At 48.8% G+C, this 71457-nt stretch overlaps 2 protein-coding genes across 3 annotated transcripts; both read right to left on the reverse strand.

Annotated features, from left to right (window-relative positions):
* Positions 1–10573: 10573 nt before the first annotated feature.
* chac1 (ChaC, cation transport regulator homolog 1 (E. coli)) lies at positions 10574–20843 on the reverse strand. Its single transcript, XM_078233171.1, has 4 exons — positions 20805–20843; positions 19821–20319; positions 17844–17879; positions 10574–11474 (listed from the first exon to the last, which is right to left on the reverse strand). The coding sequence occupies exons 2-4, from the start codon at positions 20037–20039 to the stop codon at positions 11073–11075; spliced, it is 657 nt and encodes a 218-aa protein (XP_078089297.1). The 5' UTR covers positions 20040–20319; positions 20805–20843; the 3' UTR covers positions 10574–11072.
* Positions 20844–25294: 4451 nt separating this feature from the next.
* Positions 25295–47633, reverse strand: dll4 (delta-like 4 (Drosophila)). Of its 2 annotated transcripts, XM_078233568.1 has the most exons (11): positions 47268–47633; positions 46673–46924; positions 45444–45501; positions 41441–41704; positions 40674–40734; positions 40034–40164; positions 38938–39107; positions 37571–37790; positions 32969–33698; positions 26867–26975; positions 25295–26200 (listed from the first exon to the last, which is right to left on the reverse strand). In XM_078233568.1, exons 1-11 carry the CDS (start codon positions 47319–47321, stop codon positions 26195–26197), a joined length of 2055 nt encoding a protein of 684 aa, XP_078089694.1. In that variant the 5' UTR covers positions 47322–47633; the 3' UTR covers positions 25295–26194. The 2 variants fall into 2 exon arrangements, with proteins under 2 accessions (XP_078089694.1, XP_078089693.1); XM_078233567.1 differs by lacking the exon at positions 26867–26975 and having other exon boundaries at positions 25301–26200.
* Between the last annotated feature and the right edge of the window lie 23824 nt (positions 47634–71457).

The following is a 71457-nucleotide window of genomic DNA, read 5'->3' on the forward strand; positions in this document are numbered from 1 at the left end:
ACCCAAGCAGACACAGAGAGAATATGCAGACTCCACACAGACAGTGACCCAAAGCCGGGAATCGAACCCACGTCCCTAGTACTGCGAGGCAGCAGTGCTAACCACTGTGCCACCGTGCTGCGCTGACAACTCTTTGCACTGGAAAATCAGCACGTTTTGGGCAGACCAGAAAATGTCTTTCACCAAGTTGATGGTCCTCCAGCAGTAATTGATGTTTATCTTGGAGTGCATCCCTGGGAACAGTCTGTGGAGCACAGTCCTGCATCATGGAGCTGCTCGAGATGAACCTCAACAAAAACCACTGCACCTCTCTCCAGACCTTCTTTGCAAAGGTATATTCTGCAAGGAGGTGTGTGGCCGTCTCTCTCCCTACCAGCCCTGCAACTGCTTTGAGGGCAGTGTGTAATGGCGCAGAGACTTCGGGCATGCATAATAATGTGATGGGGAGCGTACTTCTCACCACCAGCCAAGCAAGGTCTTGGTGCTTCTTTGAAAGTTCTGGTGATAAAGCATCCTGACAAATGACCTTGACAGTTTGCTCAGAGAACCATCTGACAGGATCCACCATCTCCTTTCCCTCAGGGCCTCGAGACAATTATCTGCAGACTACAGCCTGATAGACTTGTGGTTAAAAGTCTTTTCTGCAAACGTTTTCACAAGGGACAGGTAATATGCACAGTCCAACTACTTGGAGCGCTCTGCAGCAACATGGCCAAACCCATCCTTCCCAACACTGAGGATAGATAGAACCTCAGCATATAATGACACTTGGTGTTTGCATACTGGGGATCTGCGCAGAGCTTGATGGAGCCTCATACAAAGTTGGCCATTAGGATGAGGGGAGCTTTGGTTATGCTTCTCCCTCCTTTATCCGGTCCTTTGTAATGGTGTCCCATTCACAATCCTTATACTCCCTTCAGACCTGTCCTTTGCACTTTCCTGATTTTCTTATGTTTTTGCCTTATGTTTTTCCCCACAGAACTAGTGACTTGAGCAACGACATTGGTCCTAGCCCTGTGGAACAAAGTCGAGCCCCTCTTGCCCCATATCGCCCAGTACTGACTCAATGCAAACTGTGCGTGGAAATCGGGCTGCTCATGTTCCATGGTGTCTCTGCATTATCTGCACAAACAATGCACTGAAAATTGTGTGTTGAATCAAGGGACAATCTCTTCATTAATGCTCATTATATTGTAGTGCAGTTATATTATGAATTATGGCTGTTCCCCACTCATTGCTGTTTCCCAGTCCTCTTGTTCTGTTTCCATTCCCTCTCAGCTTTGAAATGAATGTTTTCTCATAATGGAGTGATTTTTTTTTTTGTTTTCTCCTTTAATAAATGTTTGTTAAATTCCTGAATCCTTTGAGTCTAATCGCCTGACTGATCTGGCTCCTATTGTTTGTGCGACGTTTGGCTCCATTGATGGATTTTGTTTCCCAGAGGAGCAGCACTGAGAGAATTAACAGGGAGACAGGGAAAGTTCACATTGTGGGTCTTGTATTGAACATACAGGAAGATCTGCATTACTCCGATAAACCTGAGGCTGTGATTGCAGCAATACTTGTCATAGTCTGACATATTCTGTTGGACGTGATATTTATTTTCCTGTTATTTGTGGTTCTCTAACGTCCCCTTCCCCCTACAAGACTGTACTTAGTGCCCCCCACCCCCACCCAGGCAGCGTCATCACCACCTCACACCCCACACCCCCACAACATTGTTACACATGTAGAATCAACATCAGCAGAGAAGGCTCATCTAACAAATGGAGAGAATATTGGGCTACAGCTTAGAGCCCTCCGGGAGTAAGGTGAGGTATAAATTGTTCATTTATATAGACACCATCCCATTCCATAAAACTGTAGAATGTTTACAGTGCAGAAGGAGGTTATTCGGCCCATCGAGTCTGCACCGACTCTCCAAAATAGCATCTTTTCCAGGGCCCTGTAGCCCCACATGTTTACCATGGCTAATCCACCTAATTTACACATCTTTGGGTACTAAGGGGAATTTAGCATAGCCAATTCACCTCACCAACACATCTTTAGACACATTCAACACTCCGAAGGCAGGAACAGCATAGGTTAGATAAGAATAAATCTCCCTCTACACCATTAATCCCATTAAGCATTCCCTGGGGAAGTACAGCATGGGTTATTTATTATGCTTATTTATTTATTAGTCACAAGTAGGTTGCAATTAAATTACAGTGAAAATCCCCTAGTCGCCATACTCTGGCACCTGTTCGGGTACACTGTGGGAGAATTTAGCATGGCCAATGCACTAATCAGCATGTCTTTAGATATAGATACAGAGTAAAGCTCCCTCTACACTATCCCATTAAACCTTCCCCAGGGAAGTACATCATGGGTTAGATACAGAGTAAAGCTCCCACAAGACTATTCTGTGGTGCCTGCTGCACAGTCTGTTTTAACCCTTATACGGTGGACAAATAACCACGAGTAGACGTCTTGTTAGTACAACCAATATTTATTTAAGACACACAATCAATAATCACCCACCCAACCAACAATAAGTTATCTTTACAGAGAATACGAGAGTTCAAGTCCAATACAAGACCTTAACTTAACTTTGAGTGACTGGCAAGTACCCAAGCAGATATTGGCCTTTATCTGTGCGCTGGTCTCTCTAGTCCTCTGCGTAGTCTGGTCCTTTGGTCTGGTCTGGCACTCTGGCTCTGGTCTTCCTTCCTTCTCGGGTGTGGTGGCTCTCCTCATGCTGGTCGTCGCTGGTGATGGTCACCGATGTTGTAGCTCGTTCGTGGGGTCAGGGAGAGAGAGAGAGAGCTTCTGTTGTGCAACAGCTTTTATCCCTCCCTTGTTTTGTGTCCTTTTGGGTGGTCTCCTGATTCTTGTCAATCAATCAATCAGAGCTTGATCACCCTGATCGATAAGAGTCCAATCAGGTGCTGCCACACCGATCTCTGGGTGTGTACCCAACGGCCATGCCTGTAGGTGCTGGAGGCATGTAGGTCACATACTTCCCTCCCAAATAAGGGTTTAAGGTAAACAAGTCTGTCTGACCAGGGAGTGTCCATTGTCTTTGGGATGGCCTATTTCCTGTGTATTCAGTCGTCTGAGCTGCATCTCTGTCTTTGAGGCTGCAGCCTGCTGTTTTAGTTCTTGCCCAATTGTCCCAGAGTGCTTTACAAATCGCCATTTTAGATTGGTCATAGTCCCTCCTGTTGATCCTGAACGCGAAGCGTGATGGATCACAAACTCAGGACCAGTATCTGTCAGGAATTCCCCAGTCACTCAACAGTCAAGCAAGGCCCAGGCATTGGCATGTACAGTAATAATAATCCCTACAACATACTTATATTCCAGAAGCTACAGACAACAACACTCTATAAATATAAACAACCACATATTCTAAACACCATTATTGCAATAAGCTAATTACAAATCAACATTCAGACAACAAACCATTACAATAAGTATTCGCGAGTCCAGGGTACATTCCGATATGAAGATTTTCAACTGTCCATTATTGTCCATTAGTGCAAAGTGCAATCTGGCGGGTTCTCTGTAAACATTCTGCTAATGAATTAGAGGGGACCGTGATTCGAGGGCGGACCCCACGTCTTGTCATTGTGTCAAATCACAAATAGCCGGGATATGAAAAGTTCATCTTGCTTGGGGTGTCCTGCGCGCTTACCCTGATGATGAGTCCGATGAGGTAGATCCCAGGTTGCATCTTTGTCATCGTCCGTCATTGTCCTGAGGAGATCAATGTCATTTCTGCTGTTATCGTGTCTAACATTTGATGTATATACATGTATTTAAACTGTCCATACCCTCCCCCCTGTTTTTTTTTCTGAAGCTGCATTATATTCAGATAATCCACTGGCAAAAGATTTGACTCCCAAGTGGCAACGTTCTGTTCAAAGCACCATGCCAGCTGATGAAAGTACAACAAATGACATTTGATTTTTAAAAATCAGTACACAGTTCTCAAGAAATGAGTTTTAAAACAAAAGACCATCAGTTTGCTTTCAAAGAGTCTTGCAGTAAGTTACATGAAAAGGCTGCTGTGTAGGGAGATCTTTCATTACTTTTCAGTGGCAAGAAAAATGACTCAAAAGTAACTGAGTACATTGCTGGCAATATTCAACTTGCGGTCTCACCCTTCGACAGACGTTCCATGCCAATTTTCCAAGTGATGATATTTAAATTCATTGAAAGTCACACGGCTTTTATTTAAAGAAATGTTCAATCCTCATAAAGAGTTACCTGAGTCAACAACTGGATAACAAGATTAATCATGATGAAATGGTTTTCTAGCATTTTAACATAAAGGCAAATCAAATTTCATCAGATAGTGTTTTCTGCAGTTCCAGGAGCCATTTTAGGAACAAGGTGGGAGATTGATCCTGAATCTGGCAGAAATGCTTCTCTTTCTTTGATCAGTCATAGTCCCTGTATGAGCGGCTTCCGTAACCACCACCACCACCGTAGTGGTATCCACTTTGGTCCTTGTACCCAGCCGAATAGCTATCCCGGTCTCCTGTATCGTACCGGCCTCTGCCGCTATAGCCGCCGCGCCTGTCACTATCCCAATAGCCACCTCCTGCTCCTCTCCTGCGGCCACTGTTACTGTAGCCGCCTCTATAGCCGCCTCGACCATACCCGCGGCGGCCTCCAGTCCTATTCTTGGCATGACCCACCCGGATCTGGCGCCCATCGAGGGATTTTCCATTCATCGCCTGCAGCGCGTCCCTGGCGTCCTCTGGGTTTTTGAAAGTGATGAAGCCTATTTCCTGTGTATTCAGTTGTCTGGGTTGCAGCCTGTTTATCTCTGTCTTTTAGGCTGCAGCCTGCTGTTTTAGTTCGTGCCCAATTGTCCCAGAGTGCTTCACAAATCGCCATTTTAGATGGCCCGTTTGGTCACAATTCCATCAAACATTCCCAGGCCAGGTACAGCGTGGGTTAGCTACAACACTAACTTCAACGTGACTCACCCATAATTGAAGGAAATATGCTGTCATTCATTATAAATCATGACACGGTCTCCAGGCGTGAGAAGGGAAGAGAAGTTGCTATAATATCGATTTATCCTGGAATTTTTGAAGTTTTATCTGGATGTTAATTTGTCTCCTGGGATTTATCAGTGAATCAACTCCCGGACAAGTTCTCCTTCAGGCCACTATCAACATTCCGTAAACACAATAATTAATGGTTCGGATATAACATTGTTATATTTCTGATTTTATTGCAGTGACCAATTAGCACCACACTGCCTGAAACAGGGAGGGCCTGGCCTTTTTTAGTCATGCCTCATATATGAGGAACTGATGACTGGCAATGGAATTCAGAAATATCAGCATTAAGCCCCAGCCTGATCCTCCAGGAGAGACTCCCTCCCTACCAGAAGTATCAGCTTAATAGTGACATGTGTTGTAATTGTGACAGAGGGTAATAGTGGTGGGAGGATATAATGGTGTTAGAGGGCAGGATGGTGCATGGAACCGTTGTTACAGCAACCCCCGTCCCATCACATGGGAAACCACAGACACCGACCCTTGTCCCATCACTGGGGGGAGGATTCATGAACACAGACCCCTGTCCTTTCACTGGGGGAAGTCACAGACACAGACCCCTGTCCCATCACTGGGGGGAAGTCACAGACACAGACCCCTGACCCATCACTGGAGGGAATCATAGAAATCATAGAAACCCTACAGTGCAGAAGGAGGCCATTTGGCCCATCGAGTCTGCACCGACCACAATCCCACCCAGGCCCTACCCCCATATCCCTACATATTTACCCGCTAATCCCTCTAACCTACGCATTTCAGGACTCTCAGGGGCAATTTTTAGCATAGCCAATCAATCTAACCCGCACATCTTTGGACTGTGGGAGGAAACCGGAGCACCCGGAGGAAACCCACGCAGACACGAGGAGAATGTGCAAACTCCACACAGACAGTGACCCAAGCCAGGAATCGAACCTAGGTCCCTGGAGCTGTGAAGCAGCAGTGCTAACCACTGTGCTACCGTGCTATCATAGAATAGGCCATTCAGCCCATCGAGTCTGCACCAACCACAATCCCACCCAGGCCCTATTCCCGTAACCCCACATATTTACCCTGCTAACCCCCTGACACTAGAGTCAATTTAGCATGGCCAATCCAACTAACCCGCACATCTTTGGACTGTGGGAGGAAACCAGAGCATCTGGAGGAAAACCATGCAGATATGGGGAGAATGTGCAAACTGCACACAGACATAGATCACGGACACAGACCCCCTGTCCCAACACTGGGGGGAGTTACAGACACAAACCCCTGTCCCAGCACCATGGGGAATCTCGGACAAAGATTCTTGTCCCATCACTGGAAGAATCGCAGTCACAAGCTCTTGTCCCACCCTAGAGTCACAGAATAATTACAGCACACAAAGGGACCATTTGGCCTGTCATATTCATGCCTGCTCTCTTCCAGAGCATCTCACCTGGTGCTTCTCCTTTGCCTTTTCCTTGTAACTCTGTAAATGATTTCTCTTCAAATAATTATCCAATTCCCTTTTGAAAGTCACGATTAAACCTGTATGCACCACACGCTCAGACAGTTCTTTCCAGATCCTAACCATTCGACGCTTAACATTTTTCCTCCTGTTGCTGTCGGTTCTTTTTGGCATTCTCTGCAAATCTATGTCTTCTGTTCTTGACCCCTCCGCCAATGGAAACAGTTTCTTGTTATCTATGCTGTATGCACCCCACATCAGTTTAAATACCAACGTCAAACTTCTTCTCAACCCTTTCTTCTCTGAGGACACCAGTCCCAACCTTTTCAATCTATCCTCATGACTGGAAACCATTCCCATTAATCTTTTCTGGATCTAATGCCTTCATGTCCTTCCTAAAGTGTGGTGCCCACAATTAAACACAATGGGCAGGATTTTCCGGCCGCACTCTCCCCAAGGCCAGAAATTCCACCCCAGGTCAACAGACATTTGCATGGTCCACCAAATTTTCTGTCCCGTCCGCTGCGATTCCTGTGGTGGGCGGGGTGAGAAATTTCCACCCAATACTCCAGATGAAGCTGGACAAGTGTTTTCTAAAAGTTTATTATAAGTTGCTTGGGTGCGGAATCACAGACATAGACTCCCTGTCCTTTTACTGTTTGGGTGGGGGTTTGGGGGATCATAGGCCAGGCCCCAGTACCATTAGTGCGAGCGAATGACCTCCTTGGTGCTGTAAGTGTTGAGATTGTTTGCCATCAGTAAGACACTTGCTCTGCACTGTGTTCGATTTAAACAGTATGGGTCAGTCAGCGCCATATTGCGGAGCTACTGCAGCCCCCACCTCCGTGCCAGGGCTGTGAATCAGGTGAGCAGGGAAACGGGTTGAAATTGATAATGGACACAAGCTGTAGGAAGGGATAAAGTAACTGAAGGTCCCTCCTAAAAGTATCCATGTGGAATTTTGGTTCCAGCCTCAGTTCGCACGGTGAGAGTTTGTGTCCCATTATGATCCCATTTTAACCATTTGTTCTTTTGTTGTGTCAACGGCTCAGCTAATGAGTTTCCATTTTCATTGAAAGAACGACTGATTTAAGGAATGTGAACCCATAAACATCCTGCAAGTTAAGCAATCTAACAGACTTTAACATGCTCGGTTGTTTTTGCAATGCTGGCCTTGGTCACAAGCCTGGATTCCTCCCATCTATTTTTGCTGACAGCTTTTTCCAGTGTTATAGCTTGGTGGACTCGAACACGTCCTGTACTCTTTCCACCCACTGCAGACTCTGTGCCGCAGTACTGGCCGTTCCCTGGAAACCCAGCGCACACACATCATCATCAGAACATTCTGTATCTCAGGCCAGTCTGAGTCAAGCTTCAGAGGAACAACTGCAATTCGATTTTCAAGTTTGCTGACGACACCACCGTAGTGGGTCGGATCTCAAACAATGACGCGACAGAGTACAGGAACGAGATAGAGAATCTGGTGAACTGGTGCGGCAACAATAATCTCTCCCTCAATGATAACAAAACGAAGGAGATTGTCATTGACTTCAGGAAGCGTAAAGGAGAACGTGCCCCTGTCTACAGCAATGGGGACGAAGTAGAAAGGGTCGAGAGGTTCAAGTTTTTAGGTGTCCAGATCACCAACAACCTGTCCTGGTCCCCCCATGCTGACACTATAGTTAAGAAAGCCCACCAACACCTCTACTTTCTCAGACGACTAAGGAAATTTAGCATGTCAGCTACGACTCTCACCAACCTTTACAGATGCACTATAGAAAGCATTCTTTCTGGTTGTATCACAGCTTGGTATGGCTCCTGCTCTGCCCAAGATCGAAAGGCACTACAAAAGGTCGTGAATGTAGCCCAATCCATCACACAAACCAGCCTCCCATCCATTGACTCTGTCTACACTTCCCACTGCCTCGGCAAAGCAGACAGCACAATTAAGGACCCCACGCACCCCAGACATTCTCTCTTCCACCTTCTTCCTTCGGGAAAAAGATACAAAAGTCTGAAGTCAGGTACCAACCGACTCAAGAACAGCTTCTTCCCTGCTGCTGTCAGACTTTTGAATGGACTTACCTTGCATTAAGTTGATCTTTCTCCACACCCGAGCTATGACTGTAACACCAGATTCTGCATTCTCTCATTTCCTTCTCTATGAACAGTATGTTTTGTCTGTATAGCGCGTAAGAAACAATACTTTCCATTGTATGTTAATACATGTGACAATAATAAATCAAATCAAATCAAAAATCAACTAGCCTCACTGCCCATGGCCTGGGGAGGGGGGGGTTAAGGAAACGTATCAGGTGAGGTTCCTGCTCCTGATCCAGTAGTCTGCTCCCAGGGGGCTAGAGATTTGCTGAGGTCAAAGGGGTGAAGGGTCACTGTTTGGGGATATGGAATCACTGTCAGTGTTCATTGTTGTGTGGGACTCTCCGGTCACAAAATCACTGACTGGACCAGTGGGTCATTGGCTAGGGATGTAGGTGACCGTCTGGGCCAGGAACTGTCTGGAGTAATGGGTCACTATTTATTTGTGGGATTGATGGCTGCAGCTGTGAGCTCAATGTGTGGGAGCGTGGGGTCAGTGTCCAACATTGGGGTCAAAGTCTGGGAGCGTGGGGTCACTGGGGATGTGGGGGTCACTGTCTGGGAGTATGGGGTCACTGTCTGGGATTGTGGGGTCACTGTCTGGGAGCGTGGGGTCACTGTCCGACATTGGGGTCACTGTCCGGGATCATGGGGTCACAATCTGGGAGTGAGGGGTCAGTGTCTGGGAGCGTGGGGTCACTGTCTGGGAGTAAGGGGTCAGTGTCTGGGCATGTGGGGTCACAGTCTGGGAGTGTGGGGTCACAGTCTGGGAGTTAGGGGTCAGTGTCTGGGAGCGTGGGGTCACTGGAGGTGTGGTGTCATGGGGGGGTGTGGGGTCACAGTCTGGGAGCATGGAGTCACTGGCAGCGCGGGGTCACCGTGCGGCGGTGTGGGGTCACCGTGCGGCGGTGTGGGGTCACCGTGCGGCGGTGTGGGGTCACCGTGCGGCGGTGTGGGGTCACCGAGCGGCGGTGTGGAGTCACCGTGCGGCGGCGTGGGGTCACCGTGCGGCAGCGTGGGGTCAGCGTGCGGCAGCGTGGGGTCACTGTGCGGCGGTGTGGGGTCACTGTGCGGCGGTGTGGGGTCACCATGCGGCGGTGTGGGATCACTGTGCGGCGGTGTGGGGTCACCGTGCGGCAGTGTGGGGTCACCGTGCGGCGGTGTGGGGTCACCGTGCGGCGGTGTGGGGTCACCATGCGGCGGTGTGGGGTCACCGTGCGGCGGTGTGGGGTCACCGTGCGGCGGTGTGGGGTCACCGTGCGGCGGTGTGGGGTCACCGTGCGGCAGTGTGGGGTCACCGTGCGGCGGTGTGGGGTCACCGTGCGGCAGTGTGGGGTCACCGTGCGGCGGTGTGGGGTCACCGTGCGGCAGTGTGGGGTCACCGTGCGGCGGTGTGGGGTCAGCGTGCGGCAGCATGGGGTCACCGTGCGGCGGTGTGGGGTCAGCGTGCGGCAGCATGGGGTCACCGTGCGGCAGTGTGGGGTCACCGTGCGGCAGTGTGGGGTCACCGTGCGGCCGTGTGGGGTCACCGTGCGGCCGTGTGGGGTCAGTGTGGGGCCACCGTGCGGCAGTGTAGGGGCAGTGTGGGGTCACCGTGCGGCAGTGTGGGGGCAGTGTGGGGTCACCGTGCGGCAGTGTGGGGGCAGTGGGGGGTCACCGTGCGGCAGTGTGGGGTAACTGTGGCTGTGGGTTGTTGAGGATTCTGAAGGGCTCTGACAGGGTGAACACTCCGATGTTGTTTCTGCTGGATTGGGAATAGCGAGGGCGGGGCCCAGACTCGGACAAGGGATCAATCATTTCGGATTCAGATAAGCAGAAATCTATTCACTCAAGGGATTGTGAATCTTTGGAATTCTCCAGCCCAGAAAGGTGTGGATGCTCCCGTCATTTACTCTCTTTAAGACTGAGATAAGACAGGGCTTTGGTCTCTCGGGAAGCAGAGTTAATGGGGAGTGGGCAGGTTACATTTGATTCCTGTTTGTGGGTTTGGTTGTGTTTGGGGTGTTGTCTGTAACCAGAGGGGTTGAGGCTATGCTGAGGAAAAGGAGTAATGGGCACATGTTACCTGACAATAGCCGAGTGACACAGTAGCAGCATTTATTTATTATACAATATATCAGACATAGAATTAGACACAGAAATTTGGTCCATAGTATTTCAGCAGAGCTGCGACCCCCGGTATAGATCACAGGTTCAAACATGCTTTCCCAACATGTGCAGCAGGAAGTGACAGAAAAGCTTCCTGGAAATGAGTAACTGGAAGGCGTATGTGATTCTGCTCTGGAACATATCGAGTCACCAGTTCAAACATGTTCTCAGAAAGGGTTGGGCTTCAATCGGTCAGGCAGCAACATTTTGGAAAAAGTCTTTTAAGTTCTCAGCTACTGAGACAGACTGGCCCCTCCACGTGACTGTTTGTGTCAACACTGGTGAACTGGATGTGAAGCTAGCACACTTGCTGACTTAGGTAGCTGGATGAGTGCTGCCTACTCTTGCCGATCAGCTGGTCCGATTGCCAGGGGCAGCAAGAGTGCCAAGGCAGCAGCTTCGATGGAGAATAGATGCTCATCCTTCACCCCTGGGCATGTGGAGTGCATGAACTGTGCCAGTCTGAGCAGGTACTCCAGGTTGTGTCCTGAACAGCCACTGCACCCAACAATCTGTCTGGCAATGTCGTCAGCCTGGGCTGGACCCAGATACAGTGGGTTCTGAGGCGTGGCAATATAAACCAGGGCCATGATGCTGGCACAGGGTTCTGTGCCCTCGGGAAAGAATTCCACAGTCTTGCACAGGTATCCCCCAAGCACACTTTCACGAAGGTTCAGGTACTTCAGCGAAGTCCTGATTTGATCGTCCCGCACCTCGTAGGCCACTCCCCATGTGTCAGCCTGAGCAGATGGAGAGAGAGAGAGAGAGAGTGAAGATGCGATTAGACTCAGACATCGGTAAAGGTACAGCTCACATATCAAAGCAGTAACATCTGTGTCTGTGTGTGTGTGTGTGTGTGCGTGTTGGGGGGGGGGGGGGGGGTAGTTTCAATTCCAACCTCAGGTGGAGACAACCAATCTCAGCCAGAAGTTCCTAATCCTGATCACTCTTCTGCCCATACGCCAACTGTAGGTGAGGACGGGGGCCATGCCAGACTCCATCCACAATTAACACACATCAGCAGTGCCATTACTCGGGGTGCAGTTTAAGTGAAACTTTGTGTAACTGTGACATAACTTGCACACTTTTATATTCCAGCCATCTTGAAACCTAATGTTCCATTAGTCTTTTTAACTTTTTTTTCTTTTGGCAAAAATAGAGTGGTTTGGGTTTAATCTCAGTTGTTTGGGTTTAATCTCAGTTGTTTGGATTTAATCTCAGTTGTTTGGATTTAATCTCAGTTGTTTAGATTTAATCTCAGTTGTTTGGATTTAATCTCAGTTTGTTTGGGTTTAATCTCAGTTGTTTGGGTTTAATCTCAGTTTGTTTGGGTTTAATCTCAGTTGTTTGGGTTTAATCTCAGTTTGTTTGGGTTTAATCTCAGTTGTTTGGGTTTAATCTCAGTTTGTTTGGGTTTAATCTCAGTTTGTTTGGGTTTAATCTCAGTTTGTTTGAGTTTAATCTCAGTTGTTTGGGTTTAATCTCAGTTGTTTGGGTTTAATCTCAGTTTGTTTGGGTTTAATCTCAGTTTGTTTGGGTTTAATCTCAGTTTGTTTGGGTTTAATCTCAGTTTGTTTGAGTTTAATCTCAGTTGTTTGGGTTTAATCTCAGTTGTTTGGGTTTAATCTCAGTTTAGAGTCTCCCACCATCCCCCCTCCTCTAACCTTAAAAAAAAGGACTCGGAGTGAGAGCAGGTAAACCTTTTCTTTCTCTCTTTCGTTTCTTAGTAAGGGAAGTTAACAGGGATGTCAGTGCAGGCAGTGCAATGTTCCTCCTGTGGGATGTTTGAGGTGAGGGACACCAGTGTCCCAGCTGAGTACACCTGCAGGAAGTGCACCCAATTCCAGCTCCTTGAAGACCGTGTTAGGGATCTGGAGCTGGAGCTGGATGAACTTCGGATCATTCGGGAGGCAGAGGTGGTCATAGATAGAAGCTTCAGGGATGTAGTTACTCCGAAGAATGAAGATAGATGGGTGACGGTGAGAGGGGCTGGGAGGAAGCAGTCAGTGTAGGGATCCCCGGTGGTCGTTCCCCTTGGCAACAAGTATACCGCTTTGGATACTGTTGGGGGTGACGACCTACCAGTGGTGGGCCACGGTGACCGGATCTCCAGCACTGAGTCCGTCCCTGTGGCTCAGAAGGGAAGGGGGGAGAACAGGAGAGCAATAGTCATTGGGGACTCAACAGTTAGAGGGACAGATAGGAGGTTCTGTGGCAGCGAAAGAGACTCACGGGTGGTATGTTGTCTCCCGGGTGCCAGGGTCCGTGACGTCTCGGACCGTGTTTTCAGGATCCTTAAGGGGGAGGGGGAACAGTCACAAGTCGTGGTACACATCGGTACCAACGACATAGGTAAGGGAAGGGACGGGGATTTAAAACAGGAATGTAAGGAGCTAGGGTGGAAGCTGAGAGCCAAGACAAACCATGTTGTCATCTCTGGTTTGTTGCCGATGCCACGTGCTAGCGAGTTGAGGAACAGGAAGAGAGTGCAGATAAACACGTGGCTGCAGGGATGGTGTAGGAGGGAGGGTTTCAGTTACATGGATAATTGGAGCACATTCTGGGGGATGTGGGACCTGTACAAACAGGACGGTTTGCACCTGAACCAGAGGGGCACCAATATCCTGGAAGGGAAATTTGCTACGGCTCTTCGGGGGGGTTTAAACTAATTTGTCAGGGGGATGGGAAAACGAGCTGTAGTCCAGAAGCCAGTGTTGAGTGTAGTGAGGTACTGAGGAGGGTATCAAGGTCGCAGGAGTGTACCGGCAGACAGGAAGATGGGTTGAAGTGTGTCTACTTCAATGCAAGGAGCATCCGGAATAAGGTAGGGGAATTGGAGTGTGGATCAGTACTTGGGACTACGATGTTGTGGCCATTACGGAGACATGGTTAGAACAGGGACAGGAATGGTTGTTGGAAGTTCCAGGGTATAGATGTTTCAGTAAGAGTAGGGAAGGTGGTAAAAGAGGTGGAGGAGTAGCATTGTTAATCAAGGATAGTTTAACGGCTGCTGAAAGGCAGTTCGAGGGGGATCTGCCTACTGAGGTAATATGGGCTGAAGTTAGAAATAGGAAAGGAGCGGTCACGTTGTTGGGGATTTTCTATAGGCCCCCAAATAGTAATAGAGATGTGGAGGAAGAAATACCGCGGGCGGCACGGTAGCACAGTGGTTAGCACTGCTGCTTCACAGCTCCAGGGACCTGGGTTCGAATCGCTGTCTGTGTGGAGTTTGCACATTCTCCCTGTGTCTGCGTGGGTTTCCTCCGGGTGCTCCGGTTTCCTCCCACAGTCCAAAGATGTGCGGGCTAGGTTGATTGGCCATTCTGAATTGTCCCTTAGTGTCCCGGGATGCATAGTTAGAGGAGTTAGTGGGTAAATATGTAGGGATATGTGGATAGGGCCTGGGTGGGATTGTGGCTGGTGCAGACTCAATGGGCCAAATGGTCTCTTTCTGCACTGTAGGATTCTATGATTCTATGATAAATTGCAAAGCAGATTATGGATAGGTGTGGAGGTCACAGGGTAGTTGCCATGGGTGACTTTAACTTTCCAAACATTGATTGGAACCTGAATAGTTCGGATGGGGCAGTTTTTGTACAGTGTGTGCAGGAGAGTTTCCTGACACAATATGTGGAAAGGCCGACAAGAGGTGAGGCCACATTGGACTTGGTACTGGGTAATGAACCGGGCCAAGTGTTAGATTTGGTTGTGGGAGAGCACTTTGGAGATAGTGACCACAATTCGGTCTCTTTTGTTATTGCAATGGAGAGAGATAGTGCCGTACGGCAGGGCAAGGTTTATAATTGGGGGAGGGGTAATTATGATGCGATTAGGCAAGAATTAGGGAGCATAAGATGGGAACAGAAACTGTCAGGGAAAGGCACAAATGAAAAGTGGAGCTTGTTCAAGGAACAAATACTGCGTGTCCTTGATAGGCATGTCCCTGTCAGGCAGGGAGGAAATGGCCGAGTGAGGGAACTATGGTTCACAAAAGAGGTTGAATGTCTTGTCAAGAGGAAAAAGGAAGCGTATGTAAGGATGAGAAAACAAGGTTCAGTTGGGTCGCTTGAAGGTTACAAGGTAGCAAGGAATGAGCTAAAAAAAAGGGCTTAGGAGAGCTAGGAGGGGGCATGAGAAGTCCTTGGCGGGTTGGATCAAGGAAAACCCCAAGGCTTTTCACTCTTATGTGAGAAATAAAAGAATGACCAGGGTGAGGTTAGGGCCGGTCAAGGATAGTAGTGGGAACTTGTGCATGGAGTCAGAAGAGATAGGAGAGGTGATGAATGAATACTTTTCTTCAGTGTTCACCAAGGAGAGGGGCCATGTTTTTGAGGATGAGTGTGAGATACAGGCTGATAGGCTGGAGGAGGTAGATGTTCTGAGGGAAGATGTATTAGCAATTTTGAAAAACCTGAGGGTCGATAAGTCCTCTGGGCCAGATGGGATATATCCTAGGATTCTTTGGGAGGCAAGGGATGAGATTGCAGAGCCTTTGGCTTTGATCTTTGGGTCCTCACTGTCCACGGGGATAGTGCCAGAGGACTGGAGAGTGGCAAGTGTTGTTCCTCTGTTCAAGAAAGGAAATAGAAATGACCCTGGTAATTATAGGCCAGTTAGTCTTACTTCGGTGGTCGGGAAGTTAATGGAAAAGGTCCTGAGGGATAGGATGCATGACCATTTGGAAAGACGACCTCGAAAGCTTGTGTGGCTTTTGCTACCAAATAAACCTGTTGGACTTTAACCTGGTGTTGTTAAACTTCTTACTACATTTGGAAAGATGCAGCTTAATCCGTGATAGTCAGCACGGATTCGTGAAGGGTAAGTCTTGCCTCACAAATTTGATTGAATTCTTTGAGGAGGTAACTAAGTGTGTAGATGAAGGTAGAGCAGTTGATGTCGTATACATGGATTTTAGTAAGGCGTTTGATAAGGTTCCCCATGGTCGGCTCATGAAGAAAGTAAGGAGGTGTGGGATAGAGGGAAATTTGGCCGATTGGATAAGTAACTGGCTATCTCATAGAAGACAGAGGGTGATGGTGGATGGAAAATTTTCAGACTGGAGACCAGTTACCAGCGGTGTACCACAGGGATTAGTGCTGGGTTCTCTGCTATTTGTGATTTTTATCAATGACTTGGAGGAGGGGGCTGAAGGGTGGGTCAGTAAATTTGCTGATGACACCAAGATTGGTGGAGTAGTGGATGAGGTGGAGGGCTGTTTGTAGGCTGCAAAGAGACATTGATAGGATGCAGAGCTTGGCTGAAAAATGGCAGATGGATTTTAACACTGATAAGTGCGAGGTGATTTATTTTGGTAGAATAAATTTGAATGCGGATTACACGGTCAACGGCAGGGTTCTGAGGAATGTGGAGGAACAGAGAGATCTTGGGGTTCATATCCACAGATCTCTGAAGGTTGCCACTCAAGTGGATAGAGCCGTGAAGAAGGCCTATAGTGTGTTAGCATTTATTAACAGGGGGTTTGAGTTTAAGAGCCGTGGGGTTATGCTGCAACTGTGCAGGACCTTGGTGAGACCACATTTGCAATATTGTGTGCAGTTCTGGTCTCCTCACTATAAGAAGGATGCGGTAGCGCTGGAGAGAGTGCAGAGGAGATTTACCAGGATGCTGTCTGGTTTGGAGGGTAGGTCTTATGAGGAAAGGTTGAGGGAGCTAGGGCTTTTCTCTTTAGAGCGGAGGAGGATGAGAGGCGACTTAATAGAGGTTTATAAGATGATAAGGGGGATAGATAGAGTGGACGTTCAGAGACTATTTCCTCGGGTGGATGTAGCTGTTACTAGGGGGCATAACTGAGGTTCATGGTGGGAGATATAGAAGATTCATAGAAACCCTACAGTGCAGAAGGAGGCCATTCGGCCCATCGAGTCTGCACCGACCACAATCCCACCCAGGCCCTACCCCCACATATTTACCCGCTAATCCCTCTAACCTACGCATCTCAGGACTCTAAGGGGCAATTTTTAACCTGGCCAATCAACCTAACCCGCACATCTTTGGACTGTGGGAGGAAACCGGAGCACCCGGAGGAAACCCACGCAAACACGAGGAGAATGTGCAAACTCCACACAGACAGTGACCCGAGCCGGGAATCGAACCCGGGACCCTGGAGCTGTGAAGCAGCAGTGCTAACCACTGTGCTACCGTGCTATAGGAAGGATGTTCGAGGTAGGATGTTTACCGAGAGAGTGGTTGGGGTGTGGAATGGACTGCCTGCTGTGATAGTGGAGTCGGACACTTTAGGAACTTTCAAGCGGTTATTGGATAGGCACATGGAGCTCACCAGAATGATAGGGAGTGGGATAGCTTGATCTTGGTTTCGGACAAAGCTCGGCACAACATCGAGGGCCGAAGGGCCTGTACTGTGCTGTACTGTTCTATGTTCTAAAAATATACTTTATTTGTAAAACATTGGGAAGAACATTACAAACATTTCCAAATGGCTCTCACACAAGTGCAACAATATTCAGGTTTTCATGTTGCCCTCCTGAGGTGCCGTCCAAGAAATGTTACAGATATTTCAGAATGGTCACTCCCAATGGCGCAAAGGTATTTAAGTTGTCTGCCTAGATCAAGGTGCTTTAATCCAGTTGTGATACAGGTATTATTGACTGTACACATAAACTTCTTATTTTCTCCTAGATACCAGATTTCACCAATTTCTGTACTTTGAAAGTCCAAAGTTCACCCACAGTTCCCAGCCTCTGAGCTACCTTTCTTAGACTAAATTGCTGAATTGAAAAGATATTGATAATTATATTAAAGTCAGTGCAAACTGTTGCTTAGGAAATTCATAGAATTCCTACAGTTGAGAAAGAGGCCATCCCCCAACCTAACCTGCACACCTTTGGACTGTGGGAGGAAACCAGAGAAAACCCACACAGACACGGGGAGAACATGCAAACTCCACACACAGACAGTCACCCGAGGCCGGAATTGAACCCGGGTCCCTGGTGTTTTGAGGCAGCAGTGCCATCCACTGTGGCACCGTACCACCCTTTTTGTTATGAATTCTGTGGGTGCAGTATCGGTGACTCAAACCCAGGGAATGCAATTCAAAGTTTCACAACAATGCCTCACTGTAAAATACTTACATCAACATCTTCCAGTAAAGTGACAACACGAGCTGGCTGTAAAACAGGAACAAAACAGATTTATTAACACGTTGACAGTCTGGGTGGTGAGAAAACAAGATGTGGAGATGCCGGCGTTGGACTGGGGTAAACACAGTAAGAAGTTTAACAACACCAGGTTAAAGTCCAACAGGTTTATTTGGTAGCAAAAGCCACACAAGCTTTCGGAGCTGCAAGCCCCTTCTTCAGGTGAGTGGGAATTCTGTTCACAAACAGAGCATATAAAGACACAAACTCAATTTACATGAATAATGGTTGGAATGCGAATACTTACAACTAATCAAGTCTTTAAGAAACAAAACAATGTGAGGTGAGTGGAGAGAGCTTCAAGACAGGCTAAAAAGATGTGTATTGTCTCCAGACAAGACAGCCAGTGAAACTCTGTGGGGGTTACAAATAGTGTGCCATGAACCCAATATCCCGGTTGAGGCCGTCCTCGTGTGTGCGGAACTTGGCTATCAGTTTCTGCTCAGCGACTCTGCGCCGTCGTGTGTCGCGAAGGCCGCCTTGGAGAACGCTTACCCGAATATCAGAGGCCGAATGCCCGTGACCGCTGAAGTGCTCCCCAACAGGAAGAGAACAGTCTTGCCTGGTGATTGTCGAGCGGTGTTCATTCATCTATTTGTAACCCCCACAGAGTTTCACTGGCTGTCTTGTCTGGAGACAATACACATCTTTTTAGCCTGTCTTGATGCTCTCTCCACTCACGTTGTTTTGTTTCTTAAAGACTTGATTAGTTGTAAGTATTCGCATTCCAACCATTATTCATGTAAATTGAGTCTGTGTCTTTATATGCTCTGTTTGTGAACAGAATTCCCACTCACCTGAAGAAGGGGCTTGCAGCTCCGAAAGCCTGTGTGGCTTTTGCTACCAAATAAACCTGTTGGACTTTAACCTGGTGTTAAACTTCTTACTGAGAAAACAAGAGACAGCCGTCTATTCCAAATCAGTGAGTGGATCCCATTCCTTCCACAACCCAAATGTTAACTTCCCAGACAGTGGTGGGACAGGCTCTGTGTCTACAATCCCTTCGCACAGTAATACTCTCTGTGTCAGCTCTGGCTCAGTTGTAGCACTCCTACTACGTCAAAGACCTAAAGTGCCAAGTTCAACTCTCGCTGCAGGGCCCAAGCACAAAAATCCAAAATTGACGCTCCAATGTATTATTAATGGGGTATTGCACAGTCAGAGGTGCTGTCTCTAGAATGAGATTTTAAACCGAGACCCTGTCTGTTGGATGTAAATGATCCCAGGGTATCATTTGAAGAGCAGGGAATAAATATTGGCCCGATGTCCCAGCCAATATTTATCCCTCAATCAACATCACACAAAACTGATTAGCTGGTCCTTATCTCATTGCAGTTTGCAGCTAATTTGCTGCTGTATTTCACGCATCACAACAGTGACTACACTGCAAAAGTCTTCTTTGATCGGATGGGTATCTGTGATTCCCACTGACGGGTTCCCTGCTCCCCGCCCCCTGGCGGGTTCCCCATTCTCCGGCCCCCCGGCGTGTTCCCCGCCTCCCGCCCCCCCAGTGGTTCCCCGCCTCCCCAGCCCCGGCGTGTTCCCCAGTCTCCACCCCCGGCTTGTTGCCCACACCCTTCCGGTTCACCACCCCCCCTGCCCCCCGCCCCTGGCACGTTCCCCACTCCCCCTGCCCCCTGCGGGTCCCAACCCCGGCGGGTTCCCCGCTCCCCCCCGCCCCCGGTGGGTTCCCCGCTCCTCCCACCCCCCCGCCGCCCCTGGCAGGTTCCCTGCTCCCCCCTCTGATTCTCAGTCTGTGACCTCCTAGCGATTCTCCAACAGAAGGAGGCCAAATCTTTGTGTTTGGATGTAATGGGACCTCAATCTCTCAGAGGATTCAAGTTCAACAATCATTTTTCTAACAAGTTCACCCAAACCCCACCCCACCCCACCCCACCCCACCCAACCCACCATCTCCTGGTTGCCTCGGTGATAAGAATCTCCATGCCAGAATCTCCTGCTGTAACCTCGGATGAAGCCAATCTTCCTGGAGGTGAATTCAAAATCTGGTTTCCAAATCAGTGAACCGTAACCAAAGATCCAGACAGGCCGCTCCAGGGGAAAGCTGTGTCTCTGCAGGAGGGAAGCAGCTTCATCCCCCTGCAAATGCTCAGCTACCTGGGGAGGCATCACTGGGAGAGGGCTCTCTGCAAATACACTACCCTGGAACTAGAACCTCACTCCTTACCCTCCTCTCTGTCCTCTCACTCACTCTCTCTCCTCTCTCTGTGCCACTATGCCCTCTTTGTCTATCCTTTCTCTCTGTTTGTCCTCTCAGTCTCTGTCCCCTCTCTCTCCTTTCACTCAGTCCTCTCTCTATCCTCTCTCACTGTCACACCTTTAACTCACTCTGTCCTCTCTCTGTTCCTCTGCCCCCTTTTTCTCTCTCCCCCCTTTCAATCTCTATCCTCTCTCTGTCTCTCTCCCTCTCTGTATTCTGTCCAGCTCTCTGATTCACTCTGTCTCCCCTCTCTATCCCCTATCCTCTCTCCCTCTCTCTCTGTATCTGTCCAGCTCTCTGATCCACTCTGTCTCCCCTCTCTATCCCCTATCCTCTCTCCCTGTATCTGTCTAGCTCTCTGATTCACTCTGTCTCCCCTCTCTATCCCCTATCCTCTCTCCCTGTATCTGTCTAGCTCTCTGATTCACTCTGTCTCCCCTCTCTATCCCCTATCCTCTCTTCCTGTATCTGTCTAGCTCTCTGATTCACTCTGTCTCCCCTCTCTATCCCCTATCCTCTCTCTCTGTATCTGTCTAGCTCTCTGATTCACTCTGTCTCCCCTCTCTATCCCCTATCCTCTCTCTCTCTGTAACTGTCTAGCTCTCTGATTCACTCTGTCTCCCCTCTCTATCCCCTATCCTCTCTCTCTGTATCTGTCTAGCTCTCTGATTCACTCTGTCTCTCTATCTGTCTAGCTCTCTGATTCACTCTGTCTCTCTATCTGTCTAGCTCTCTGATTCACTCTGTCTCTCACTTTATTTACTCCAGCCAGTTTCAGTCATTGGCTTGTTAATTAAAGCTCTGACCAATCAATGCTTTCCAGGCGAGGATTGGGTTTAGAAGCGACCAATCAGAGAGTCGCAGCCGGACTGAAATCTTCCTGCGAATTGCATCAGATTTCGGTTCAATGACGCAACAGCCCAGAATAGAGAGAGAGAGACAGGGGGATAGAGAGAGAGACAGGGGGATAGAGAGAGAGAGAGACAGGGGGATAGAGAGAGAGAGACAGGGGGATAGAGAGAGAGAGACAGGGGGATAGAGAGAGAGAGAGACAGGGGGATAGAGAGAGAGAGACAGGGGGATAGAGAGAGAGAGACAGGGGGATAGAGAGAGAGAGAGACAGGGGGATAGAGAGAGAGAGAGACAGGGGGATAGAGAGAGAGAGAGACAGGGGGATAGAGAGAGAGAGACAGGGGGATAGAGAGAGAGACAGGGGGATAGAGAGAGAGAGACAGGGGGATAGAGAGAGAGACAGGGGGATAGAGAGAGAGAGAGACAGGGGGATAGAGAGAGAGAGACAGGGGGATAGAGAGAGAGACAGGGGGATAGAGAGAGAGAGACAGGGGGATAGAGAGAGAGACAGGGGGATAGAGAGAGAGAGAGACAGGGGGATAGAGAGAGAGAGACAGGGGGATAGAGAGAGAGAGAGACAGGGGGATAGAGAGAGAGAGACAGGGGGATAGAGAGAGAGAGAGACAGGGGGATAGAGAGAGAGAGACAGGGGGATAGAGAGAGAGACAGGGGGATAGAGAGAGAGAGAGACAGGGGGATAGAGAGAGAGAGAGACAGGGGGATAGAGAGAGAGAGACAGGGGGATAGAGAGAGAGACAGGGGGATAGAGAGAGAGAGACAGGGGGATAGAGAGAGAGACAGGGGGATAGAGAGAGAGAGAGACAGGGGGATAGAGAGAGAGAGACAGGGGGATAGAGAGAGAGACAGGGGGATAGAGAGAGAGAGAGACAGGGGGATAGAGAGAGAGAGAGACAGGGGGATAGAGAGAGAGAGACAGGGGGATAGAGAGAGAGAGAGACAGGGGGATAGAGAGAGAGAGACAGGGGGATAGAGAGAGAGACAGGGGGATAGAGAGAGAGAGAGACAGGGGGATAGAGAGAGAGAGAGACAGGGGGATAGAGAGAGAGAGACAGGGGGATAGAGAGAGAGACAGGGGATAGAGAGAGAGAGACAGGGGGATAGAGAGAGAGACAGGGGGATAGAGAGAGAGAGAGACAGGGGGATAGAGAGAGAGAGACAGGGGGATAGAGAGAGAGACAGGGGGATAGAGAGAGAGAGAGACAGGGGGATAGAGAGAGAGAGAGACAGGGGGATAGAGAGAGAGAGACAGGGGGATAGAGAGAGAGACAGGGGGATAGAGAGAGAGAGACAGGGGGATAGAGAGAGAGACAGGGGGATAGAGAGAGAGAGAGACAGGGGGATAGAGAGAGAGAGAGACAGGGGGAGAGAGAGAGAGACAGGGGGATAGAGAGAGAGACGGGGATAGAGAGAGAGAGACAGGGGGATAGAGAGAGAGAGACAGGGGGAGAGAGAGAGAGAGAGACAGGGGGGAGAGAGAGAGAGACAGGGGGAGAGAGAGACGGGGGATAGAGAGACAGGGGGATAGAGAGAGAGAGACAGGGGGATAGAGAGACAGGGGGATAGAGAGAGAGAGAGACAGGGGGATAGAGAGAGAGAGACAGGGGGATAGAGAGACAGGGGGATAGAGAGAGAGAGACAGGGAGATAGAGAGAGAGACAGGGGGATAGAGAGACAGGGGGATAGAGAGACAGGGGGATAGAGAGAGAGAGACGGGGATAGAGAGAGAGAGACAGGGGGATAGAGAGAGAGAGACAGGGGGATAGAGAGAGAGAGACAGGGGGATAGAGAGAGAGAGACAGGGGGATAGAGAGAGAGACGGGGATAGAGAGAGAGACAGGGGGATAGAGAGAGAGAGACGGGGGATAGAGAGAGAGACGGGGGATAGGGAGAGAGACGGGGGATAGGGAGAGAGACGGGGGATAGAGAGAGAGACGGGGGGATAGAGAGAGAGAGACGGGGATAGAGAGAGAGAGAGACGGGGATAGAGAGAGAGACAGGAGGAGATAGAGAGAGACGGGCATAGAGAGAGAGACAGGGGGATAGAGAGAGAGACAGGGGGATAGAGAGAGAGACAGGGGGATAGAGAGAGACAGGGGGATAGAGAGAGAGACAGGGGGATAGAGAGAGACAGGGGGATAGAGAGAGACAGGGGGATAGAGAGAGACAGGGGGATAGAGAGAGAGACAGGGGGATAGAGAGAGAGACAGGGGGATAGAGAGACAGGGGGATAGAGAGAGAGACAGGGGGATAGAGAGAGAGAGACGGGGATAGAGAGAGACAGGGGGATAGAGAGAGACAGGGGAATAGAGAGAGACAGGGGGATGGAGAGAGAGAGAGACGGGGATAGAGAGAGAGACGGGGATAGAGAGAGAGACAGGGGGATAGAGAGAGAGACAGGGGGATAGAGAGAGAGACAGGGAGAGAGAGAGAGACGGGGATAGAGAGAGAGAGAGACGGGGATAGAGAGAGACAGGGGGATAGAGAGAGAGAGAGATGGGGATAGAGAGAGAGACAGGGGGATAGAGAGAGAGACAGGGGGATATAGAGAGAGAGACAGGGGGATAGAGAGAGAGAGACAGGGGGATAGAGAGAGAGACAGGGGGATAGAGAGAGAGAGAGACAGGGGGATAGAGAGAGAGACAGGGGGATAGAGAGAGAGACAGGGGGATAGAGAGAGAGACAGGGGGATAGAGAGAGAGACGGGGATAGAGAGAGACAGGGGGATAGAGAGAGACAGGGGGATAGAGAGAGAGAGAGACGGGGATAGAGAGAGAGACAGGGGGATAGAGAGAGAGACAGGGGGATAGAGAGAGAGACAGGGGGATAGAGAGAGAGACAGGGGGATAGAGAGAGAGACAGGGGGATAGAGAGAGAGACAGGGGGATAGAGAGAGAGACAGGGGGATAGAGAGAGAGACAGGGGGATAGAGAGAGAGACAGGGGGGTAGAGAGAGAGACAGGGGGATAGAGAGAGAGACAGGGGGATAGAGAGAGAGACAGGGGGATAGAGAGAGACAGGGGGATAGAGAGAGACGGGGGATAGAGAGAGAGACAGGGGGATAGAGAGAGAGACAGGGGGATAGAGAGAGAGACAGGGGGATAGAGAGAGAGACAGGGGGATAGAGAGAGAGACAGGGGGATAGAGAGAGAGACGGGGATAGAGAGAGAGACAGGGGGATAGAGAGAGAGACAGGGGGATAGAGAGAGAGACAGGGGGATAGAGAGAGAGACAGGGGGATAGAGAGAGAGACAGGGGGATAGAGAGAGAGACAGGGGGATAGAGAGAGAGACGGGGGATAGAGAGAGAGACGGGGGATAGAGAGAGAGACAGGGGGATAGAGAGAGAGACAGGGGGATAGAGAGAGAGACAGGGGGATAGAGAGAGAGACAGGGGGATAGAGAGAGAGACGGGGGATAGAGAGAGAGACGGGGGATAGAGAGAGAGACAGGGGGATAGAGAGAGAGACAGGGGGATAGAGAGAGAGACAGGGGGATAGAGAGAGAGACAGGGCGATAGAGAGAGACAGGGGGATAGAGAGAGAGACAGGGGGATAGAGAGAGACAGGGGGATAGAGAGAGACAGGGGGATAGAGAGAAATGGGGATAGAGAGAGAGAAACGGGAAATAGAGAGAAAGAAACAGGGGATAGAGAAACGGGGGATAGAGAGAGAGAAACGGGGGGCGGGGGCGGGGGGGATAGGGATAGAAACAGAGAAGAAAGAATCAGGAAATAGAGAGAGAAAAACGAGGGAATAGAGAAGCGGGAGAATATGGATAGGAACAGGGAGAGAAACGGGACAGGGGAGAAACAGGAAATAGGGAGAAAAACAGGGAACGGAGAGAAAGAGGGGCATAGGGACCAGGGCAAGGAGAGGGCATGAGGCACTGGGGGAAGGAGGGGATCCTGGAGTCGGGTATCAAAGATTGGCAACCAGGGAGAACAGCCCCCAGAGGCAGAGCACCAGCAGATTTTGGTACAACTATTCCTAGGACAGATACAGCACAGATTAGATGCTGAATAACGCTCCATCTCCACTGTCCCAATCAGACATTCCCAGGATGGGTAAAGCATAGGATTGGAGTCAGAGTAAAGCTCGCCCTTACCCTTGCAGATACACCAAATGCTCACACTTGGCCTGCACTTTTCACTCAAGTTCAACATTTCTGAGTTAACATGGCCATTCAAATGCAGGTTTCTAGATGGTGTAATTGGCAATGCTGTGATATCCCTCTTGAGTTGCTGCTGTTTGGCATGCAGGCACATTCAATGAAGGACACAGGCACTAGATGTTGCAGCAGGAATGATTTCATTGTTTGAACAAAAAAATAAATTCAAACTTTGCCAAGAAATCAAAACCATAGATGAACTGATAAGTGTATTTACATGTGAAGACATTTATAAATATACATTATATACAAAATAATTTTATAAAAGTACAAAGTTCAGTGCTTCACAGTTAAATTAATTATGAAATACCCAACCTTAAAAAAAATAACATTATTGATTGTCATGGTCTTTGATTTAAGGGATCAGCAATGGGCTGTCTGTACATGAGGCTCTGTTTCCTGGGAGAATGTTGATGCAATCCCAGAGTGGAGTTGAGGGGAGTGAATCATGGATCTGTCAGTGAGTACTCCTGTCTGTCATTCATCTCAACTCCAAATCTCAGCCTGTTTCAGTCACTGTGAGTGAGCCAGTGACTCGATGTTAAAGTGGACCCAGTTAAATACATTCCACTCTGCAAAAATAATAAATAGAGACTATGCTGTGGGCTTGCGATCGATCACAATTTGTCTGTGTTCGCACTGGATCAGCACCGCCAGTAACAAAGATCTCTCTTAGTCAGAAACATGAGATCAGCACTCTCAGCATCTTCTCCTGCAGAGGCTCGGTACGCTGAGAGAGCTTCAGTCAGTCTGTGACACTTTGTCAAAGGGACCAGCCTGGTCCCAGCGTCCGTCAAATCCCATTCTCCAGTAACAGCAGCAGCTCACTGGGCTGAAAGATTTCCACAATGCCACTCCCAAACTGAGAACCAGAGTGGGCCTCTGCACAAAGTCACGGTCTCCACTTTCCAAACGTTTCTCCTCCCAGTAGCAAGTTGCGAATAAATAAAACAGCAGTCCCACTTTGTGTAAACAGACAGACCTGGAGAGCCCAGACAGACCGTAGTATCTCTGGCATTGCAGCCTTAAACCTGGGCAGACAGAGAGAAAGAGAGAGAGAGAGAGAATCAGTCAAAATGTCTTTCACTGACTTAGATCAACACCTTCCCATCCTGGATCCTGGATTGCTGTCGCTTTGAAAAGCAGTGAAAGGTGTGGTGATGGAGGTCCTCATCTGAAGCCTCAAGCTCCAGAAATTCTCTCACCACTTTGTTAGGAGTTACTGCTGGCCTGGCCCTCAGATCCATTAGAGAGAAGGCCCAGAACCTTAAAACAACAGACTCTTCTGGTATTCGCTGCTAAAACGAGCTGCAGCCTGAAATTTACACTTGAAGATGAGTCTGACTCAGAGCCCAACGATGGAAGAGAACTGTTCTAATACACAGCCTGACTCTCTCAAACCGCCCCGACCATCCACACACCCAGTGTATCTCTCAATGCTGCCCCCAGTATCCCTCTCTCCTTTCTGTCCATGTATACTATCTCTGTCCAGCCCAATGTACCTCCCTCCCTCGGTGGACCTCATTGTGTCCGTCCCCCCCCCACCCAGCCACCAAAACTCTCTCTAGTCAAATACCCAACTCCTCCATACCTCCCCACTACCTGGTGTCCACATGCACAGCTCTCCCCCACCCTGGCGATACCGCCTCCCACCCTGTGGACTTTCTCCCAAAGCTGCGCACAATAGTCTGCTTTACCTCAGTGATGACATCGTGCAGCATGCCCTCGGCGGTCCGGTATATGGGCTGGTACATCAGGTCCTGGGCACTTGATATCGTGGATATTCTGCACTCCAGTTTTTCACTACTAAACAAAGAGGAAATCAGGTGAGGGGAGAGTCTGAGACAATGCTGAGCAGATGCACATGGTAACGCTCAACACATTAGCTGTGAAAGTTAATTATAAATAACAGTTCCACAAAAGTAGCCAGTGAGTGACCCTGACACTGGCCAGTGGAGTTAGCCAGTAGTTCACTGAGATGGTGTGCCTCAGGGATCAGTGCTGGGTCCACTGTTGTTTGCCATATATATAAACGATTTGGATAGGCGGCATGGTTAGTAAGTTTGCAGATGACACCAAAATTGGTGGTGTAGTGGACTGTGAAGAAGGTTATCTAAGACTACAACGGGATCTTAATCAACTGGGCCAGTAGGCCGAGGAGTGGCAGATGGAGTTTAATTTAGATAAATACGAGGTGTTGCATTTTGGTAAGACAAACCAGGGCAGGACTTACACAGTTAATGGCAGGGCTCTGGGGAGTGTTATCGAACAGAGAGACCAAGGGTTGCAGATACATAGTTCCCTGAAAGTGGCATCACTGGTAGACAGGATGGTGGAGAAGGATTTTTGCACACTTGTCTTCATTGGTCAGAGCACTGAGTACAGGAGTTGGGATGTTATGTTACAACTGTACAAAACATTGGTATGGCCACATTTGGAGTACTGTGTACAATTCTGGTCGCCGTACCATAGGAAGAATGTTATTAAACTGGAAAGGGTGCAAAAAAGATTTACAAGGATGTTACCGGGACTGGAAGGTTTGAGTTATAAGGAGAGGCTGGGTAGGCTGCGACCTTTTCCCCTGGAGCATAGGAGGATGAGGAGTGACCTTATAGATGTTTATAAAATCATGAGGGGTATAGATAAGCTGAATAGCTAAGGTCTTTTCCCCATGGTAAGGAAGTCCAAAACTAGAGGGCATAGGTTTAAGGTGAGAGGAGAAAGATTTAAAAGGGAACTGAGGGGCAACTTTTTCACACAGAGGGTGGTGTGTATATGGAATGAGCTGCCAGAGGAGGTGGTAGAGTCGGGTATAATTACAACATTTAAAAGACATTTGAATATATGGATAGGAAAGAATTTGAGGGAAGTGAGCCAAATTCAGGCAAATGGGATTAGTTCAGTTTAGGAACTCTGGTTGGCATGGACGAGTTGGTCGAAGGGCCTGTTTCCATGCTGTATATCTCTGACTATGACTTGCATGGGGCAACACGATAGCACAGTGGTTAGCACCGCTGCCTCACAGCGCCAGGGACCCAAGTTCAGTTCCGGCCTTGGGTGACTGTCTGTGTAAAGTTTGCACGTTCTCCCTATGTCTGCATGGGTTTCCCTCGGGTGTTCCGGTTTCCTCCCATAGTCCAAGATATGCAGGTTAGGTGCAGGTTAGGCCATGGTAAATGCATGGGGTTACAGGGATAGGGTGGATGGTACGGATAGGCCTGGGTAAGATGCTGTTTCAGAGAGTCGGTGCAAATTTGATGGGCCAGATGGCCTCCTTCTGCACAGTAGGGGTTCTATATTTCTAGACAACCTCCCCTTTGAAAACAGTGGGTTTGGTCACTCACTGGCCTTAGAGAGTGACTGGGGTTGGGTCTTCCCAGGAGAGCAGCCAGAGACAGGCGAGGAGGTTGTTTGAATGTTGCTGACAAACAGCGGGGGGGGGGGGGGGGGGGCGGGGGCGGTGTGTGTGTGTGTGTGTGTGTGTGTGTGTGAAAATGGTGGTGGGCGAGATGAGGTGGGTTACATTGTACCCATTGTGCGTCAACATTACTGGGGAGGCAAGAGGAGGGAGCAGACGGGAAAACTACCCGGGGTAACTCGTAGTTCACACCGATTAATTCAAATTACAGAATTCTTCAACAGGTTTGAATCCAGCAGCCCAGTGGCAGTAACTCGGTCCCTGCCTGAGCTTTTAGGCACTGCACTGAACATGAAATCAGTCCATAATAGATTGACACACTCGAGCTGATTCATTTCCTGAGGAATTCTACTCCGGTCAATTCCTGCTTAATAGCGCAGAACTCCATCAGTACCGCCCCTCCGACTGTGCAGCACCCCCTCAGTACCGCCTCTTAGACTGTGCAGAACTCCCTCAGTACTGCCCCTCCGACTGTGCAGCACTCCCTCAGTACTGCCCCTCCGACTGTGCAGAACTCCATCAGTACTGCCCCTCCGACTGTGCAGAACTCCCTCAGTACTGTCCCTCCGACTGTGCAGCACTCCCTCAGTACTGCCCCTCCGACTGTGCAGCACCCCGTCAGTACCGCCCCTCCAACTGTGCAGCACTCCCTCAGTACTGCCCCTCCGACTGTGCAGCACTCCCTCAGTACTGCCCCTCCGACTGTGCAGCACTCCCTCAGTACTGCCCCTCCAACTGTGCAGCACTCCCTCAGTACTGCCCCTCCAACTGTGCAGCACTCCCTCAGTACTGACCCTCCGACAGTGCAGCATTCCCTCAGTACTGCCCCTCCGACAGTGCAGCACTCCCTCAGTACTGCCCCTCCGACAGCGTGGTGCTCCCTCAGTACTGCCCCTCCGACTGTGCATCACTCCCTCGGTACTGCCCCTCCGACTGTGCATCACTCCCTCGGTACTGCCCCTCCAACTGTGCAGCACACCCTCAGTACTGCCCCTCCGACTGTGCAGCACACCCTCAGTACTGCCCCTCCGACTGTGCAGCACACCCTCAGTACTGCCCCTCCGACTGTGCAGCACCCCCTCAGTACTGCCCCTCTGACTGTGCATCACTCCCTCAGTACTGCCCCTCCGACTGTGCATCACTCCCTCAGTACTGCCCCTCTGACTGTGCATCACTCCCTCAGTACTGCCCCTCCGACTGTGCAGCACTCACTCAGTACTGCCCCTCCGACTGTGCAGCACACCCTCAGTACTGCCCCTCCGACTGTGCAGCACACCCTCAGTACTGCCCCTCCGACTGTGCAGCACACCCTCAATACTGCCCCTCCGACTGTGCAGCACACCCTCAGTACTGCCCCTCCGACTGTGCAGCACACCCTCAGTACTGCCCCTCCGACTATGCAGCACTCCCTCAGTATTCACCCACTGAGAGTGTAATGGTCCCTCAATATTGCACCCCTGACAATGCAGAGCTCCCACAGCACTGCCCCTCCCTCAGTTCTGCCATTGAGAGATCATTGACTCCTGGGATGGCAGGTTTGTTGTATGTGGAGCGACTAAATCCGTTAGGATTATATTCGTGGGAATTTAAACGACTGATAAGGGATCTCATAGAAATTTATAAGATTCTAACAGGATTAGACAGGGTAGATGCAGAAAGAATGTTCCCGATGATGGAGGGATCAAAGTTTGAGGATAAGGGGTAAACCTTTCAGAACTGAAGTGAGGAGGAATTTCTTCACCCAGAGGGTGGTGAATGTGTGGAATTCACTCCCACAGAAAGTAGTTGCGTGATTTCAAGCAGGAATTCGATATGGCTGGATGAGGCTAAAGTGACCAAGGGATCATAGAATCATAGAATCCCTACAGTGCAGAAGGAGGCCATTCAGCCCATCGAGTCTGCACCGACCACAATCCCACCCAGGCCCTACCCCCACATATTTTACCCGCTAATCCCTCTAACCTACGCATCCCAGGACTCTAAGGGGCAATTTTTTTAACCTGGCCAATCAACCTAGCCCGCACATCTTTGGACTGTGGGAGGAAACCAGAGCACCCGGAGGAAACCCACGCAGACACGAGGAGAATGTGCAAACTCCACACAGACAGTGACCCGAGCCAGGAATCGAACCCGGGACCCTGGAGCTGTGAAGCAGCAGTGCTAACCACTGTGCTACCGTGCCGCCCCCATGGGGGGGAAGGCAGGATCAGGGTATTAAATTTGAATGAATAACGGAGCAGGCTCGAAGAGCTGAGTGGCCGACTCCTGCTTCCATTTTCTATATATGTTGTGATTATTGTGCTATAATTCTGACTATGAACCCACAGGATTCTGACTCAGAGCACAGACAGCTGGTTGAGTTAACTTCAGGGGAGCCTTAGATCTCTCTGTCCATGCTGGGCTTGCTTCCCAGAGTGGGAAAGTCAGTGTCTGGTCTGTCAAACGACACAAACCCCTGTGTGAAACCCCACCCTCTCTGGGCAGTTCATGTCCTACAATATGAATGGGCTGGTTATTATCATCAACGGTCCCATGTCTGAGCCTGGGCGCTGAAGCTGAAATCTCCTCGACAGTCTCAGATTTCCAAGCTTGTGCCTCCAGGTTTACGTTACATTCGCATTGAATTACACACTGGACACACCCCCTTCAAAAAACTCCGATAACTTCATATCACTGGGAACATTATGGAGGCCACAGGGCCTAGCCCAGTCCTGCCCTCAACTCCCTGGTCCCTACCCTCAACTCTTGCCCCATCCCCCTGATCATCCTCAGGAGTGAGTACTCGCCAAGTTTGGAGAGCTGGGAGTTGCTGGGATCGCCACCTAGAACTAAGATCATCGTGTTCCTTCCCTGAACTCAGTGTGGAATGAGTCTCAGATATCCCAGGCAGTGTCTTCCCTGAGTGTACTTTGGGAAATAGTGGCCTCATAGCTCCCTCCCCTCACCTCACCTCCCCCATCCCCCTTCCCTCCCCACCTAACTCTGCCATCCCTCCCCAAGTTGGGCTCCTTGTCTTGGCTTTATTCAATCGGCCCTTGTGCTCCAAGTCAGGAACACATTGGTGTTCCTGGTCACACCGTGTGTGGAGGGTCTGAGGGTTTCCCCACCCCACCCCACCCCACCCTGAGTACAGCACCAAGCAGTGACATCACCACCATCTCACCTTCATCCACCAACACGTCACAAGCTCCTTCCCCAGGAGTCTGGGATCTCCATGACAACAGTGAGCACCAATCTGCGAGCTCCGTGACAACAGTGAGCACCAGACTGGGATCTCCATGACAACAATGAGCACCAGTCTGGGATCTCCATGACAACAGTGAGTACAGTCTGGGATCTCCATGACAACAGTGATCACAGTCTGGAATCTCCATGACAACAGTGAGCACAGCCTGGGATCTCCATGACAACAGTGAGCACAGTCTGGGATCTCCATGACAACAGTGAGCACCAGTCTCGATCTCTGTGACAACAGTGAGCATCAGTCTGGGATCTCCATGACAACAGTGAGCACAGTCTGGGATCTCCATGACAACAGTGAGCACAGTCTGGGATCTCCATGACAGCAATGAGCATCAGTCTGGGATCTCCATGACAACAGTGAGCCCTGGTTGATGTGACCTGATGGTGACGGAGGAACTTTTATTTAACACAAGGTGTTTGGTGTTGTGACAGTAGCCTGCTCGATCTCGCTAAACCCGTGTCTTTTACAGGACATTTAATAGCTGTGATGTGTTGTGAGTCTAATGTTACACAGCCAGAGAGTCAGGAGGAGTTGCAGATTCGAGAGGAATTGGAGTCTCAATCCCCTGGAGATTTAATATCGAGAACACTGCACGGAGTTGCTGCACATGAGGGAAAACCCTGTGCCTGTATTTAATCTCTCCGCACCCCAGACAATTGTATGAGGGAGAGAAGGAGGGAGAGAGGGAGGGAGGAGGGAGGGAGGGAGGGACACTCTTGGCCTGGACATTCCCCCGCGCCCTGCACACTCTCCATCCGTCCTGCACAGCCGCACCCCTCTACACTCTATCCCAATACCAAAAATCTGCAGCAGTCTCTTCCCAGAGATCACTTTGGGAAATAGTGACCTCTCATCTCACCCCATCCCCTCACCCCATCCCCTCACCCCTGCGCCCCCCCCGCCCCCAAGCCCCCACAGAATGCATAGGGCAGGGGTCTAATGTCCTGAAGATGCTGACAGACCCTAGCTCGTCCATGCTGCTATATCCCTCTGATCTTGGACAAAGCCAAAGAGATTCCGATTTGTTTCTAATCACAAAAGCGGAGACTCACTGGGCCCTAATCCAAGGAGCTTCTGATTGTACATGTTCAAGAGTCAAAATCTGACAGTGAGCGGAAGAAATGCCGAATAACTTACCATGGGTTTCTGAGGGGCAAACCTTCCTCTTTTCTACATCTGTGATTTTTATGGCATTTGAATTCTTGGGATAGATCAGCCTTGAGGCCTGTGGCTAAATTCCAATCCAGGGCACAGTTCCTGTCTTTGTAATTGGTCTTCTCCACGATACAGTCCGTTTCCAAATCAACCTTCTTGTTGGTGAGTTTGAGCTGGGAAGCTACAATCAGATTGTCCCTCTGGGACTCGGTCAGATTATTCATGGTCTCGGTGTCTCGGTGTTGTCTCCCATGGGGTCTCTGCATGTGCCTCAGAGCAATGCCCAAGACACACAGCAACATGACAAAAGCCATCAGTCCGAAGGCCAGCGACACAGCCACCCAGGGGAAGGAGTTTGGTGGCTGCTGCCGCTTCTGTGATGGGCTGGGAAACACAGGGATCTCACACAGCGCACCCATGAAGTTGAATGGGCATTGGCACACAAAGCTCTTGCCATATATGCCAGCGTGGCACGTCCCGCCATTATGGCATGGCCTGGAGTCACACTCATCCCCCAGCGGTTGACTGCAGTCCCGGCCTGAGAAACCGGCTGAGCACACACATGTGTAGTTGTTGATGTGGTCGACGCAGGTGGCTCCGTTGGCACACGGGTTTCTGGCGCAGTCATTCACATTAATCTCACACCTTTGTCCAGCAAAGCCCGCCTGACAGCGGCACATTCTCGACAGCCCCCGATCGAAGCACTGGCCTCCTATAGGGGGGGCAGAGGATAACAGTTCAGCAAAGGGCGGCTCTGAATTAACACTCAACAAACGCAGGCTAGATCCAGTCTGGGAGGCACAGGCCTCGTGTGGGACATGCGCAGGCCTCGCGTGGGACATGCGCAGGCCTCGTGCAAGGATGCACAGGCCTCATGTGAGGGGTACACAGGCCTTGCCCAGTGGATACGCAGACAGGACAAAACCGGGGTCGGGGGGGCGGGGCACCACTTCAAAACTCGACTGATACATCTTTCTCACACGCACACACATGCACACACACGCACACGCACACACACACACGCACACACACGCACACACATGCACACACAGAGTAGAACAAAATGTTTAAAACAAGCGAGATTTATTCAGCCGTGGTTGAGGTCTTTACGTGAAGAGATGAACAAAACAGAAACTGGGATTACTTTCCTTTAAACACATCTTCACTGGTCCATCCTCTCCAACCACCATCAACTGAACAATTTTCTGTCTTTGAACCTTCAAAGCTGGGATTCCTTCCCGATCAATCAATTCCCCCTAAAGATTACTTCAAGCTATGCCAAACCACCTTGGTCATTCTGATAGTTAGTACAATTTCAGTTTTATAGCTCTGTCCTGACAGTAGATACCGAGCTCTCAGAAGTCTGTGGCTCACACCTCATCCCTCCCTCGCTCTATCACACATCCCCCTACCTCCTGCCAGCAAACAGCCAGGGGCTGAAGTGAGTCCATCCAGTTGGGAGAGGGTGTCACATTTCCATTTGCCAACCCAGCTCTATACTCATTGGTGAGGGCTCATGTTTGGAGGAACAAAAACCCACGTGTGACCCAGGCCTTTTAAGAGGGGCATGATTGCTCTAATAAATTGGTTCTTTGGTGTCTTCATAACCTATTTGATCGCTAACACATTTATAACCTAGAATGGTTCTGCCCCCAGCTCAACATCCAACAGAACCCTCTGGAGAAGGAACTTACAGGAGAAATGCCTAACCATCAGTATTGAATCTGAACATCAGGCATTCCATAGACTCCCAAAAGCTGATTTCCCTTATTCAGCTCAGGAGATTTGATTGGATTGTGGCTGCGCACTAGGCCCCATCTTTCCACCCATTAGCCGCTGACAGGTGGCAAAGGCCCTGAATCGCCCAGATAGAATCACTCGGAACTGGTTCCCATTATTAGAAAGACAGATTCTATTAACAATAATGGCCGATACCCTTTCAGAATCCAGGGGGGACACAAAGTTGGCAATTCCTAGACATTGAATCAGCTTATCCACCTTGAACATGGGGCATTAATCAAACTTACCAACTTTATATATTTTTAAAATTACTATAGGACCTCCATGACCCGTGGGGTTTTGGTACCATCTCTGGAAGGTTTGATCTTTAACTGTGAGATTGATCTTGCTCTAACATTGTTCTGACGACCTCTTGGGGGATCGTTAGTCTCTTTGCCGGTGATCCCGTATGGTTTCACCAAGACCCTTGTAGTGTTCCGCCGTCACGTTTAATAACACGAGAGTTCACGGATTCAGAGGCAAAAACATCTGCATATCCTTCCACTAACTTAAGCAGTTTTAGTCGCTGTAATGCTGTCCGTTTTTTTATACCCAATCCCTCGGGTCTTAGTTTCCTTGAGAGACCTCATAGGTTTGAGCTTGGACACAGGCATCTTCTGACCTCTCTGTGGTTTTAATAAGACAGACCCTGTGCCAACGTCCCCTGCAATGAGTGCTCCCACTATTATCTGCATAGTGGTGGCTCTGCCCATTGTTCAAATGATGTGGAGATGCCGGCGTTGGACTGGGGTAAACACAGTAAGAGGTTTAACAACACCAGGTTAAAGTCCAACAGGTTTATTTGGTAGCAAAAGCCACACAAGCTTTCGAGGCTCTGAGCCCCTTCTTCAGGTGAGTGGGAATTCTGTTCACAAACAGAACTTATAAAGACACAGACTCAATTTACATGAATAATGGTTGGAATGCGAATACTTACAACTAATCCAGTCTTTAAGAAACAAAACAATGGGAGTGGAGAGAGCATCAAGACAGGCTAAAAAGATGTGTATTGTCTCCAGACAAGACAGCCAGTGAAACTCTGCAGGTCCACGCAACTGTGGGAGTTACAAATAGTGTGACATAAACCCAATATCCCGGTTGAGGCCGTCCTTGTGTGTGCGGAACTTGGCTATCAGTTTCTGCTCAGTGACTTTGCACTGTCGTGTGTCGCGAAGGCCGCCTTGGAGAACGCTTACCCGAATATCAGAGGCCGAATGCCCGTGACCGCTGAAGTGCTCCCCAACAGGAAGAGAACAGTCTTGCCTGGTGATTGTCGAGCGGTGTTCATTCATCCGTTGTCGCAGCGTCTGCATAGTTTCCCCATTGTTTTGTTTCTTAAAGACTTGATTAGTTGTAAGTATTCGCATTCCAACCATTATTCATGTAAATTGAGTTTGTGTCTTTATAAGTTCTGTTTGTGAACAGAATTCCCACTCACCTGAAGAAGGGGCTTAGAGCCTCGAAAGCTTGTGTGGCTTTTGCTACCAAATAAACCTGTTGGACTTTAACCTGGTGTTGTTAAACTTCTTACATTGTTCAAATACCAGATCACACAGCTGGCGCGGTGTGGCACATTGACACAGGATTCAGGTCCAGCGGTCATTCAGACATTCAGACAATGTTTGAAAGCTGAGGTTTATTCGCCCACAGCACACGGCCGGGAGTATTTTAGTGAGCAGAGATGAAAACAGTAATCGACCACTTTCCAGCATTCTCATTACTCTCCAACCTTGCCCAAGTGAACCATTTCACTGCTTTTGATCCTTCCCCGGCTGGAAGACCCTGTTTGATTTTAATTGCTCAGCTTGGCCATTCTGACATTTTAAATTATTTTAAATGTATTTGTTCAGGGGATGTGGATGGCACTGGCTTGGCCAGCATTTATTGCCCATCCCTTAAAGCAGCACCCCTTATAACTGAGTTCCCAAGTAACTTGTGCTGAATTTATTATCCCTCTCTCACTCTGTTCCAACACCCACACACACACACATACACACTACAGCAGGGTGATTACCTTTAAAAGGTAATTACAACTGGAGTGGGAGGAGAAGTTCCTCCGCCAACTGAGCTTAAATGGAGGTTTTTAAGAGCTGTAAAGAGAGCCGAAAATGTGTTGTGAGATCTGAGAATTATACTATCGTGTTGGGACTAGGATTGTTGAAGGACTAATGTTTGTAGGAGAAAGGGGGCTCTGGGATAGTGGGACAGTGTGACACACACCAAACATACAGACATCCTTCATAATCCACAAACTGTAGGGGCTGAGGGTATGAATGAGGGGGTGGGGGGCTGGGGGGGTTCCTCTTGTATTATGGTCAGATTTTAGAGGAGGATGGTTTAAATTTGGCATTGATATAGAGCTTTGTATAGATAGCAGGATTAGTTTGAGATTTATACTGAGCTCTGAGGAGAATGCAGGGCAGTGAAATTATTGTGATTGATACAGGACTATGAGGAGAGTACAGGTCAGTGTGTTTTGGGCTATAGGGAGAGAGTGGGACAGCGGGCTTAGTTTGGGGTTGATTTTGGGCTATGGGGAGAGAGTGGGGCAGCAGGCTTAGTTTGGGGTTGATACGGGACTATGGGAGAGTATAGGTCAGTGAATTTAGGGCTATGGGGAGAGAGTGGGGCAGTGGGATTAGTTTGAAATTCATAAACAAAGACACAATGGGCCAATGGGGCCTCTCCTCTATCTGACGACACTATAGTTCAAAGCATATTTTTGAATCAGGTTCTTCTACATTTAAACATCGTGGTTACAAGGAAAAACACTGTAATAAAAATGGACAAGACCCCATGAATTACCGTTTGCACAAGGGTTGTTGGTACAGCGGTCCACTTTCTGCTCACAGTTTAAGCCAGTGAATCCCAGAGGGCAGCTACAGCTGTAAGGGGTTCCCTGTGAGCTCTCAAAACAGGAGCCACCATTGAAGCAGGGGGAGTCCGCGCAGGTCAGAGTGCTGTCCTCACAATGATGCCCAATAAAACCAGGTAAACAAGAACACTTGTAACCATCATCCAGTTCCTGCAACAAAATGACCACAACGTTAGAAACAAATCACTGAGTTCATGGGAAGATGATAAAGGCTACACTCACTTTGGAGTCTCTCTCTGTCTGCAACATTGAATCATGGAATGTTTATGACACAGAAGGAGGCCATTCAGTTCATCATTTCCATGCTGTCTCCATACATCCCGCTCCCTTGCCCTTTCCCCATAACCCTGCAATTATTTTCTCCTCATCCTTATCCAATTCCCTTTTCAAAAGCTATAGTGGAGTCTGCCTCCATCACACTTGTAGTGCATTCCAGAGCCTAACCACCTACCACAAAAAAAATCTTCCCTCGTGTTGCCCTTGCTTTTTCTGTCATTCACCTTAAATCGGTGTTCTCCGATTGTCAATCCTTCCAACAACAGGGAGGGTTTCTTTCCATCTACTCTGTCTAGACCCCTCGTGGTTTTGAAGATCTCTACTGAATCTCCTCTCGACCTTCTAATCTCCAAAGAGAACAACTCCAGCTTCTCCAATCTGTCCTTGGAACTGAAGAGTCTCTCATTCCTGGAATCACCCTGATAAATATTTTCTGCAGCCAACTCCAAAGCCTTCACGTCCTTCCTAATGTGTGGTGCCCAGAATTGGATGCAATACTCCAGTTGAGGCTGAACCAGAGTTTTATAAAGGTCCGTCATAACCTTTGTGCTTTCACAACCTATGCTTCTATTTCCAAAGCCCAGTGAGCCTTTTTAACTACTTCCTCAATGCGCTCTAGATGTTGAGAGTTAACCTGCCAGGAACGTGGGCGGGGGGGGGGGGGGGGGGGGGGGTTGGGGGTGCCTTCCTGCACTCCTTGCCCATTTATCACCATAGATATCTCTGGAACAGCTTGGAGGTCCATAAGCTGAGAATATAAGGGCAGAATGTGGAGGGAAATGAGGAAAGTCAGCATTTGATTTGGTGGCTCGGATGGAATTAAGAATGTATCCTTCAAGAAAATAACAACATTTGTCCAGCTAGTGAGACAGCATAACACCTTCATAGAATCTCTCCCTCCCTGCTTGGATTCTTCCCTCCCTGGCTGCGTGAGGATGTCACTTTGTTTCCCCTGCGGTGATGGTGATGGGTATTAAGCTAGTTGAAGGTAAGCAGAGTCGGGGTATGTGTTGTCTCTTACCATGCAGGTGCCCCCGTTGCTGCAGGGGCTACTGTCACATTTGCAGATGGCCGATTGACAGTTTTTTCCGATGTAGCCGGGCTGACAGGTACAGGTGTAGCTGCCCTGACCTGTGTTGGTGCAGGTTGCGTTGTTCATGCAGGGCTTATTGTGGGTGCAGTAGTTGAGATCTATGTGCAAAGCAGAGAGGGAGAAGGAGAGAGAAAAAAGTTAGTCACAATTCACAAGCAACGTAAATCAGATCCAGGAACTCCCTCCTCATAGATTTCCCACCTACACTCCCCCCCTCTCCAAAATAACTAAACATAGTGGCCAATCAGAATAGAGTCATACAGCAATACAGCAGGGAAACAGTCCATTCCGACCATGGGGCTCTCCCAGCTAATCCCCATTGCCCACGTTTGGTCCATATCCCTCTAATCATTTCCCACCCATGTACTTATCCAAATGGTTTTTAAATGTTGCTATTGTCCCTGCCTCAACCACTTTCTCTGACAACTCATTCCATACACGCACCACCCTCTGCGTGAAGAAGTTGCCCCTCAGGTCCCTTTTAAATCTTTCCCCTCTCACCTTAAACCTATGCCCTCTAGTTTTCAATTCCCCTTCCCTGGGAAAAAGACTATGTGCCTTATCGAGAGCACAAGTTCATCGATAGCACAGGTTGTGGGACAAAGGGGCAGAATGAAAGTCTGGGAAGGGGTGAAACACTGTGGGGAGGAGTGGGACGAGGACCTGTCCCCACAGTGGCTTACTCTTCCCTATTCCCTCCCTTGCCTTCGATGCAATTCCCAGGGTGCGGAGACAGTGGGATCCTGCTGGTTAGCCGTGCAATCCAGAACTACATGTGTTCACTAGTCACAACCAGTGATGGACACTGGGAAATGCCAGCCCTCAAATTAGATACAACTCTGGGAGAGTGTATAAAGTGTCTGGGTCTCGACCACTTCAGGCTCAACTGACCCAATGTCATCAAACACTGCCAGAGTTTCAGACAATTAGCTAGGGGTTTATTTTGACACAGACTTTGTGAACTGTGTTCCATGAAGGGCTTGGAAGAGTGAAAACATCATGTAGATCTGACACAGACACTCACCCTGGTTACAGAAGAGGCCACCCCATCCTTCCTTACAGGTGCACTGAAAGGGCTGTTGACAGGTCCCATGTAAACATCCTGGATAGTGCATGCAGTCATCACACAAAGACCCCTGCCATCCAAAGTGACACCTTGAGAGAGAGAGGGAGAGAAAAAGGCACAAAGTCAATTATCCTGCAGATCTCGACAAGAAACATGAAACCTGGAAACACAGATATACCAATAAGCCCCATCCTCAGATAACATTCCAACCACCTCAATCCCTTTGATGGGTGGGGTAGGTTAGCCTGGGATGGGGTGGGTAAGTAGGAGTAGGAAAACACGGGGCAGTACAAGGTCTGGGAGGAGGAGGGTGGGTGTGTGGTGTAGAGGGAAGGGTTGAGCTAGGGTAGGGTATGTTATGGCAGGAAGATTGGAGTGGAATAGGATGAGGCAGAGTGAGGTGAAGTTGAATAGCAGTGATAGCATGTGGAGCAGCAATATTAGTGAGAAATTAAGGAGAAATAATTACATCTGGACCGAGTTATGCTCAGATCTGGTGATAATAAAATGTGATGTGTGTGGCTGAGTGATACTGAGGGATGTCAAATCAGCGTGGGGAGATGAACAAACTCAGACCTCACACCTGTCAGTAACTTACTTGCACTCGCCTGGTCGACCACAGTACCCGTGCTCTGTGCTGCACCCAGCTCGGCAAATCGCTGCAGGGAATGGAAGACAGAGTCAGAATGCAAAGGCATTGCGAGTCCAACAAAACTACAGACTGATTGCAGAGTACTAATTCTCTGTGCCAGTATTAACAACAGGAATTACCCCCTGTGCCAGTAATTACCCCCAGTACTAGTAATTACCTTGCAATAAGTTGATCTTTCTCTACACCCTAGCTATGACTGTAACACTACATTCTTCACTCTCTCGTTTCCTTCTCTATGAACGGTATGCTTTGTTTGTATAGCGCGCAAGAAGCAATACTTTTCACTGTATGTTAATACATGTGACAATAATAAATCAAATCAAAAATTATTCCATGTGCCAATATTTATCCCCGTGGCAGTATTTACCCCTAGTGCAAGGATAAACACATCTCCCTCTTCCTCTCTCCTCCCATTTCCAGTAATAATGACCCCAATGACAAGCATATCATGGACAGTGCTATAAATAACCCTCTGTGCCAGTGGTAGCCTCCTATTGCCTGCCATAACTTCCCAGAACCGGTACATTCAGGACAGTAAGAAACCCCGGTGACATTAAAAACCCACAGTGCTGGGGTACACATGGCTCACTCATTCACTCACTTTCCTCCTCCCCCTCTCTCTTTATCTACCTCCCTCTCTATTGCCTTTCCCTCTCCTCTCTCTCCCCCTCCCTCTGTGGGTCAGTGTGGATGCTGAGTGCCTCTCGCCTTACGTTGTGCACAGTATTCATTCTCCCAGCCAGCCATGCAGAGCATTTGCCCCTCTTGACCACAGGTGTAATGTCCAAAGGTGTCGTTCCTGGGCCGGCAGTAGTCAGAGCATCCCTCGCCATAGTAATGGTGGCTGCAGACCACCCGATATGAGTAGCGTAGTTGTGTGTGTTCCCCGTGGAGGACATCCTGGGACCAGGCCATGCCCACAGACTGGTGTCTTTGGATGGCAAAGCGGCTGATCAGCATCTCAGGGCTGGTGACATCTGTGCACAACAAACAGTCCAGGTTAATACGGGGCAAGAGGGTAAATGTCTAAGACAAGAATGGCACGGTACGCAAAACCTTCAAGTGTTTTTAGTGAAACAGGAGCCTCCATCACATCCTCCCAAACCCCTTGCTCTCATGCTGCACTCACATATCCCACTCCCTTCCCCCACATCATTTCTATGAAATCCAGGGACTAATGTTCAAAATGGATGCTGGCTTACTGCCAGTGATAGGAAGGTTCATGAACTAGCTGGAGATCCTACACTGGTTAAGTGTTCAGAGGGAACATCCTCAACACAGTGTGCCTCAGTGCGGATCAGGCAGCTGGAAATAGGAGACTGGGACATGGATCAGGATCAAGGAGACTGGAATGGGGGTGATGGGGCAAACAGGAGGGGGACAGGAGTGATGGAAGGGGGCGGTTGCGAGAATAAAATGGGGAATGCTGCTGGAGGCTACGGGTGAGATGGAGTGATGAGAACGGTGGGGTGGTGGGAGTGGGGTGTATGTGTGTGGGAGAAGCGGGCACGGACAGGGGGTGATGGGAGGGGTGGTGAGCAGCAGCAGGGAAATGGGAGGTGGGGACAATTGTCAAATTCTATCCAGGCCAATTCTCAACGTAACGTGTGTTGCAAAGCCAATTACATTGCAGCTAAATTTCAGCTCATAGGGAGGGGAATGGGGAATTCCACCAGAAAATTAACTCCTCAAAAACCCAAATGATCTGCATTTGGGCTGCAGAAAACAAGTGACGTTTCCAGATCAAATCCATCGCCATCATCACAGATTGTTCTCTGATTCCAACACTGATAGAGACACACAAATCCCAGAGTGATGGGACTGGTCCAGAGTTATAGATACACGTAGGTCCCAGAATGATAGAAATAACCTGTTCCTGGAGTGATGGATGTAAACTGATCCTGGAGTGATATAGACATGATGTGGAGATGCCGGCGTTGGACTGGGGTAAACACAGTAAGGAGTCTAACAACACCAGGTTAAAGTCCAAGAGGTTTATTTGGTAGCAAACGCCATTAGCTTTCAGAGCACTGCTCCTTCGTCAGATGGAGTGGAAATCTGCAGATTTCCACTCCATCTGACGAAGGAGCAGCGCTCCGAAAGCTACTGGCGTTTGCTACCAAATAAACCTCTTGGACTTTAACCTGGTGTTGTTCGACTCCTTACTGTGATATAGACACACAGATTCCAGAGTGATTGAGATAACCCTAATCCCGGGGGGGGGATAAGATTCCAGGAGGCATTTGTTAAAGTCTCTCATAATAAATGGTTAGCTAAAGTTGAAGTTCATGGAATTGAAGGCAAATTATTGATCTGGGTTGGAAATTGATTGAGTGGCAGGGGACAGAGACTTGGGATATTGGCAGGATATGACTAATGATGTCCCATGAGAATCTGTGTTGGGGCCTCAACGATTCACAATATTTATTAATGAACTTGATGAAGAGTTGGAGAGTCACATATCAAAGTTCACGAATGACAAAGATAGACAAATACTATAAGTGAATCCCAAACTGTTTTGGATGAAAGACTCCTTTCCAAATGGATTTGTATCTATGGATCCCATCCATCTAAATGATCATATATAATGCTGATAAATGAAAACACTAGATGTAATGAGTGTTTAAATAATCCTTTTCAGAAAACAGACATTAACCTATCGTGAGACAGGTGCTCCTATTTCTCACTGAAATGGATATTACAGAGGACCTATAGCGCAGAAACAATCTATCAGACCCAACCAGAGAGCAGGAGAGAAGAGGACACACTGCTGGCCACCACTCATTCATTTACCCTCACTGTGGCACTTTTGCATTATTTTGTGGGTCCTCTTTGGAAAGCCTTTATGGACTTCACCAGGGTATTGATGGAAAATTAGAAAGTGATCTTAATAGATTGAGTGAAAGGGCAAAACCATGACAAGTGGATGCCAATGAGCAGTCATCCACTTTGCACCTATAAAGGATAGAATGGGGTACTTTTTAAATGGTGAAAAGCTAGAACCAATGGAGCTCCAAAGAGACTGGAGGGTCCATGTGGGTTGATGGTTAAAATCTCATGAACATGTACCAAAATAATCAAAAAGCCAAATGAAATGCTGCCTTTATATCTCGAGGACTAGAATAAAAGGAGTCATGTTTCAGCTCATAAAGTCCTGGATAGGCTACACCTGGAGTACAGTGAGCACTCCGGTGCACTGCATCTTAGGAAGGATATAATGTTCTTGTAGGGAGTACAGCATAGATGTGCCAGAATGATACTTGAGTTAAATTACCATGAGAGATTACACAAACCAGGATTGTATTGCCTGGAATTTCAAAGGTTAAGTAATTTGATCAAAATTTTAATGGTATCAAAGGGAATAGATAGGGTAGATAGAGAGAAATAATTTCTGCTAATTGCAAAGCCTAGGACTCAGAGTTAGAGCCAGACTTTTCAGGAATGAAATTAGAAAAAAACTTTATTCGTGCAAAGGGTGGGAAAAGTTTGGAACTCTCTTGCACTAACAGCAATTGATGCTAGCTCAATTGTCAATTTTAAACCTGAGGTCGATACATTCAGTCAAAGGTATCAAGGGGAATGGGGCAAATGTGAGTGTACAGTGATAGGCTGCAGATCACCCTTGATCTCACTGAAGGCTGGGAACAGGTTTGAGGACCGAATGGCCTCCTATATTTATGATGGATCAGACGGATCGCAGAGCGATGGAAGCAAGAAGATCCGGAGTGAATACAGACTGAAGGAGATACACAGATCCCACATGAAGACACATTAATCCTGGAGAGATCCAGAGTGACAGAGATACACAGATCCTGGAGTAATCCCAGACTGATTGAGACGCATAGATCCTGGAGAGTAGTTCCAAAGTGATGGAGCTGGAGTGATAAAGATACACAGATTCCAGAGTGATTGAGAGACACGGATCCTGGAGTGACCCCAGAGTGATAAGAGATGCACAGATCCCAGACTAATCCTGCAGTGATTCCTGACTGATCCAGGAGTGATGGAGACACACAGATCCCGAAGAAGTGGAGATACGCAGAGCCCGGAATGGCAGGAATACAGAGATCCCAGAATGATAGAAACACACAGCTCCCGGAATGATCCTGGAGTGACAGAAATAAAACCACACAAATCCTGCAGGAATAGAGATGCATGGGTCCCAGAATGATACACAGATCCGGTGGAGATGGAGACGGACAGTCCTGGAGTGATGGGGAGTGACAATCCCGGAATGATGGAGATAATCCCGGAGTAATGAGTGTATTTGAATCTCTTGTACCCTAACAATGTGTCAACCTCCTCCTCCCCCATTCCAATGGATGAAGCCTTTCCAAAAAGGGCGGCGTTTATTGTTAAAGGTGTAAAACGCAGGAAAAGGCCGCCTTGACTTCTTGGCAAGGTTTAACTTTTCTCACCAACCTCCAGCTCGGTTTCCCACGCCAAAAATAAACGAAAGGAAGTTGATTGTGTTGATCACTCAAGGGCCCTGGGATGCAGAGCTGCTAATTCAGCTAATAACTGGAGGCAGTAACTTCGAAACCCTCTACACCGGGCATCGCCATATAATTAAAAATAAAAGGTGGGAAGGGGAACGCGAAAAGTTTTTGTTAAAAGTTGTAATAATTTTAAAGTGACTATTTCACTAGGACTTTGGTGCAGAGAAGGTGCGGCTCGCTGCCGCCCCCTCGCGGTGTGTGAAAGCCGGACACTTACTGGAGCTCGGCAGGTTAGAGGGAGAATTCCAGGCTTCAATTATCAACGAGAAAGTTCCCTGTCAAACAGAACAGATAGAAACCACAGTTAGCAACGGCCATTTAATCATCTGCATTTGTTGTAATAGTAATAAGATTTATCAGTGGAGGGAGCCGGTTCTAAGATCCCCAGTCCTGGAGACTGGGTCAAAGAGTTTCATTTCTGATGAAGTCCCCTCCCGGGTTATTCCCGGGTTATTCTGTGAGGGTGCGTCTGCTCCCTCTGTGTTTGGATAAAGGTGAGGTGCTCCCTGTATCTGTGCATTAGTAACGGTTTAAACACCACTTGTTAGGTGTATCTGTGTTTCTATTTTCCTGTCTCTACGTCTTGTGCCTGTGTGTCAATCACTCGGTCTCGGTGTGTCTGTCTGTGTAGCTATCCCTGTCTGTGTAGCTATCCCTGTCTGTGTAACTATCCCTGTCTGTGTCTCTCCGTCTCTGTGTGTCTCTGCCTCTATGTGAGTCTGCGTGTGTCTGTCTGTGACTGTATCTCTGTCTTTGTGTGTCTGTATGTGTGAGTCTGTGTGTCTCTGCCTGTGTATCACTCTGTGTCTGTCTGTATCTCTATGTCTGTGTCTCTCAGTGTGTCTCTCTGTGTGTCTGTGTATTTCTGTCCAAGATCCTTTCTGGTTGTGTCTCTGTCTATGTATCTGTCTCTCTGTGTGTCTGTCAGTGTATTTCTAGATCCTTTCTGGTTGTGTTTCTGTGTGTCTGTGTGTCTCTGTCCGTGAGTGTGGCTTTTCCCTGTTCCTGTGTCTATCATCTATCTGTATTAGCTCATAGTCTCCGACCCCTCTCCATCGCTCACTCAATTTCTTTCCCAGAGATATTCCCATTCTCCAGCGCTGTGCCAGATTCTCACTCTGAAATTTCGTTTTATTGAAGAGGGCAAAGCCTTCTCCCCATGAAACAGTAACTATGTGTCTGTATGTGTTGTGTGTGTATCTGTATGTGTGTCTCTGTGTGTCTGTCTGTCTCTGTGTGTGTCTATGTGTGTGTGTCTATGTGTGTATGTGTGTGTATGTGTGTGTGTGTCTATGTGTGTGTGTCTGTGTCTGTCTATGTGTGTGTGTGTGTCTATATGTGTGTGTCTGTGTGTGTGTCTGTCTGTCTATGTGTGTGTGTGTCTGTGTGTGTGTCTGTTGCCTCCCGCCCCCCGCGGTCCCGAGAGGGTGAAGCTGGGAGCCTCACCGGCCATTTGAAGGTGAAGTTGAGGCTGACGAGGCTGTGAGTGAGCAGCGGCCGGAATGAGTTGCTGCCCAGCAGCGGGGTGAGCACACTGCCGTAGGTGCAGGGCTCCGGGGACACCACCTTTTGGAAATGCTTCAGACAAACCCGAAAGAAGGTGCGACAGTCCGGAACACACTGACTGCCACTCGCCAGCAGAGCCCTGGCATTCTCAAACTCCTCAATCCTCAACTCGAAGGTACCGCTGCTGGAAACCTTCAAAATACAAAACACACAGAAACCAGAGTGAGAGGCAAGATGGCACAAATCAGAGAGGGGGGAGATAGAGGGAGAGGGGAGGGGGAGAGAGGGGAGATAGAGAGGGGGGTAGATGGGGGAAAGAGGGGGAGATGGGGAAGGAGAAGAGAGGGAGCAGGGAGATAAAAAGAGGGGAGGTTTGAGGGGCAGCGAGAGAGGTGGGATTGAGAGGGGGAGAGAGAGAGAGAGGTATAGAGATCCAGCACTAGCTGGAGAGGTGGGGATTTAAGGGAGATGGTAATGCAGCCTCCAGTTAGAGAGGTGAATGGATGAGGGTGAGGGGGGTAAATGGAAGGTTTACCTGGGGCACAAGGAGCAGAAAGAGCGCGGTGCCAATGCTGTGTAAAGCTGCCATTCCACAGTGACACTCTCCAAAGCCTCAATATGTTTTCCTCTTGTGACTCCCCGGGTTCCCACAGGCAGGTCAGTGTCTCTCTAAAAACAAACTAATCAGCAAGACTTTAAACTGGCTTCTCCAAATGCAGTTAGATCCAGGGACGGATAAATACAGGTTGGTTCACTCCCGCAGCAAGCTCCAAACCAGGTGTCAATCCGGAGCCAAAACCCTGCTCCCGTTAGGTTGCCCCCGTAATGTGTAGGCTGCAGTCTGTGTGGGAGTGTGTGTGTGGGATAGGCACCAGCCCCTCTCTCTGTGACACTTCTGTGCAGCTGCACAGCCTGCTAGCTCCCTTTAAATAGAAGCTCTATTAGCCAGGCTGTCAATCACTGGGAGGAGAACTGGGGGTCCTCCCACTTTGCATGTATTAGCCAGGCTGTCAATCACCGCCATGGTGTGTGTGTGTGTGTGTGGACCTTCCACTTTCTCTTTGACTCATCATTATCACCTTGATAAATTGCTGGCTGCACCCAGGATTAATCCAGAGCAGGAGTTTTCTTTGTGGCCAGATCCCAGTGCAGGAACCCAGATAATGACAGGCAGCAGCAGCTGGCCAGTGTCCTGGTCAAATACTCAATATCCAGCTCACCTTCAAACAGCAACACACTGGGAGCAGGGACAGCTCACTGAGAGTCTCCGCCCTTCCCCTTCCTAGAAAGTTTACCTTTTTAAAATGAGGAATTCAGGGAGTTAAAGGCCGACACTGTAATTTCTTTTAGAATTAAGCTCTCGTTGTAAAACAGGGCTCCGATGATGTTTTATTTCTAGTTTATCCAGTGTTGCTTTAAATTGAATACTTGACCTCACAGACAGTTAGATCATCCAACTGCATTGAGATGTTTTAAACCATACCAGCTTCAAGCAATGCACAATTCTATTGCTCTGATGAAGGGTCATCCAGACTTGAAACGTTGGCTCTATTCTCTCTCCACGGATGTTGTCAGACCTGCTGAGATTTTCCAACTTTTTCTGTTTTTGCTTCAGATTCCAGCATCCGCAGTATTTTGCCTTTATCATAATGCACAGTTCATTCATTGATTTGTTTTGCTGCCCCTATCCCACAGCCACCAACCCTCCCCCCAACACACACACACAAACCATAAGACCATAAAACCATAAGACATAGGAGCAGAATTAGGCCACTCGGCCCATCGAGTCTGCTCCGCCATTCAATCATGGCTGATATTTTTCTCATCCCCATTCTCCTGCCTTTTCCCCATAACCCCTGATCCCCTTATTAATCAAGATCCTATCTATCTCTGTCTTAAAGACATTCAATGACCCGGCCTCCACAGCCTTCTGTGGCAAAGAGTTCCACAGATTCACCACTCTCTGGCTGAAGAAATTCCTCCTCATCTCTGTTTTAAAGGATTGTCCCTTTAGCCTGAGGTTGTGCCCTCTGGTTCCAGTTTTTCCTACTAGTGGAAACATCCTCCCCACGTCCACTCTATCCAGGCCTCCTGTAAGTTTCAATAAGATCCCCCCTCATCTTTCTAAACTCCAACGAGTACAGACCCAGAGTCTTCAACCATTCCTCATACGACAAGCTCTTCATTCCAGGGATCATTCTTGTGAACCTCCTCTGGACCCTTTCAAAGACCAGCAGATCCTTCCTTAGACACAGGGCCCAAAATTGCTCACAATACTCCAAATGGGGTCTGACCAGAGCCTTATACAGCTTCAGAAGTACATCCCTGCTCTTGTATTCTAGCCCTCTCGACATGAATGCTAACATTGTATTTGCCTTCCTAACTGCTGACTGAACCTGCACGTTAACCTTAAGAGAATCTTGCATAATGACTCCCAAATCCCTTTATGTTTCTGATTTCCTAAGCATTTTCCCATTTAGAAAATAGTCTGTGCCTCTATTCCTCCTTCCAAAGTGTGTAGCCTCACACTTTTCCACATTGTATTCCATCTGCCACTTCTTTGCCCACTCTCCTAGCCTGTCCAAGTCCTTCTGCAGCCCCCCTGCTTCCTCAATACTACCTGTCCCTCTACATATCTTTGTATCATCTGCAAATTTAGCAACAGTGCCTTCAGTTCCTTCCAAATGGTTTATGTATATTGTGAAAAGTTGTGGTCCCAGCACTGACCCCAAGGCACATCACTAGTCACCGGCTGCCATCCTGAAAAAGACCCCTTTATTCCCACTCTCTGCCTTCTTCCAGTCAACCAATCCTCTATCCATGCCAAGATCTTACCCTTAACACCATGGGCTCCTAATTTATTTAACAGTCTCCTATGTGGCACCTTGTCAAAGGCCTTCTGGAAATCTAAATGAATCACGTCCACTGGTTCTCTTTTATCTAACTTCCTTGTTACCTCATTCACCTCTGAATCCCAGGCTCCCGGTGTCTTCATCAGTTTCTGATTGTATCTGTGAAGAGTGATCTTGACTCTGAGGTTGGACCTGGATATCAATTTGAATCCAAGCTCCTGGTTGCATGCATCCTGATCTATGCACTGCTCACTGGAATGACAATCCAGTCCTCATTGAGTCTATTTTATAATCAGAGCTCCGGTGAGTAGCCAAGTCTTGTTTCAACTGTACAGGAGCTTGGTTAGACCACACCTGGTGTGCAGTTTTAGCCCCCTTGGCTCAGAAAGGATATTATTGCCATAGAGGGAATGTAATGAAGGTTCACCAGACTTGTTCCAGGGATGGCGGGACTGTCTTTTGAGGAGAGATTGGGCAAACTGGGCCTGTATTTGCCAGAGTTTCAAAGAATCTGATTGAAACTTACAAAATACTTCAAAAGTAAGGCAGGGTAGATGCCAGTAAGATGTTTCCCTTGGTTGGAGAGTCGAGAACCAGGGAACACAATTTCAAAATAATTTCTCGAACCCAGATGACTGTGGAAATTCAGTCAGTGAGATATTTAAAGCGCAGATTGACAGATCACTAAATCCCAATGCAAAAAGGGATAAAGGAATGGTGTGGGAAAATGGCATTGAAGTGGATGGTCAGCCCTGATCATATTGCATGGTGGAGCAGGCTCGATGGGCTGAATGGCCTCCCCTTGTTCCTGTGACAGTGGTTAGCGTTGTAGAGGCTCTAGTTTGTAAGCTCTGTCCAGTTTCTAACACCGCCACTCTCCCTCACACTGCCCCTTACCCCCACATCGCCCCCACCCTCACACTGCCCCTCACCCTCACACTGCCCCCACCCTCACACTGCCCCTCACCCTCACACTGCCCCTCACCCTCACACTGCCCCCACCCTCGCACTGCCCCTCACCCCCACATCGCCCCCACCCTCACACTGCCCCCCACCACACACTGCCCTCACCCTCACACTGCCCCTCATCCCCACACTGCCCCTCACCCCCACATCGCCCCCACCCTCACACTGCCCCTCACCCTCACACTGCCCCTCACCCCCACATTGTCCCTCACCCTCACACTGCCCCCACCCTCACACTGCCCCTCACCCCCACATCGCCCCCACCCTCACACTGCCCCCACCCTCACACTGCCCCCACCCCCACACTGCCCCTCACCCTCACACTGCCCCCACCCTCACACTGCCCCCACCCTCACATGGCCCCTCACCCTCACACTGCCCCTCACCCTCACACTGCCCCTCACCCTCACACTGCCCCACCCTCACACTGACCCCACCCTCACATGGCCCCTCACCCTCACACTGCCCCTCACCCTCACACTGCCCCACCCTCACACTGCCCCCACCCTCACACTGCCCACCCTCACACTGCCCACCCTCACACTGCCCCCACCCTCACACTGCCCCCACCCTCACACTGCCCCTCACCCTCACACTGCCCCTCACCCTCACACTGCCCCTCACCCTCACACTGCCCCTCACCCTCACACTGCCTCACCCTCACACTGCCCCCACCCTCACACTGCCTCACCCTCACACTGCCCCCACCCTCACACTGCCCCTCAGCCTCACACTGCCCCACCCTCACGCTGCCCCACCCTCACACTGCCCCCACCCTCACACTGCCCCCACCCTCACACTGCCCCCACCCTCACACTGCCCCCACCCTCACACTGCCCCCACCCTCACACTGCCCCCACCCTCACACTGCCCCCATCCTCACACTGCCCCTCACCCCCACACTGCCCTCTCCCTCACACTGCCTCCACCCTCACACTGCCCCCACCCTCACACTGCCCCCACCCTCACACTGCCCCCACCCTCACACTGCCCCCACCCTCACACTGCCCCCACCCTCACACTGCCCCCACCCTCACACTGCCCCCACCCTCACACTGCCCCCACCCTCACACTGCCCCCATCCTCACACTGCCCCCACCCTCACACTGCCCCTCACCCCCACACTGCCCTCTCCCTCACACTGCCCCTCACCGTCACACGGCCCCTCACCCTCACACGGCCCCTCACCGTCACACGGCCCCTCACCCTCACACGGCCCCTCACCCTCACATGGCCCCTCACGCTCACACTGCCCCACCGTCACACTCCCCTCCCCCACACACCCTCTCCCTCATCCTGCCTTAAACGTGACACAGCCCCGCCCCCCATTGCACCGCAGCCACTTGATGATTTCTATCTTTGCTCCCTCACCTCTTTTCCCCATCCCCTTCCTCTCTGCTTCCTCTTACTATCATACCCTCCTCTTACTCCTCCCACTCCCGCTCCCATCTCTCTCTTTCTCCTTTCCTCCTCTCTCCCATCCTCCTCTGTTTCCATTCCCCCTCCTCCTCACCTCCCTTCACCAGGCTGCCAATCCCCAGACAAGTTGTCCATTTGGAAAGGCCCATGCTGGGCATGGACCACCCATCACAATGCAGCTGACCACGGGTAAGACAACCAGACAAGGTTCCTTTCATTGAGAGCCCTGGTATTTAACCTCGTTTGAATTTAACTGAAAAAGCAGCTCTTTTATTCATGTCAAATGCAAAACACATTGATCTGCAATCTTACAAGGGGAATCTGAGGGTAGAATCATAGAAACCCTACAGTGCAGAAGGAGGCCATTCGGCCCATCGAGTCTGCACCGACCACAATCCCACCCAGGCCCTACCCCCACATATTTACCCGCTAATCCCTCTAACCTATGCATCTCAGGACTCTAAGGGGCAATTTTTAACCTGGCCAATCAACCTAACCCGCACATCTTTGGACTGTGGGAGGAAACCAGAGCACCCGGAGGAAACCCACGCAGACACAAGGAGAATGTGCAAACTCCACACAGACAGTGACCCGAGCCGGGAATCGAACCCGGGACCCTGGAGCTGTGAAGCAGCAGTGCTAACCACTGTGCTACCGTGCCGCCCGTGAATGGCAGAATGTTAATTCTGGTGCGAAAAGTATAGTGTTTCCTGCTGATGGCACTGCTGTGTTTTTGGTCCAAATCTTCTGGCTTATTAGCATTAATTTCTATTCCCACAAGTTTCACACTGCTCCAGCAGTGCATTCCCCCCGATTTGCCCGCTGCGTAACGACTTAGCTGCTGAACGTTTTGGGGACCTCCATATGAATGGCTCCCCAGCACTTGCTGAGCAGGGGATGGCAGCCAAGAAGCCAGCACTGCACTTTACAGCGGGGGCCCTTATCCGAATGCTCAACCGAATGACACAGACGTGGGACCGATACTTACACAGCAGGAGACAACCATCCAGCAGGGTGACCACTCCCTCCTAGGATGCAATGCCTGCCCTGGTGAGTGCAAGTGCACTCCAGGAGGAGATGGGGCAGCATTGTCAAAGATGAATGATCTTCTTCACTCAGCCAGCCCCAGTCACCAACTGGACCCCGTCGCACTCACCTCGCACCCCCAAAGCTTTCTCTCACTCAACCACTTGGCCTCCATCAATACCAGCTCCCTCCTCCCTCCCATAATCACCATGTTCCCTCAGTAGCTGTTAAGCTCCTCATACTCCAGCTCCCACCCAAACCCCATGCCTGCCACACCTCATCACCATCTTAAACGTCAATACTCCCGTCTACATTCTTCCTCTCTTGTGACGTTGCAGGGCAAACCCAATCACAACAGACATGAGCGGGTGCAGCCAGCTGGAGAAATACCAGAGCTCCAAACTCTCACAATGCTTTGAGGAGTGAGCCCTCGAGCTGGCTCGACTTTGCCTGAACTGCGAGTGAAGTGGCGACAGCAGAGAAATGTGAGAATCCTCAACACAAATGTTGTCATTGCTCTTCAGGGGAACGCCAGCCAAGGTCCATCTCAGGCAAAAGGCCATGAAAGTCAGCAGGCCGCCTTAACCTCAGCTGTGGATCCTGGGGATACACCTAGATATTGTGGGAGGGTGAGGAAGATTAAGAAACCGTAGACACTTAGTGGGCGTGGGTGAATATCGGCACTATTGCAGGAAGGTCACAATTTTGTTTTGAACGTTTGGTAATAAATTTCACTTTGTTCACCCACAGAGCCTCCTGTCCGTTCATGCCACCAAACTTGGCGGAACCATTGCATTCACCTGGCGCCTTATCTCTGTGAAGTGTGAGAATAATGTGGAGATGCTGGCGTTGGACTGGGATGGGCACAATAAAAAGCCTCACAACACCAGGTTAAAGTCCAACAGGTTTATTTGGAATCATGAGCTTTTGGAGCGCTGCTCCTTCATCACTCACCTGATGAAGGAGCAGCGCTTCGAAAGCTCGGTGATTCCAAATAAACCTGTTGGACTTTAATCTGGTGTTGTGAGACGTCTGAGTGTGAGAATGGCAGTGCCATGTCCCTCCCATCCAGTTGCCAGACCCACTAAGGAAGGGCACTCCCTCAGCTGCGATATGGACAGGACTCCAGGAAGGAGGACAGGGAAAGTGCTGCCTGCATACCAACCTTCGCAACCCCTTTAAAGCAAGGGGCACCCTGACATGAAGGGAAGGCCTGCAAGTGACCCATCCTGACCCCTCTCCTCGAAATGGTTATTCTAAGACCCCCCGCCCAGCCCGGAATTAAACTTATCCGTGTCCCCAAGTCCTGTCTGGTGCCCCCTGAGCAGTGCACACCATAGAGGGTGTTGGCTGCCTGAGCGCTCACCTCCGAAATCCCCCTCAGAGGGGAAGGCGCCAGCTTCATGTTTGTGTGGAGTATGGTGTTGACGTGCTATCACGCTGTGCCCGCAGAGTATCGGTGAGGGGGGGGAGGTCCCGGAGAGAGTGCTAGCTAATGACATGCTGATGTTTAAATGAGCTTTCTGCAGCCTTGCCACTCCACTGGCAAGGGGCCGGTAAGTTCAGAACTCAGAAACTTGCCTTCCTGAGATGCGCTCTCTGTATTTTGAGCAGACGCTGCCATTCCCGCAGACGGAGAGTGCAGCTTCTCTCAGACAATTTACCCCGAGCCACCGAGGAGACAATTGAAATATTCACTGATTTTATAGAGGAGACGGATTTGCAACTTGTTGCGGACACAATGGGGGGAACTTTACCATTTTGAGTCTAAGTGCCGTATCTGGGCGTCAAATAGATCCGCCCCTGGAATCCTCTTTCCAGCGCATCCATACGCGTTTTGCCGGCTCCGGCCCGATCCGCGCTGTGGGCGGGGCTTAGCGCTGGCGGACCGATTGGAGCTCTGAACTGCGCATGCGCAGTTCGAAAAAAATCTGACAGAGCGCGTCCGGGCGGAGAGAGCGGCTCTCTGACGGTCATCCTCTAGTTGGGGGAGGGTGGGGGGAGGTGGTGGGAGGGGAGGGGGTGTGACAGCTCATCCTCTGTGAGGGGTGGGAGAGAAGGGGGTGTGACGTCTCATCCTCTGGAGGTGGGTGGGGAGTGGGAGGGGAGGGGGTGTGACGTATCATCCTCTGGTTGGGGGGGGTTCCGCTGCGTGCCTGCGGCCGATCCCTCCTGGCACCATCACTGGTACACGACCAGCCACAGCCATCTCTCCCGCTCTCTCGCACCTACAGGGAAGAGTAATCTGTGGCTGGTAGTGTCCCAGTGATGGTGCCAGGAGGGATCGGCCGCAGACAGGCAGCGGAACCTCCCCGACCAGAGGATGAGACGTCACACCCCCTCTCCTCCCACCCCTCCCCCCCCCCACCCCCCCCCCCAGGGGATGATATGTCACACCCCCTCTCCAACCCCCCAGGGGATGATCGGTCACACCCCCTCCCCTCCCATCCCCCACCCCCCCCACCCCCCCGAGGGGATGAGAGGTCACACCCCCTCTCCTCCTCCCACCCTCCCTCCCGCTCCGACCAGAGGATGACCTGGGTCAGAGAGCCGTTGCAGTCTCTGACCCCGCTCTTCGGAAGTTGGAGCGGCGACTTCGGACTTTTATTTTGCAGGTCGGTTACAGCGCGGACGCGGATCGGGCCAGAAGCCGGTAAAGAGGGATTTGGCGGTAGGGTTGGGCGCGCGGTTCATTAAGTCGATTTAAATGTATGCTAATGCATTCCATCACATACTGTTCCCAAAAACACTCATACTTTTCGACACCTTCTCATACCGTCCCGTATCTTTTCATACTGTCCCATACCCCCTCAAACTGTCTCATGTCACCTCATACCCTTTCATATTGTGCCATTGTATGGCTCTTGATATGGTACTGGAATGGCTCCTGTTCTGACCAAGACTGCAAGAAGCTACAAAATGTGAACGTAGCCCAATCCATCACACAAACCAGCCTCCCATCCACTGACTCCGTCTACCCTTCCCACTGCCTCGGAAAAGCAGCCAGCATAATTAAAGATCCCACGCATCCCGGACAGTCTCTCTTCCACCTTCTTCAGTCGGGAAAAAGATACAAAAGTCTGAGGTCACGTTCCAACCGACTCAAGAAAAGCTTTTTCCCTGCTGCCATCAGACTTTTGAATGGACCTACCTCATATTAAGTTGATCTTTCTCTTCACTCTATCTGTAACTGTAACACTACGTTCTGCACCCTCTCCTTTCCTTCTCCCCTATGTACTCTTTGCACAGTATGTTTTGCCTGTATAGCACGTAAGAAGCAATACTTTTTACTGTATCCCAATACATGTGACAATAATAAATCAAAATCAAATCAAATAATCAATATTAAATATCCCTTCATACCGCCCTATACCACCTCATACTTTCTCACACCCTCTGATACTGTCCCATATCACTGCATACTATCCCATATCCCCTCATACTGTCCCACAAACTCTCATACTGTCCCACATATTCTCGTACAGTCCCATACCCCTGATAATGACCAATACCCCCCCCTCATAGTTTCCCATATCTCCTTATACCCTCCCATACCTTCTCATACAGTTCCACTCACCCCCTTCTGTCCCATACCACTCATATTGTCCTATATGGAGGACAGCACGGTGGCACAATGGTTAGCACTGCTGTCTCACAGCTCCAGGGACCCGAGTTCAATTCCTGGCTTGGTTCACTGTCTGTGTGGAGTCTGCACGTTCTCCCTGAGTCGGCATGGGTTTCCTCCCACAGTCCAAAAGATGTGCTGGTTAGGTGCATTGGCCATGCTAAATTCTCCCTTAGTTTACCCTAACAGGTGTCATAGTGTGGCGACTAGGGGATTTTCACAGTAACTTCATGCAGTGTCAATGTAAGCCTATTTGTGACACTAATAAATAAACTTAAAATTTAAACTTAAAAAAAATCCCTGATAAGGTCCATTACCCAATTATAATGTCCCATACTCCCTCATCATGTCCTCTATCCCCTCATTCTGTCCCATATCCTCTCATGCTGTCCCATACCGCCTCATACTGTCCTATATCCCCTGATACTCTTCCATACCCCGTGACACATACCCCCTCACAGTGTCCTTTACCCCCTCATACAATGTTGCATACAAACTCATATTGTTCCATAACCCTCTCATACTGACCCATATACCCTCATACTGTCCCATATCCACATATACTGTTCCATACCTACTCATACTGTCCTATACCACTTCATACATCCATTGGCTCTCATATTGTCCCCTACCCTCTCTAACTGCCAGATAGCCCCTCATTCCATCCCAAACACCTTCATACATCCCTTACACCTTCACACTGCCCCATTCCCCCTCAAACTGACCAATACTCCCTAATACTGTCCCATTCCACTCATACTGACCCTTCCATACTGTCCCAAATCCCCTCAGACTGTCCCATACTTCGTGATACTATTCCATACCCCCTCATACTGTTCCATATCCCCTCATACTGTCTCATACCCACTCATACTCATGCGTCTCATATCCACGCATACTGTCCCATACCCCGTGATACTGTTTCATATCCCCTCACTGTGTTCGTTACCTTCTCATAATATTGCATACAACCTCATACTTTTCCATACCCCCTCAAACTGTCCCAAACTCCCTCAGATTGTCCTATATTCCCTGATAGTGTCCCATTCCGAATGATACAGTCCCATACCCCTCATAGTGTCCCCTATCCCTTCACTCTGTCCTATAATTCTCATAGTGTCCCATTTGACCTCATATTGTCCCATACCTTATTCCAGATAAACCAGTACATTGGGGATGTCTTGCAAGAGACCCTCCATCGTACGCTGGAAAGTGGCACAGGCCTGTGAGACTCCAAAAGGCAACCTCGTTTACTGGAACAAACCTCGTGCGTGTTGATTGTCACCAGCTTTTGCAAATCCTCATCCAACTCCAGCTGTTGATAGGCGTGGCTGAGTCCAATTTGATATACTTTAAACCTCCTGTTAGTTTAACAGAGAGATCTTCAGTTCTGGCTATGGGGAACCTGTCTATCTGTGCTCCTCTAATGACAATTAATTTGTAATCCCCGCAAATTCTGACTGTCTGATCTGGTTGGGGACTCTGGGTGCAGCCCATTCGAAGCATCGTTCAGGCTTTATTCTACCTAAATCCTCCAGCCTCTTAAGCTTGATTTCCGCTTCTGATGAAGGGCATAAGGTACTGGGCGGGAACCGAAAATATGTTGGTGTCGCTTCCTGATCCAGATAGATTTTAGCTTTAACTCCCGGTATACATCCCAATTTGTCTCTGAAGACCTCGGAATATTAATACAGCAGCTCCTGAAAACCTCCATCCCCCAGTTTAGCCGTATCTGCTTTAACCAATCACATCCCATTAAATAAAGTCTGTGACCCTTGATGACCAAGATTGGCAGTTTCCCTGTCTGGTTCTGATGCCACGGTTACTGTTGCTCCACCTAAAATCTACAGTGTCTCTCCGGTATATGTCGACAAAATGGCACCTGACTCACTAAATCTTAATGATTGGAGTCCTTTTTGAAGATAACAAAATGCTTGTTCCACTACAATTGTGGCACTTGTATCCACTTTCATTTTGAGTGCTTTGCCACTTACCAGCCAAGTTATCTCTTTGGGGGCACTTTGCTTAGCTGGACCTGGTTTAGGGCGGGCAACTCGAATGTTGCTTTACTCTGCATGTGACCTTTCTTGTTACACTTGAAGCACATATAGTTCTTTCATCGACAAACTTCTTGGGAGTATTCTCCCCCAAATTGAAACATACTTCAGCCCTCACTGTTGCACTCCGTCTCTCGGGCACTGTTGCACCCGCTCCTGGGTTGCTTTGCACCATAGCCATTTCCCGCCACAAACAATTTACCTTGTTCAGCACACCTGGCAAACCTTTGCAACTCTATTACACCCTGTTCCATGCATTCAGTCACCTGGGCCAATTCTACAGCTTTCTCTTAGGTAACGAGAGGACACAGGTTTAAGGTGCCGGGGGGTAGGTACAGGGGAAATGTTAGGGGGAAGTTTTTCACACAGAGGGTGGTGGGCGAGTGGAATCGGCTGCCGTCAGTGGTGGTGGAGGCAAACTCAATAGAGTCTTTTAAGAGACTCCTGGATGAATACATGGGACTTAATAGGATGGAGGGTTATAGGTAGGCCTAAAAGGTAGGGATATGTTCGGCACAACTTGTGGGGCTGAAAGGCCTGTTTTGTGCTGTAGTTTTCTATGTTTCTATGTTTCTAATCTTGGTCCCCGCCAGTAACTTTTTTGTATTATTAAGCTGTTTATACCACAGACCAATCTGTCCCTTAACATTTCAGCCAATGCTGGGCTGAATGCTTTGCCAGTCCCCTCAGTCTCACCACGACGCCTGAGATTGTCTCCCCTGGCTGATAGATTGTCGTGTGAAATTTGTATCTCAACATAATGATCGAGGGGTGGGGGCTAAATGATTTTTGACCAACTCTGCAATCTGGCTAAAAGACTTTGTGTCTGGAGCGCGATGTTAATGTTCTCACTAAACTGTAAGTCTGTGGGCCGCAGACTGTAAGCAAAATAACCTTTTGCTTTTCTTCAGCGTTTATTTCATTCACCACAAACAAATAATGCCGCCTTTCTATATATTGTCCCTAGTTGCCTACTTCGGGGTCAAATGGCTCAATTTTTTCAATCATAGACATTGATTAGTGAGTGTACCTTACTTCCTCGATGCTCAAATCTCCTCCCCCTCTTGCTGGACATTGCGATCACTCGACGACATTGACATTTTGCCTTATCACCAATGGGTGACTCAATGTGGCTTCAATCAACAAAGGTTCTATTGCCAAATAGAGAATAATATATATACAACAAGGTCGTACTAAATTACAGTGCGATTGCTCTACTCGACTCCCTGGCTCCGACTGCAAGTCCCCCCCTCAACTTGTGCTATACACCCTCCTGCTGATTGGCTCAGCTTCCCACCAGGATGATCCATCGGCATCTCGCCAATCGTAGAACCATAGAAAAGTTACAGCATGGTGATGCACTATCAATTATGCGACGACTAGTTAGTACGCAAGAACAAACAGGCTTTTATTCACAAAAGACTTGGAGCACACTCATGCTGATGAACTGGTCGGAACTGGTCCGGCGACTGAGGCAGGGGGGTTGGAAGCAGTCACCTTTATACCCGGGGGGGGGAGGAGTCTCAGGCAGGGCCGGCAGGGGCGTGTCCAGGCATGTCACACATACACACAGGCAATAACTTAACAGTGGTTTACCACACATGGAAGGAGGCCATTCGGCCAAACTCGTGCCCTTTATAATCCCAAGGGCGGCACAGTGGCACAGTGGTTAGCACTGCTGCCTCACACTGCCAAGGACTCCGGTTTGATTCCCGGCTTGGGTCACTGTCTGTGTCTGTGTGTGTTTCTTCCAGGTGCTCTGAAAGGTGTATTGCTGGTAGGTGCATTGGCCATGCTAAATTCTCCCTCAGTGTACCCGAACAGGTGCCGGAGTGTGGCGACTAGGGGATTTTCACAGTAACTTCATTGCAGTGTTAATGTAAGTCTACTTGTGACACTAATAAATATACTTAAAACTAAAACTTTTCTGTACCCAGCTGGTAGCTTACAGCATTCAAGGTGCAGATCCAGGTACATTTTAAAAGAGTTCAGGGTCTCTGCCTCCACCATCAACTCGGGAAGCAAATTCCAGACACCCGTCACCCTCTGCATAAAAATGTTCTTCCTCATGTTCCCTTTACACCTTCTGCCACTTATCATGAATCTATGTCCCTAGAATTCTCCACCAAGGGAAATAATTTTATCTTGTCCACTCTATTTCTTCCCCTCATAATTTTGTACACTTCTAACAAGTGATTCACTATCAAGTGAAATACATCTACAGGCATTTAGAGACACAAGGACTGATTAGGGACAGTCAGCATGGCTTTGTGAGTGGAAAATCATGTCTCACAAATTTAATTGAGTTTTTTGAAGGAGTAACCAAGAAGGTAGATGAGGACAGTGCAGTTGATGTTGTCTACATGGACTTTAGCAAGGCCTTTGACAAGGTACCGCATGGTAGGTTGTTGCATAAAGTTAAATCTCACGGGATCCAGGGTGAGGTATCTAAATGGATACAAAATTAGCTTCTTGACAGAAGCCAGAAGGTGGTTGTAGAGAGTTGTTTTTCAAACTGGAGGCCTGTGACCAGCGGTGTGCCTCAGGGATCAGTGCTGGGCCCACTGTTATTTGTCATTTATAATTAATGATTTGGATGAGAATATAGGGGGCATGGTCAGTAAGTTTGCAGATGACACCAAGATTGGTGGCATGGTGGACAGTGAGGAAGGTTATCTCCAATTGCAGCGGGATCTTGATCAATTGGGACAGTGGGCTGACGAATGGCAGATGGAGTTTAATTTAGACAAATGTGAGGTAATGCATTTTGGTAGATTGAACCAGGGCAGGACTTACTCAGTTAATAGTAGGGCATTGGGGAGAGTTACAGAACAAAGAGATGTCGGGGTACATGTTCTTAGCTCCTTGAAAGTGGAGTCACAGGTGGACAGAGTGGTGAAGAAGGCATTCGGCATGCTTGGTTTCATCGGTCAGAACATTGAATACAGGAGTTGGGACGTCTTGTTAAAGTTGTACAAGACATTGGTAAGGCCACACTTGGAATATTGTGTGCAATTCTGGTCACCCTATTATAGAAAGGATATTATTAAACTAGAAAGAGTGCAGAAAAGGTTTACCAGGATGTTGCCTGGTATGGAGGGTATTAGCTATGAGGTGAGATTGAGTAAACTAGGATTGTTCTCCCTGGAAAGACGGAGGTTGAGGGGCGACCTAATAGAAGTTTATAAAATTATGAAGGTCATAGATAGGGTAAACAGTTGGAAGCTTTTTCCCAGGTCTGAAATGACAAACACAAGGGGTCACAAGTTCAAGCTTGATGTTACACTTTAAAGCAGGTACCTCAAGACCCCCTCATTAAGGTTCAATACGGATATGCGGGGGACGTATTTTACTCAGAGGGTGGTGGGGGCCTGGAATGCACTACCAAGCAAGGTGGTTGAGGCAGACACACTAGGATCATTTAAGACTTATCTAGATAGCCACATGAACAGACTGGGAATAGAAGGATACAAATGGATGGTCTAGTTAGGAACACATGATCGGTGTAGGCTTGGAGGGCCGAAGGGCCTGTTCCTGTGCTTATTGTTCTTTGTTCTTTGTCCTTTTGTCTATAAAATAATGAGGGGCATAGACAAGGTAGATAGTTGATATCTTTTCCCAAAGGTAGGGGAGTCTAAAACTAGAGGGCATAGGTTTAAGGTGAGAGGGGAGAGATACAAAAGTGTCCAGAGGGGCAATTTTTTCACACAGAGGGTGGTGAGTGTCTGGAACAATCTGCCAGAGGTAGTAGTAGAGGCAGGTACAATTTTATCTTTTAAAAAGTATTTAGATAGTTAAATGGGTACGATGGGTATAGAGGGATATGGGCCAAATGCGGGCAATTGGGATTAGTTTACATAGAACATAGAACATAGAACAGTACAGCACAGAACAGGCCCTTCGGCCCACGATGTTGTGCCGACCTTCATCTGAAACCAAGATCAAGCTATCCCACTCCCTACCATCCTGGTGTGCTCCATGTGCCTATCCAATAACCGCTTAAATGTTCCTAAAGTGTCTGACTCCACTATCACTGCAGGCAGTCCATTCCACACCCCAACCACTCTCTGCGTGAAGAACCTACCTCTGATATCCTTCCTATATCTCCCACCATGAACCCTATAGTTATGCCCCCTTGTAATAGCTCCATCCACCCGAGGAAATAGTCTTTGAACGTTCACTCGATCTATCCCCTTCATCATTTTATAAACCTCTATTAAGTCTCCCCTCAATCTCCTCCGCTCCAGAGAGAACAGCCCCAGCTCCCTCAACCTTTCCTCATAAGACCGACACTCCAAACCAGGCAGCATCCTGGTAAATCTCCTCTGCACTCTCTCCAGCGCTTCCACATCCTTCTTATAGTGAGGTGACCAGAACTGCACGCAATATTCCAAATGCGGTCTCACCAAGGTCCTGTACAGTTGCAGCATAACCCCACGGCTCTTAAACTCCAACCCCCTGTTAATAAAAGCTAACACACTATATGCCTTCTTCACAGCTCTATCCACTTGAGTGGCAACCTTTAGAGATCTGTGGATATGGACCCCAAGATCTCTCTGTTCCTCCACAGTCTTCAGAACCCTACCTTTGACCCTGTAATCCACATTTAAATTTGTCCGACCAAAATGAATCACCTCACATTTATCAGGGTTAAACTCCATTTGCCATTTTTCAGCCCAGCTTTGCATCCTATCTATGTCTCTTTGCAGCCTACAACACCCCTCCACCTCATCCACTACTCCACCAATCTTGGTGTCATCAGCAAATTTACTGATCCACCCTTCAGTCCCCTCCTCTAAGTCATTAATAAAAATCACAAAGAGCAGAGGACCAAGCACCGATCCCTGCGGCACTCCGCTAGCAACCTGCCTCCAGTCCGAAAATTTTCCATCTACCACCACCCTCTGTCTTCGATCAGATAGCCAGTTACCTATCCAATCGGCCAACTTTCCCTCTATCCCACACCTCCTTACTTTCATCATAAGCCGACCATGGGGGACCTTATCAAACGCCTTACTAAAATCCATAGGAGTTTAAAAAAAAAAGGGCGGCATGGACAAGTTGGGCTGAAGGGCCTGTTTCCATGCTGTAAACCTCTATCACTCTATGACTCTAAGTCATCCCCTCAGCATTCTTTGCTCCAAGGAAAATAAACCCAACTTATCCAATCTCTGCTTGTAGCTACACTTTTCTCATCCTGGCAACATTCTTGTAAACCTACTCTGTACACTCTCCAGAGCAATTACATTCTTCCTGTAATGTGGTGACTAGAACTGCATGCAATACTCCAGTTGTGGCCTTACCAGTGTTTTATCCAATTCCAACATTATATCCTTACTTTTATATTCTATGCATTCCATATGCCTTCTTTACAATCTTGTCTACTTGAAGTGCTATCTTTAGGGGCCTGTGTACTCGTACGCCAAGATCGCTCACTTCATTTACCTTCTTAGTTTATTCCTATTTATTGTGTATTCCCTATAACTATTTGACTTCCCTAAATGCATGACTTCGCACTTCTCTGTGTTAAACTCCATCTGCCACTTTACTGCCCACTCCAGCAACCCATCTACATTGTTTTGTAGATTGTAGCTATCCTCCACACTATCCACTACACGGCCAATCTTTGTGTCGTCCGCAAATTTCCCAATCGTGTCCCCCCCAAATCATTAATATATAACACAAACAGCAAGAGTCCCAAAACTGAGCCTTGTGGAACACCGAGCCAGCCCCGATTCCTGACCCCATGTGCAATCCCAATCCCCCCGCATGTGCAGCCCCATTTGCCCTCCCTCTCCCACCGATCCCATTGCAGAGTGCTCAGCAGGTGTCCTCTCCACCACCATCGATCGCCCCCACCTGCAGTCTTTGGTCCCGCCCCCTGACACTGCCCGGTGCCCAATGGGCAGTGCCAGGGTGCCAGGCTGACACTGCCAGGCTGGCACTGTGCAAAGGGCATCCCCCTGCCTCCGTCCTCTTGGGGAGGCATCAATGGCCTCTTTCCCTAGCAGCGGGGTGATCACGCCTGGTGTGAACCTCTCCTGGTGGTGAGGGAGGCATTAGGAAGCCCGGGGAGTACTGTCCCGGGCTCGCTAATCATCTGGAAATGTGAATTTCCATATTGTAATCGGCCTCACGCTGATTTCTGGCACGAGGCTGATAACGTGGAAATAAAGGGCCAGGGAGACTGGGCGCCGGTCGTGAGTTCTGCTATTGGCCTCCCCTGATGTATCCTGGCCCGCTGCACTATTCAAACAGTGCAGCAGGCCGGGAGAATTGCCCCCTATATTTTCCTGTTTACTATCTCAAAAATCCCTCACGATTTTGAACCCCTTTATCAGATCTCCTCTTAAACCTTTGGTTGAGCGCCAAATTCTCCGTTCTCGCTGGCAGCCTAAGGGTAGGGAAAACGGGATTGGACAGTCCAGCCCAAAATTCCTTAAAAGCGCCTAAGCAGGGCATCACAAAGTGTTCCACAGCCAGTGTTGTGTAATAATTGTTGCAGTGTAGGGAAATGCAGCAGTTAATTCACACACAGCTAGTCCCACAAAAAGCAATGAAATAAATGATCTGTTTCAGTGATATTAGTTGAGGGATTACATATTGGCCAGGACTACGGCCCTGCTCTTTGTCCAATAGCACAGTGGGTTATTTTACATCCTGCTGGGTGGCAGCACAGGGCCACAGCTTGATGTTACACCTTAAAGAAGGTACCTCAAGACCCCCTCATTAATGGACCTGGCATCTCAGCTTGCTTTTCATGCCCAGGTTTCTGGAGCAGAATTTGAACCCACAATCTTCTGAAGAGAGTGCCACCATAGAGCTGATACTGTGTGCTCCAGTTTCTCATATTTCTCCCGATTTAGCCGTTCCCACCTGGGACCATCTTAGTTAATCTCTTCTGCACTCTCTCCTTCATCTTGATATCCTCGGGATAGAATTGTTGACCCAGCTGGTCTTTACCTGCGTGCCAATTTTGTATGTTCCTATTGTAAGGTGCCCGAAACTGGACTCTGTGCTCTAACTGCAGCCTGACTCCTTTTCTGAATGCTGTGTCCCTAGTCATAACATTGAGGGTCCAAATCTATGTTTTTTGTACAATTCTACATAAAATCTGCAGCGCAGAAACAGTCTCTTGGGCCTGTGAGCTCTCCAGAACTCAGGAACAACTTGAACCTTCTCCCAGACAGACTTAGCGTCCCTTCTCCCTTATGCATCAAGTTTCCCCATAAATAAATCAATGCTCTCTTTTTTAACCTCTCCATCTGGCAGTTGTTTTACATTCTCACCCACTCTCTATGTAAAGAAACCCTCCTTGTCAATAAGTTTCTTAAAATCTGGATTTCTACATGAGAAATGTTTCAAGTTCCAATATCTGGAGTGTGTTTCCAACCCTTCTTCATTGTTCGGAGTGCATCATCTCTCAATTACATCTCATCAGATCTGGAATCTGTGGATTAAATTGAGTTGTTTTGATGATACATATTTCTCCTGTTTCACTGACACCCAATCACTCTTTGTGTATGAACACAGGCCGTGCCAACAGATTAATCGATAGGGGAGTGACGTTGGGGGGTAGGGGTGGGCTGGTGAATGATATCACATCTGGTCGCCTCATTACAGTTCTGGTCGCCTCATTACAGGAAGGATGTGGAAAAGATTGAAAGGGTGCAGAGGAGATTTACAAAGATGTTGCCTGGATTGAGTGGCATGCCTTATGAGGATCGGCTGAGGGAGCTCGGTCTTTTCTCCTTGGAGAGACGTAGGATGAGAGGAGACCTAATAGAGGTATGTAAGATGTTGAGAGGCATAGATCGGGTGGACTCTCAGAGGCTTTTTCCCAGGGTGGAAATGGCTGCTACGAGAGGACACAGGTTTAAGGTGCTGGGGGGTAGGTACAGGGGAAATGTTAGGGGGACGTTTTTCACACAGAGGGTGGTGGGTGAGTGGAATCGGCTGCCATCAGTGGTGGTGGAGGCAAACTCAATAGGGTCTTTTAAGAGACTCCTGGATGAGTACATGGGACTTAATAGGATGGAGGGTTATAGGTAGGCCTAAAAGATAGGGATATATTCGGCACAACTTGTGGGGCTGAAGGGCCTGTTTTGTGCTGTAGTTTTTCTATGTTTCTATCTCGCAGTCAGCCCCTTGCCTCTCCTCGCTGCAGCTGGTGGCACGGTGGCACAGTGGTTGGCACTGCTGCCTCATAGCACCATGGACCTGGGTTCAATTCCGGCCCCGGGTCACTGTCTGTGTGGAGTTTGCATGTTCTCCCCGTGTCTGCATGGGTTTCCTCCAGGTGCTCCGGTTTCCTCTCACACTCCAAAGGCGTGCAAGTTAGGTTGATTAGCCATGATAAATTGACCCATAGTATCAGGGGGATTAGCAGGGTACATAGGTGGGGCTACAGGGATATGGCCTAGGTGGGATTGTTGTCGATGTTGACGGACTGAATGGCCTTCTTCTGCACTGTAGGGATTCTATGATTCTATTCTATGGTCGGAATTTTACCGCCTTGCCCGCTCCGATCCCCGAGGCTCGCAGAACAGAATTCTCCGTTAGCTTTGGGTGGGATTTTACGAGCCTCGCCCGAGCGAGGATGTACAATCCCGGCCTATGAGTCTAACTGCTTGATGAGGTCAATTTATGACCTTTGGTTGGGGTTCAGGCATGGTTGGCTGAGATTGGTTCACCAGCAATGATGCTTATAGCAGTTTTGAAAGTGCCACCTTCATAGTGGCAGGAGCCTGAACATTGCCCTGGTCTCACTCCTTGGCCACACTGGTCCGTTGTGCCAACTGTTGGCTGTACAACCATGAGAAACAGTGACAACAACTTGGTGAGTCCACACAATGTGTGAAGAGAGTCCTGGCTATGCCGCAGTGTCACAGTGGCAGAGAGTGACACAGGGTAATACAGGAGTGGAAGTGCTATGATTGGCAGAGAAGAATATTGTAGCTATGTAAATCCATCAATTATTTATTGGAAATAGTGTCTGCTAATTAACCAGCACAACTGAAAGCTGACAGAGCCCTTGTTCTGAACAGCTCTTTGCTTTGTTCCCTCTATCATCGACACATTCTGTGGACAGTCTCTGGCCGTCCCAGCTTACCCGATGCACACCAGCTGAGGTTCCTATCTCTCTGCCACTGGCCGTGCTTGACTGCTGTGTTTGTGTATCATTTCAGGGATGCGGCTTGTTGACATGGGCTGCCATGGCAACAAAGGGGAGAAGGATTGAGTTGCAGTGGCGTGTTTTGTCTAGGTGCTAACATTATGCTGTGAGGCACATCGCAGTGGCTATAATAACTCAGGCTCATATCAGGGCAACACAACCTCTTCTGGGAAATGCATGGGGAAAGAATGAAGCTGGCAGCAGCATCAAGGATGGGCATCGATGGAATGCCCACAGGGAAAAGGCCCTTTCAAGAAATTGCTCCTACCTGATCTCCTCGCTCCATGAAGTCCAGCGATGCTTCCATTGTACAGGGCTCTGGTTAAACTCCATCTGGAGTTCTGTACTCTATCGCAGGAAAGACATGTTGGCCTTGGAGCAGGTGTAGCACAAAGTCAGCAGACTGACACTGGGGCTAAAAGGATTAAATAATGAGGATAGGTCGCACAGTTTACGCTTGTATTCCCTTGAATAAGAAATTGTGGGGTAATTTAATTGAGATGTTTAAAACATTCAAAGGATTTGATAGGGGAGATACAGGGGAATTATTTCCTTTGGGGCTTGCCCAGAATGAAGGGGCACAATCTGAAAATGAGATCCAAGAATAAAATCAGGAAACACGTCTTCATATAAAGGATAGTGGAAATCTGGAACTGCAAGGAGAATGTGGGAGGTGGGATGAGGGGGGTAGGTGGGGATAGGGAGGGAGCAGGAGAGCATGGTGATAGGGGATAGTGTGAGGAGAGAGAAAGACAGGGGGTAGTGGAGGGAGGAGGGGAAGGCTGAGGGGTAGGTGGGGCTGAGGAGCAGGAAGAGAAATTGAGGACAAGGGAGGGATTCACAGCGGAGAAATCAGAGCTAGGAGGATCTTTGAAGATCCTCATTGAAGTTGCATAGATGGAAATGCTCTTAACACTCAGATTCCCTTCATAACCCACAGTAATACAATAACCTGTTGATATATATGTATCTCTGGAACTGCTAGTAATAGGCGTGACACACCAGTAACTAGTAATCCTACAAACTGCTGACATCCACCCTATAACTGCAGCTACAATCCCTCTGTACAATGAGAGGTCTGTCTCCCCAGTCAATGTTAGGCTTCATCTCTCTCCTTATCTACAGGGCTCCAGTTTAGGTTCGGCTTGCACATGAAGGTGATGACTGTGAACTGGGCTGATCTGTCCCTGGACTTTACACATCAGGACCGGCCAGCACAGAATGTCCTGAGCCAAGTCCAGGGAGACAGTACAAAGGGCAGTGGGTTCAGTGTTTAGTCATTTTTCACAGCACGTGTTAACCCCAGCTCAGTACCAACATTTCCAAACCATGCCCTGAACTCAGACACAATAAAGATGGGTTTTCATAAAATTATAGAAGTTAGGATTTACATTGAGCCTACAAGCACAGAGAAAGGTCATTTAGCTCAACTGGTTCATGATACCATTCTCCTCCCATCTTATGTCATCTCATCCTGTGAACATATCCTCCCATTCCTTTCTCCCATGCGTTAATATAGCTTTCTCTTAAATACATGAAACTTACAGAACAGGAGGAGGTCATTCAGATTCAGCCTCGGAAGTGGTTGCTCTCTCTGTAACACCCATCCAAAAGCAGTTTTTATATTCCTCATTTTCAAACCTTTATCCCTGCCCCTTTTAAATGATGTTCTAGTCTTCACATGTTGAAGTGTCACACAGTCTAATAGCTCTCAGTGTAAAACATTGGGGGCAGTTCTCCCAAAAGTGCTGAATTATCGAGAAAACTGGTCCAGATCACGACTGTTTTTTCAGTGCAACTTTAGGCCTGAATCTCCGCACTCTGTACACTGCAGAGGTCCCAATCATGAATATCATTAAAAACCCAGGGGGGCGGGGCCTATTCACGCCAGAGGCTGACAGTTCTGGAACTCTGCGCATGCCAATAGCCGTGGTAGAGCAGTGAAGACAAGAACAGAGTTACATGAGCGAGGAGATAAAAGAGATGGGAGGTGTGTGGGTTCAGAGCACAACAGGAGTTGAGACACCTTGTTGAAGTTGTACAAGATATTGATAAGGCCACACTTGGAATACTGTGTACTGTTCTGGTCACCCTATTATAGAAAGGATATTATTAAACTAGAAAGAGTGCAGAAGAGATTTACTTTAAAGGGGCGGCACGGTAGCACAGTGGTTAGCACTGCTGCTTCACAGCTCCAGGGACCTGGGTTCGATTCCCGGCTTGGGTCACTGTCTGTGTGGAGTTTGCACATTCTCCTCGCGTCTGCATGGGTTTCCTCCGGGTGCTCCGGTTTCCTCCCACAGTCCAAAGATGTGCGGGTTAGGTTGATTGGCCATGCTAAAATTGCCCCTTAGTGTCCTGAGATGCGTAGATTAGAGGGATTAGCGGGTAAAATATGTAGGGATATGGGGGTAGGGCCTGGTGGGATTGTGGTCGGTGCAGACTCGATGGGCTGAATGGCCTCTTTCTGTACTGTAGAGATTCTATGATTCTATGATACTAGGATGTTACTGGGACTTGATGGTTTGAGTTATAAGGAGACGCTGGATAGACTGGGACTTTTCTCTGGAGTGTAGAAGGCTGAGGGGTGATCTTATAGAGGTCTATGAAATAATGGGGGGCGTAGATCAGCTAGATAGTCAATATCTTTTCCCAAAGGTAGGGGAGTCTAAAACTAGGGGGCATATGTTTAAGATGAGAGGGAAGAGATACAAAAGGGTCCAGAGGGGCAATTTTTTCACACAGAGGGTGGTGAGTGTCTGGAACAAGCTGCCAGAGGTAGTAGTGGAGGCTGGTACAATTTTGTCTTTTAAAAAGCATTTAGACAGTTATATGGGTAAGATGGGTATAGAGGGATATGGGCCAAATGTGGGCAACTGGGACTAGCTTAGGGGTTTAAAAAAGAAGGGCGGCGTGGACAAGTTGGGCCGAAGAGCCTGTTTCCATGCTGTAAACCTCTATGACTCTATGACACTAAAAATGATTAATTTCTTGTCCTTCAAGGAGTCGGCATTTCTTCGCTTTTAATTTTTAAAAATGTTTTATTTGCCCTTAAACAATGTTCATATTTTGCATGTTTTGAAATTTGTCTTTCGCCCTTCTTCCCCCATTGTCCGTCAGAAATACAGGAGGTGATTCTCTATAGTCAACGCTCCCAGTCCCTTTCCATTTTTCCATTATTCACCTACAATCGGCCTTTTGTCCTCACCGATGTATTACTGTAGAAAGACTGAATCTAGCTGCCATGCCTATAAAATGTAAAATGAAAATGTTTGTCTCTGTCCCGCATCTTTAAATCCGTGGTTGCTACTTCATTAAAGTCTCGTGCTAATTGAAGACTTAACAATGTGACATGGTGGCACCTTTTTTAAATATGTCACATTTTTCACTCATCATCAATAACACCTGTATCCTTTAGTAGGATGTTTAATTTGTGGCAAGAAAACTGAGAACGTTGTTTGTGTAACTTTAAGACAAGTTGCGTTTTTTTCTCTCATGTTCCTATCACCTAATGCCATTAACATCTCTTTAACATTCCGATGCCCTAATTGGGTAAACTCCAGATCCACTGATTTTCCAAAATCAATTGCTTTATCGAGTTCCAT

This window comes from Mustelus asterias, chromosome 18 (genome assembly GCF_964213995.1).
Source record: "Mustelus asterias chromosome 18, sMusAst1.hap1.1, whole genome shotgun sequence".
Classification (NCBI taxonomy): domain Eukaryota; kingdom Metazoa; phylum Chordata; class Chondrichthyes; order Carcharhiniformes; family Triakidae; genus Mustelus; species Mustelus asterias.

What these genes read in the sequence shown, in the direction of transcription:
- chac1 (XM_078233171.1), bottom strand. Translation starts at nt 20,039, where the DNA reads ATGCCTCCCCAGGTAGCTGAGCATTTGCAGGGGGATGAAGCTGCTTCC. An exon ending in ACCGAGGCAACCAGGAGATG is followed by an intron (nt 17,880 to 19,820) that starts GTGGGTTGGGTG and finishes CCTGTTTTACAG; the next exon opens with CCAGCTCGTGTTGTCACTTT. An exon ending in CTTTACTGGAAGATGTTGAT is followed by an intron (nt 11,475 to 17,843) that starts GTAAGTATTTTA and finishes CCATCTGCTCAG; the next exon opens with GCTGACACATGGGGAGTGGC.
- dll4 (XM_078233567.1), bottom strand. Translation starts at nt 47,321, where the DNA reads ATGGCAGCTTTACACAGCATTGGCACCGCGCTCTTTCTGCTCCTTGTG. An exon ending in ACTTCACCTTCAAATGGCCG is followed by an intron (nt 45,502 to 46,672) that starts GTGAGGCTCCCA and finishes TCTGTTTGACAG; the next exon opens with GGAACTTTCTCGTTGATAAT. An exon ending in CTCTAACCTGCCGAGCTCCA is followed by an intron (nt 41,705 to 45,443) that starts GTAAGTGTCCGG and finishes TGTTGTGCACAG; the next exon opens with ATGTCACCAGCCCTGAGATG.